This window comes from Labeo rohita, unplaced genomic scaffold, assembly GCF_022985175.1.
Source record: "Labeo rohita strain BAU-BD-2019 unplaced genomic scaffold, IGBB_LRoh.1.0 scaffold_69, whole genome shotgun sequence".
In the NCBI taxonomy this organism is placed as follows: Eukaryota; Metazoa; Chordata; class Actinopteri; order Cypriniformes; family Cyprinidae; genus Labeo; species Labeo rohita.
Window position 1 is genome coordinate 631369 of NW_026129623.1, and position 69636 is coordinate 701004.

At 35.6% G+C, this 69636-nt stretch overlaps 1 protein-coding gene across 1 annotated transcript; it reads right to left on the reverse strand.

Annotated features, from left to right (window-relative positions):
• Positions 1–536: 536 nt before the first annotated feature.
• LOC127161618 (uncharacterized) lies at positions 537–35037 on the reverse strand. The gene is made up of 6 exons (XM_051104349.1): positions 34714–35037; positions 19419–19736; positions 18911–19252; positions 12844–12966; positions 2950–3258; positions 537–1010 (listed from the first exon to the last, which is right to left on the reverse strand). Exons 1-6 carry the CDS (start codon positions 34757–34759, stop codon positions 694–696), a joined length of 1455 nt encoding a protein of 484 aa, XP_050960306.1. The 5' UTR covers positions 34760–35037; the 3' UTR covers positions 537–693.
• Between the last annotated feature and the right edge of the window lie 34599 nt (positions 35038–69636).

Consider the following 69636-nt stretch of genomic DNA (forward strand, 5'->3'; position numbering starts at 1 on the left):
ACAGTATTTTCCTTGCTGAATTGTGTTGTTAGCTGTGTCCAAAGCCTGGAGAAGTGGATTGCACTTTGTCAGGCCTCTACCTCAGACCTGTCCAATTTGGGTGTCCCACTTGAAGACTAAGCTCCTGCTGGTATAGCTCTTAAGGTCACTGAGGCACGCAAACCCCTGACCACAATAAGGTGGCAATCCCTCAGGGGGAAACTGAAAAATAAAAATTAAATAAATAAAACAAAATAAAATAAAATATCCTTAATCCAGATTTTATCAATCAACGACATAACATTTATTTTAGCTGGGTGGTCTAATTCTCAAAAACGTTTAACCTAAAGTAAGACTTAACACTATTACGAGAATATTTACAAAACTGAAAGGTTGTCTTATGAATAATAAAAAAAAAACTAAGTAAAAGCAGATGGGCTATAGAACAGATCATATTATGTTTTTATATATATATATATATATATATATATATATATATATATTTTTTTTTTTTTTTTTTTTTTATAAAAAACGCTGCAGCTTCTTCAAAGTTGAATCAACTGGATTAATTGAGGAAAATACACAATGAATGTCAAACTACAGTTACACACTATAATGTGCACTTTTACCTGTTAAAATTCAGTTCAGTGTAGAATTGTTCATTCAGAGCATCATCACTCTTATGTACATGTTAAAAAATAAACTGAAACACAGTTACTTACGATGTTTGGAAACCCTGAATTTCTTGCACGAGGTTCCTCTGCTGCTGCTGCTGATCAGTAGTTTATAGGGTCCATTGTGTTTAGTTGTGAAGTCTGTGATGGTCAGTGATCCAGTCTCCTTATTCAGCTCCAGTCTGCCTCTGAATCTCCCATCAGCACCATCATATGTCTCTCCAGTCCCTGCTTTGATCTGAGCGATGAGACTGAATTCATCTCCAAAGATCCACAGGATCTGATCATCTCTCTGTATTTCAGTATCAGGGTTCAGAGTGACAGAATCTTCATTCACTGATTTCACCTCCACTTTTTCTGTCACAGCATCACACAGAAACAGAGAAAACAAAGACAGATTTGTCATTAGATCAAGTGTGTTCATGTGAACATCAGAGTGTGAAATGATCATGATCAGATGCTGTTTAATCAGAAATGAAGACGGTTCACTGTTTTCATTAACAGAAACTTTATATTACTGTCTCAGCTTCAGATTTGATCATTCAAAGAAAACAATAAATCTAAATGAACTTTCTACAGATTGCTCATATAAATAAAAGATTAAGGATATATTTTGGATACAGCAACAGAACAGTGTTTATTTCACAGTGTAGTTCAATGGAGATTTTAACACTTTCATCATCGATTTATAAAGAATGAAATGATCCACAGAATAAACTCTGAATGGGGTCTGAACATGAATCAGTTTGATCTGAATTACCTGCAGAAGAACAGAATTATGGGTAATGACTGCCAATGAAGATCTGTGATCATTATTATACTTAGAGATGTGAAATTTCTGATCGTGATTATCGTGACCTAAATGATGACGGTTATCAGTATTATCACCGTATTGTTAAAATGTGCTGGAAATGTTCAAAAGGTCCTGACACATGAAAGATTTCACCAACTTTTGTATTTAAATTCAACAAAAATAAATAAAATTACTTTTTGTTTGCATAAACACTAAAACAATAACTTTACCTGTGATGTGTGGATTTTAAATGACAACAGTTTATCTCAAAGAAATGTTCAAATAAAACTTTGAAAAGGTTTCATAAAATGGTAAACTTCACATTTTAAAAGGGTTAAGTCAAAATGATATTTGAATAACAGATGTTTCTATGTATTTGATCTGATTCATCAATATTTCTAGACACCTGTCTGAATTGTTTAAATGTATATAACCCACATAAGCTTGTTTTTGATCAGTCAGTGAACATGTACAGCAGGGCACTGCACATTCGTTGTGTTTTTTGTCCAGACAAAGAGTGCACACAGACTGAATGTACATGTAAGTCTGTAAATCCACTGTCTGACACGAGATGGCGCTTATGGAGAAGCTGAATTACAGCTGTTTCCCGTGACCTCCGTGGATAAAGCAGCGTTACCATTAAACAATCAAGTATTAGCAAAGATGAAAACAAAATGTCATCGAATATTTTCTAAAAACAGTCAGAAACGTTCAGAGGTACATTCATATAAACCATTCATTCATATATTCATTTGTATTCATCTCTTAGCACTCTTTTAAAACCTTGTGTCTTTCCACCACGTTTTCACACCAAACTAAACTAGTCCTGTGCTGTGATCATGTGAAACTGTTTCCTAAAACTCTGCTTTATGCTGGACAGTATTTATTTATCCTCAGTTGTTCAAATCACGGTAATCGGATACGGTTTTAATGAAAATTAAATATGAAACGGTAATACTTGTCACAAATCTGGTCAATGTTCCGCGGTCCGCTCAGCACCAGATGTCACTCTCACCCTATCTTTACACGTTGACTGTTGTTCTACACCCCGGACTACTTTTCCCATCACCCATCACACTGATTGCGTCAACACCCGTGACCAATCAGCAGCTCTATAAAAGCCCCAGACTTTCCCCATGCAAGCCACGGAGAATTGAGTAGTTGTTGTTGTGTTCTATTGTTAGCGTTTCTTAGTTTCCTTGTTCCCGAGTTCATTCTCTCGCCTGGTTATCCCATTGTCGACTGTCTCGCCGCCTGCCTTTTTGGACTATCGCTTGTCTTAAGGATTATTCTCTACGTCTTGCCTGTGATTTACCTGTTTGCTCCTGTTTGACCCTGCCTGTCGGACCATGTATCTGTCTCGTCCCTTAAATAAAGGCCCGCATATGGATCCGCTCGCCTCTCACTCCCCGTCACAATACTAACCGTGGAGGGTTTTTATCACGATTGATCATTAAACCGGTAATCGTTACATCACTAATTATACTGACTTGATCTACTCACCATAGACAGTGACAATAAATGTCTTCTGTAAAGTCTTTCTGCTGGTTCTGATGTGTAGTTTATAGAGTCCAGAGTGATCAGTTCTGGTGTTCTTGATGGTCAGAGATCCAGTCGTCTTGTCCAGATCCAGTCTGTCTCTGAATCTCTCATTAGCTTTATAATCATCTATAAAGGGCCGTCTGGACTCTTCTCTGATTTCAGATATGCGAGTCCGATGCTTTTTATCTCCAAACAGCCACTGTATCTCATCACCTTTGTTTATTTTATAAGCAGGTTTTAGAGTGACATCTTCTCCCTCAGTCACTGACACTGACAGCAGCACATAGAAACAGAGAAATGAGGAGATTATTATTGATTTTGCAGATGAACATGTCAGTATCAATTGAGAAGAGGACAGTGTGTGATTCTTCATATGTGCTTCTAATAATCACTACCTCATCTTGATGATCTTTACCTAAACATGTATAACAATTTGCAATCAAGCGATCATATTCCATGCATTATCATGAATTAAATGGTTAATAAATATTTACCACAGAAAAATAAGGTCTTAGTCAAAGGAACAAACGTGTTTTTAAATATTTTTCATCATCATAAAACTAAATACAAACATTCTGTTATTTACTCGTCCTTGTTCGTCCAAATGATTGAGTAGATTTTGATGAATCTTCATGCAGCTCTTTCTCATGTAACAACAGTTTATAGACACAAAATCACATTAAAAACACCAGAAAACACTTCCAAAACAAAGATTCACAGATAATGTATTGTCACCCCCTTGTCATACAAGATGTTCATGTCTTTCTTTCTTCAGTCGTAAAGAAATTTCAGGATTTTTCTCCATATAATGGACTGATATTGTGCCCCGAGTTTGAACTTCCAAAATACAGTTTAAATGCGGCTTCAAATGATCACAAATGAGGTTGTAAACTCCAATCGTATTTTCTCCCTCAACTTCAAAAATCATCTCTAAATCATTCTACATCACTGCAGAAGAACAGACACAGTGTTTACAAAGAGAACATGCAAAGAAGATCAAACACCCTTATAGGATCATATAGGATGATTTTGAAGTTGAGGGAGAACATGAGATGGGAGTTTTTCAACATACACTAACTGACATGAACCAGAACTAAAACAGTCCAGGCAGAGAAAGACAAGACGAGCGTTTGACATTAAAAAGTATTTAAATCAGTGGCGTACGGGACACCATTGGCCCCGTCGCAGGACATTGTAAAAGTCAGTGTTCCTACACACTGCAAAAGACGCGAGCCGTGAGCTCAAAGGTGCAGTGGAGCGGGCTTAATGTTTTTAAAATCAATTTTTCTCACATTTCACTTGTTATAAACACTATAGGCCTACTTAAGACAAACACACCGTAACCAAAGTGGATATTTTTACACTTAAAGTGGCTTATGGATCCCCATACATGACAGGAAAAGTTTTTTTAAGCGTGCGCACAATAATTCGCTCCCTCCTTTTACTAAATCATGTGCTCGTTCGTTGATTTGATTCAACTAAATCCAGGTCACAATTTGGTAATGTCATGTGGACAACTTAGTTTAGTGAAATAAGGGAACGAATATAATAATAATAGTAAGAATAATAATGAAGACTACTCAAAAAAAAAAAAAAAAAAAAACACACAAAGAGAGTCTTGATGTGGTTAACCTATCTTGTGCTTAGTCATAGCCAATTGCAGTATAATCTTTTCTAGATTCTGGCTGAAAGTTTTAAACGAAAGAAGAATCTTTCAACACTTTAAAAACATTAAAGTGTTTTTTCAACATATTTAAATGTTTGCTGCTTAGTTAAAAACAGGCTACTTGAGAGGAAAAGCATACGTCGCATGACTCGCATCTAATAATTACATTCAGAAATAATGCTAAAATACCGGTAGCCCAAATCAAAATGTTTACAAACATTATAAACACAAATAGGCTTTTTTTTATTCCCTTCTCTCCACAACAAATTATCCTCATCCTTCACAAAGACTATAACAGCAAAGTGAGGCGCTGCTCACGCTGAATAAAACAACGCACTATTAAAATTGACCACTGTAACTTTTATGTGTCTTTAAATGTATTGTATTTTGATAATGAACAGGCTGCGATGTCAAGGTAGTAAAAATGTTGTGTGAGCGCTAAAGCGTCGGCGCGATCACTGCTTGGTTTTTCCTAGTCTCGCGTAGCCAGATCTTCAGACTAACGGCTGAAGGTCTGGAATTCATAGCAGCATTCTTTGGCCAAGGCCCGCCCATAAGGCCGTTTGACCAACATGTCAAACAACCAATCACAGTTCGTTTCGTTCAGCGTCACGTTTCGGGGCGTGGAAATGTCCCCACAACAACAGACCGGCGTGCAACAAGTCAGTCAGCATAGAAAATCAAAGAAGGAGAAGAAAACAAGCAGTTTTTCTTCTGCAATCACACGTCTGCGCTTTGTTTCCCGGCGGACCGAAAATAAACGCGACACTCGCGTCCCCCGGAAATCCGATAAAATTCAACCAATCAGATGACGACTTCGACATTCCTGAAGTGTTTCCAGTTAAGTGTACCATATGCATCAGACGTTTAGCCAACGTTCCGTGGGCGTGACGTCTGAGACTAGGTTTTTCCCAACTTTTACTCGTAATTTATTAATGCTGGGTGTGTTTCCCAAAACCAAATATGGTCGCAAGTTCTGTCATTACCAATAGAGTTCAATGGACCACCATAGTTAGCTAACGACGCTTTTGGGAAACGCTCCCCGGTTGGTCATACAAGCAAGATATCATTCATCACTCTAATGCTTTGGCTAAATAAATAAATAAATACAAATTATATTATTATTATTATTATTATTAATAAAAAAAAAAAGAAAACTGTAAAGATTTACAAAATAAAGAAAACGTCTTTCCACCTTGTTTTCCTTTAGGTGAACTTTGGATCATGTCACAATGAATTGACACTCGGCACTTTTTTTCCTTTCGTTTTGTCAATCAGTTAATGATTTCAGTGAAATATATTTAGGTAGCCTATGTTTTTCTCTGACGACTTGTTACCAGATTTTGCTATTAAATTTACCATTTGTTCTCACAATGTAAAGTGATCAAGACATTTCTCCGGAGCACAATGTTACAAGAAACACTGTCCAGTTCAGCTCTTCTAAGTGTGGAGAATGCACTCGATCACAACATCGACATTCAGCTGCAGTCAAAGTCTTTACACACCGAAACGCTCGGACAGCGCCGAGGATTTGAGTTTTGCCTGTATGTGATTCAGCTCATAAAAACAGTAAGTTAATTACAAAAGTTGGTATATGCATAGAAAGTTATTTTTTATCAAAATGTAGCATTTATAGTTATTACTTTAATTTGTTTTTTCTCCTCGTTTTTTACTGTTAATTTTCTCACTAAAAGACATGAATTTTGCTTGTATCTTATTAAAAAGAGTTAGCGAGTCGTATGTATAGGACAGTGTTTGAAATAAAACGTGCTGGCCTACATTGATTTTATTGAGCTTATTATTAAAACAAAAACGCAGACCGTGTCCTATCACAGATATTAGGGCTGCACGATTCTTGCTAAAATGTGGATTACGATTTTTCTCCATGGGAATTGAGATCACGATTCTCTTACACGATTCTCATTTTTCAACCAAAATTTACTGCACTCAAGTACAAAAATAAATAAATAAATAAAAAACAGGACATTTAGTATAATAAAGTGCTGGAGTGACAAAAAATAGTCTCTTTTCTTTTTTTAGATCCCTTTAAAGTGAATATTTTAAACGTTTCTGAACATACGAGAACATTAACAAATAATAAATAAACCAATAATAAAATAACCAATAATAATAAATAAACCAATAATAAAATAAAGCAGACCATAGGTTTGTATTGTTTCAAATCAAGAAACAGGTTTGGGTTGTCTGATAATGATAATAATAATGATGATGATGATGATGATAATAATAATAATAATAATAATAATATCACTTTTTTGTCTCTTAGAAATGCACATTTGATAGTAGCTTGAGGATGCAGAGGTAATTTTTGTTCATTATCAATCAGTAACATCTGTAAAAATTGTAGCAACCTCAGTTTTATATGGTTACATTTATTATTATTATTAAATTAAGCATTAGTCTCCCATAGTAGAAAGCATACATTTTAAATCATGGTAAAGATATAACTACATGGTTTTATAGGTCGCCTATTTGTACTATTTGTAAAAACGGTAGTCTGAAAACATTCAGTATAAATGCACACATGCTACAGCTTCATCACAAATACATACTATAATTATATACCATTATATACCACAAGTGTTTCACAGCGCTGTTTAGTGCTCGCGTGACGGAGCCGTTCACACAAGTTCGTTACTTCAAATGTAGGCGCGCGGCAGCTGCGCTCATAATACATAGATATATATACTGACTAGATGTCGCCTCTGACGCTGCTGTCCATAGGAACGATGCGTCAGCGTGGCCGCCATCTTGGGTCGGGGAAAGCCGCGTCTACTCTGCATTAGTTAACATTGGCAGAGAACTATCAACGATTAAAATCACCTTAATTTGCTTAATTTTCAACCGATTTTCAAGCCGTTTGGTTTATTATAAATGTCAGACATATATTTATGATAGAACATAGATTAATTAATTATTTTACTTACATGATATAAGTAAAATAATTAATTAATCTATGTTCTTTTATAAATATGTGATATATCATATACAATACAATACTTAGACACACGTACATAACTAATTAATTTGTTCTACAATGCACAAAACAATTACAAGGATGCTGATAGTGATATGAAAAAAACATGAATAACATAAAATAAAGTATATATAAAATATAAATAAATAGATAAATAATAGAGCAAAATTTAAATTAATAAAGGCATGAGTTAAACAAAGCGGAAAAAAAAAAATTATGGACTTCCTGACCAACAGACCTCAGAATGTTAGGATGGGGAACCTAACATCTGCATCTAGGCAGAAATTAAATCATCATAAATCGTCCAAATCTCAAATGATTTTTTTTTTTATTTTTGGTTTGTTCCAGCTGACAGACATGTATTTATGATCGAGTCCAGAGAAAATTGAAGCTTTTGATATTAATCTACTTCAAAACTAGGTGTAAGTTTATTATTCTTCCACTTCAGTAAACTTAAAATTGACTATTGTTACTTACCTTAGCCTAGTCTACTGCACACAAAATGGCTACACTAATTTGTACAGCAATTGTTTTACGGTTTACTTCACTTTGTTAAGTGGGTCACACGTCAGACATGAAGCGCAGCAGCTAATGAACTGAAGTCTAGAATATATTGAAATAAATTAGGCTAAATATTTCAGGGGTAAGTTTAGGGTTAGGAGTTGGTTAGGACAATAATTAAGTGTATACAATTAAACAACTAAATTCAGTATTTCCTTAAAAATAATAATATACAGAATTGAATAGCTACTGCTATAGTATGAGCTGTTAATGCATACATAATACAAATAAATAAATAATTACAATAAAATAAAATAAAATAAATAATTTAAAAAAAATTACAGGGTCCTAAAAATGCGGTTCTGAAACTACAGCCTCCTGTACTGTAAGAATACCCTACTCAAAACAACAGGCTTATTGAAAATGCACATTCAATCTCTGCCAGCAGATGGCGCATTCGGAACTGCAGACATGGTTTCCCCGGTAACCGCAGTACACAAAGCAGCTCAGCACCGGACTTTGAACAGGCAGCGCTCATGTTTATTTAACGAAATCACAGCCTTTTGAAGTTTAATCGTCACACTAAGCTGTATCGCAATTCTGGTCTTCCCGTGCCTAAAATTTAAGACCTCTTAATCATAAGTAAGACTTTCTTGTACAATTTAAGACTTTTTATGACCTTAAATTTGATAAACTAAATTTAAGACTTTTTAAGACTTTTTAAGGACCCGCGGGAACCCTGCTACAATGGTGTGATATCCATACTTAAAAATACATGTTAATTAAAACATCTGAATTGTACTGGTTTATTTTGTACATCAGCAAGCCTGCAATACAATGACCCAGTGTAAAATGGTTATATAACACAAAAACAAACATAACGTGCGTACGTAGTGTGATAACATCTTCCAGTATTTACAACAGCTTATTAAATGATTAGGCTACAGTATATAACACAGGTTAACCATTCTTTGAAAACATCCAGTTCATGAAAAACTTTGGCGCTTCCTTCAGATCCCCGACCCAAGATGGCGGCGATGTTGACGTATGCTTAGAGGCCCAAGGCGACATCTAGTCAGTATATATATCTATGCTCATAATAAACGTAAGTGATGCGGTCGCGACGCGCTCGGGTGTTCCAGGCGCGTTCACGCCACATCGAGATACTGCGTCCGAAAGCTCTAAAACGCTTCCTTCGGAGGCAGCATTCCAAGGCAGGAAGGCATCAAGGCGCGTCCGAATTCTAATTCTGCTTCACTTCCTGTCTCCGGAGGAACCTCCTTCTGATGGAATTTTGAAGGCAGCATAGATGTATCCTTCGCTGCCTTCGATTTCCCACAATCCTGTGCGTGTGCGTCATATAGGCTATATAAATAAAGATATTCTGGTGAAATTAGACTTGTTACTTTATATAATAGATGAGATCTTGATTATGATACACTTTATGAATCGTAATAGTGTAAAAAGCATAATAAATAATATTGTTTGTAATAGTATTTAATAAAATGTTAAAAGGGTTCAAATGAGTAGTGAATAAGAATAATATTTACAATATACCACCAATAATAACGAAACAGCCACTAATAACAATGACCTGTTCTGCAATATTACTTGCGTCAGTGCTTTTATTTATTTAAGCAAAAAGTATCTGCCATTCCCAGTCTCTTCTCCGACACACAGACCTTCAGTGGGTAATGACACTGAAATCTTTATGTATTATTAAAGCATTTATATGTAACTGTATAAGATCGTTTTTCTACAAAATCTACATCTTAACCGTTAGGTAACCTAGCAACGGCGTCATGTTCTGCTGCCTCTGAAGTCTGTCCCAAACTGTTTCTAGAGTTTCCTTTGCAGCCTTCAAAGTCACTGGCTGATAAGACAGGGAGGCAGCAAGTCAGCTGACTAGGTTTTCGGACGCAGCCAGTAAACGTATGTTCTCTAGTGAGCTCGCGCAGCGCAGCAGACTGAACTTTGGTCCGAGCGGATAAACCTGTACCAATATTGTTACAGCACATGCTCACTCTCACCGTCACCACCAGGATTGTCCACACTGGGGTTCATTTGTTTTCCCTCTTACCGCTACAAATCCACGAATCAAACTGACCCGTTTAGTTCTGACGCCTTGTTTACACGTCACGTGAGTGACAGCGGAACGTGGCCAATGAGGGAGAAGGAGACACGTGATGGAGATTTATGATTGATTGGTGAATTAATAGTGTTTTGTTATTGTGTGAGTGTGACCAATAACGCCTGAATGCATGGAAATACACATTTAGAAATGAGATCGCATTTATGTATGAATCAAGATAGCGATTTTTTTTTATTAATCGTGCAGCCCTAACAGATATGGTGTATTATTATTGTTGAGAAATCCTCTGGTTATTGCTAAAATAACAATCAAATCAAAGCAGCGGCACTTTTGCCTCCATGTTCATAATATATATATATATATATATATATATATATATATATATAAAACTGTGTGCAGAATTTTTAGACATGTTGATATTCTGGTCATATTTTTTTTTTTACCAAGCACATTTTACCAATTCCAAACTACATCAGGTGGAGAAGAAAAGATGCATGTTAACTGCAAAAGAATTAGGTTTTAAGGTGAAGAATTAGGTGTGACACCATCAGGAACCATTTCCAGTTCTCCAGCGCCACCATTTTCCAGAACTGCAACCTACCTGGAGTCTTCAGAAGTACAATGTGTCAGTTTCTCAGAGACTTTGCTTGGGAAAAAATCCTTAGAAATGCCCTTGACTTGATAAGAATAACAAGCTGACGTGTTGTGAAATACATGAAGACAGTTTTTTATAGGCTTTATAGACAGATAAGTTGAGAGTGACTCTTGAAGGACAAGCATCACATCCTCTTGTACCTCTGATTCAAGAATTTATCTTCCAAAATCTGGCAGTAAGTTTTGGGAGTTCATGTTTAGTCTCCTATCCTGAAAAGTCTGACTTGCAGAGATGGACTAAAATGAACTCCCAAAACTTACTGCAAGATTTCTGTCTTCATGTATTTCACAACACGTCAGCTTGTTATTCTCTTCAAATGAGGATTATTTTTTAGGATTTTTACCAAGCAAATTCTCTGAGAACCTGACACATTGTACTTCTGAAGACTCCAGGTCGGTTGCAGTTCTGGAAAATGGTGGCGCTGGAGACTAAACGGTTCCTGATGGTGTCACACCCAATTCTTCACCTTAATTCCTAATTCTTTTGCCGTTAACATGCATCTTTTCTTCTCCACCTGTGTTTTCTGACCATGCAGACTCAAGCATTTCTCTGTCCAATGGTCAAGCCTTAACTTTGCAAATTCTTGTAATGCAGTAGTATTGAATTCTTCTCATGGGCATTTAATAATTTGGACTTTTCAGTCTGGGTTAAATTTCTTTTTTCGCTCATTTTATCTGTAAAAGAAAACATGCCCAATAATTATGCACACCTGAATATAAGGAGTTTTTCACTTCCAGCCTTCACAGACAATTATATATCACATATAAATGATTAAATACAAAATTAACAGTAGTTATTAAGACTGATGTGGTTTGGAATTGGTCAAATGTGCTTGAAAAAAAATATGACCAGATTATCAATGTGCCTAATAATTCTGCACACAGTGTATTCCCGTAGTCTGACTGAAAAGCAATATCAAATACACACACAAGACTATATTCTATTCAATAATAACGTCAAATGCATCAATGCAGTGATAATTCACCACATTTATTACTGATAAATCAGTTATGTAAATGGAGGGACAGACTCAGGTACACAATATATTTTCATGCATGACATCACTGCTGGTGGGAGGGGCCCCATCTCGTTCTTTGCAGGGGCCTCCAAGATGTGCGGTACGCCACTGATTTAAATAGTATTATTTTAATGAAAATAACCAAACGTTTTGCTAGATAAGACCCTTCTTCCTCAGCTGGGATCATTTACAACTGCATTTGTGATCGTTTGAAGCTGCATTTAAACTGTATTTTGGAAGTTCAGACTCGGGGCACCATATCAGTCCATTATATGGAGAAAAATCCTGAAATGTTTTCCTCAAAAAACATAATTTCTTTACGACTGAAGAAAGAAAGACATGAACATCTTGGATGACAAGGGGGTGAGTACATTCTCTGTAAATTGTTGTTCTGGCAGTGGACTTCTCCTTTAAGTGTTCATTTGCTGAAAATCTTACAGCCACACAACATCTCATCTGATCACAGTTCACTGATGTTCTGCTGAAGCTACTCGTCACCAGTATCATTTTTGTGCTCGTTTGACTCGCGCCTGAAGTGAAGTTGGAGCGCGTCTGAAACGTCTCCCATTTGATGTACTTGTTATTATGTTCCACGTCTAAATAAACGCAGTTCTTTAGTGTTTGTGGGTGGTGTGGCCAAACCTAGCCCTGCCCCTGCATTAATTGTGTTAAATATTTTTTACATGGAAATGAAAAAAAAAAATCGCCTGTGTTAACACGCTAATTTTGACACCACTAGTATTAATGTAATTCAGCTCAATACTAGACAGTCACACACTTCATTAATGTCTGCATCAATTACAAGCAGAACTTGTGGTTAAAGTAGAAATGTTGACTGAAAAATCATAATATACATTTAAACTCTACTGAACCACAATAAAGCTCAATGATTTTTTTCTCCTGCTGTATCAACTGTAATACTTACATGTTTGTTTTTGTAGTTCAGAGATCTTGTGGCGATAGTAAATCACAGCAGCAGCAGCAGCAGCAAACACCAGCAGAACAACAATAACAATCCCTGCTTTAGCACCTGGAGACAAACCTGCTTCTGTAATGACAAATAGAGACAGTCATTAGTGTGAACGTGTGTCTGATCTATAACAAACACTACACACATCAGCACTATATAACCTGACTGAAGATCTGATACTGTAATGATAAATAGAGACAGTCATTAGTGTGAACGTGTGTCTGATCTATAACAAACACTACACACATCAGCACTATATAACCTGACTGAAGATCTGATACTGTAATGATAAATAGAGACAGTCATTAGTGTGAACGTGTGTCTGATCTATAACAAACACTACACACACATCAGCACTATATAACCTGACTATATAACCTGACTGAAGATCTGATACTGTAATGATAAATAGAGACAGTCATTAGTGTGAACGTGTGTCTGATCTATAACAAACACTACACACATCAGCACTATATAACCTGACTGAAGATCTGATACTGTAATGATAAATAGAGACAGTCATTAGTGTGAACGTGTGTCTGATCTATAACAAACACTACACACATCAGCACTATATAACCTGACTGAAGATCTGATACTGTAATGATAAATAGAGACAGTCATTAGTGTGAACGTGTGTCTGATCTATAACAAACACTACACACATCAGCACTATATAACCTGACTGAAGATCTGATACTGTAATGATAAATAGAGACAGTCATTAGTGTGAACGTGTGTCTGATCTATAACAAACACTACACACATCAGCACTATATAACCTGACTGAAGATCTGATACTGTAATGATAAATAGAGACAGTCATTAGTGTGAACGTGTGTCTGATCTATAACAAACACTACACACATCAGCACTATATAACCTGACTGAAGATCTGATACTGTAATGATAAATAGAGACAGTCATTAGTGTGAACGTGTCTGATCTATAACAAACACTACACACATCAGCACTATATAACCTGTAATGATAGACAGTCATTAGTGTGAACGTGTGTCTGATCTATAACAAACACTACACACATCAGCACTATATAACCTGACTGAAGATCTGATACTGTAATGATAAATAGAGACAGTCATTAGTGTGAACTGTGTCTGATCTATAACAAACACTACACACATCAGCACTATATAACCTGACTGAAGATCTGATACTGTAATGATAAATAGAGACAGTCATTAGTGTGAACGTGTGTCTGATCTATAACAAACACTACACACATCAGCACTATATAACCTGACTGAAGATCTGATACTGTAATGATAAATAGAGACAGTCATTAGTGTGAACGTGTGTCTGATCTAACAAACACTACACACATCAGCACTATATAACCTGACTGAAGATCTGATACTGTAATGATAAATAGAGACAGTCATTAGTGTGAACGTGTGTCTGATCTATAACAAACACTACACACATCAGCACTATATAACCTGACTGAAGATCTGATACTGTAATGATAAATAGAGACAGTCATTAGTGTGAACGTGTGTCTGATCTATAACAAACACTACACACATCAGCACTATATAACCTGACTGAAGATCTGATACTGTAATGATAAATAGAGACAGTCATTAGTGTGAACGTGTGTCTGATCTATAACAAACACTACACACATCAGCACTATATAACCTGACTGAAGATCTGATACTGTAATGATAAATAGAGACAGTCATTAGTGTGAATGATAAATAGAGACAGTCATTAGTGAACGTGTGTCTGATCTATAACACTACACACATCAGCACTATATAACCTGACTGAAGATCTGATACTGTAATGATAAATAGAGACAGTCATTAGTGTGAACGTGTGTCTGATCTATAACAAACACTACACACATCAGCACTATATAACCTGACTGAAGATCTGATACTGTAATGATAAATAGAGACCATTAGAAAGATCTGATACTGTAATGATGTGTGAACGATCTGATCTATAACAAACACTACACACATCAGCACTATATAACCTGACTGAAGATCTGATACTGTAATGATAAATAGAGACAGTCATTAGTGTGAACGTGTGTCTGATCTATAACAAACACTACACACATCAGCACTATATAACCTGACTGAAGATCTGATACTGTAATGATAAATAGAGACAGTCATTAGTGTGAACGTGTGTCTGATCTATAACAAACACTACACACATCAGCACTATATAACCTGACTGAAGATCTGATACTGTAATACTGTAATGAGGACAGTCATTAGTGTGAACGTGTGTCTGATCTATAACAAACACTACACACATCAGCACTATATAACCTGACTGAAGATCTGATACTGTAATGATAAATAGAGACAGTCATTAGTGTGACTGAAGATCTGATACTGTAATGATAACAAACACTACACACATCAGCACTATATAACCTGACTGAAGATCTGATACTGTAATGATAAATAGAGACAGTCATTAGTGTGAACGTGTGTCTGATCTATAACAAACACTACACACATCAGCACTATATAACCTGACTGAAGATCTGATACTGTAATGATAAATAGAGACAGTCATTAGTGTGAACGTGTGTCTGATCTATAACAAACACTACACACATCAGCACTATATAACCTGACTGAAGATCTGATACTGTAATGATAAATAGAGACAGTCATTAGTGTGAACGTGTGTCTGATCTATAACAAACACTACACACATCAGCACTATATAACCTGACTGAAGATCTGATACTGTAATGATAAATAGAGACAGTCATTAGTGTGAACGTGTGTCTGATCTATAACAAACACTACACACATCAGCACTATATAACCTGACTGAAGATCTGATACTGTAATGATAAATAGAGACAGTCATTAGTGTGAACGTGTGTCTGATCTATAACAAACACTACACACATCAGCACTATATAACCTGACTGAAGATCTGATACTGTAATGATAAAGAGAGACAGTCATTAGTGTGAACGTGTGTCTGATCTATAACAAACACTACACACATCAGCACTATATAACCTGACTGAAGATCTGATACTGTAATGATAAATAGAGACAGTCATTAGTGTGAACGTGTGTCTGATCTATAACAAACACTACACACATCAGCACTGAAGATCTGATACTGTAATGATAAAGTCATTAGTGTGAACTGTGTCTGATCTATAACAAACACTACACACATCAGCACTATATAACCTGACTGAAGATCTGATACTGTAATGATAAATAGAGACAGTCATTAGTGTGAACGTGTGTCTGATCTATAACAAACACTACACACATCAGCACTATATAACCATACACACATGACTGAAAGATCTGATACTGTAATGATAAAGAGAGACAGTCATTAGTGTGAACGTGTGTCTGATCTATAACAAACACTACACACATCAGCACTATATAACCTGACTGAAGATCTGATACTGTAATGATAAATAGAGACAGTCATTAGTGTGAACGTGTGTCTGATCTATAACAAACACTAAACCTGACTGAAGATCTGATACTGTAATGATAAATAGAGACAGTCATTAGTGTGAACGTGTGTCTGATCTATAACAAACACTACACACATCAGCACTATATAACCTGACTGAAGATCTGATACTGTAATGATAAATAGAGACAGTCATTAGTGTGAACGTGTGTCTGATCTATAACAAACACTACACACATCAGCACTATATAACCTGACTGAAGATCTGATACTGTAATGATAAATAGAGACAGTCATTAGTGTGAACGTGTGTCTGATCTATAACAAACACTACACACATCAGCACTATATAACCTGACTGAAGATCTGATACTGTAATGATAAATAGAGACAGTCATTAGTGTGAACGTGTGTCTGATCTATAACAAACACTACACACATCAGCACTATATAACCTGACTGAAGATCTGATACTGTAATGATAAATAGAGACAGTCATTAGTGTGAACGTGTGTCTGATCTATAACACTACACACATCAGCACTATATAACCTGACTGAAGATCTGATACTGTAATGATAAAGAGATCTCAATCAGTGATGTAAGAGTCAGTGTGACACTACAGTATAATTTCAAATTATATTATTACCAATGCTAAAAGATTGTGTGTTGATGTATGTATTTGTTAAAGCTGCAGAAGTTCACAACCCAGATAGCAACATATTGTCAGCCCAGATCCGGCCCACATCTAGCACATGTGGCATGATGATCTGGCCCACATGCAGCGTGGAATGATGGCACTTGGGCGGACCACAAAATCTGTGTATATTTAATATGGAGTCATCTCAGCGTTAATAAGCACATTAACAAGCAGAATCACTGAAGGAAAGAAGAGAACTGAAGAAACACAACAACTGACTGCAACCATAGCCTTGAAGTTGAAGATAAAAGACATTAAATCTCTGAAGATCTCAGAGGAGGAGGTTTAAACAACTCCACAAACAGCATTACCAGCTGATAAGATCTGCTTTATTTCTGTTAGAGGCCTACAGAAGTTCTTTATTGAAAAACAACAGGTTTAAATCAATTTTTTTGAAGCCACTATAATAGTGATTAGTGTTTCCAATAATTGGACTTGTAACAATTTCTAATAAAAGTTTATCTTTGTCAATTGCTGTGATGGTGTGTTTGTGAAAACTCTAAGCAATAACAAATAAAGACAAAATGAAATCAATGAAAAGCTATTGATGGTTGTAATATTGAACGAATGAGCCTGATTCAATGTCATATAGCTTTTACAATTATGTTGTGGAAAAATACATTCATAGTATGAAACTGTCTGTAGTCTTGCAGAACCAGTTTAAAAAAAAAAATTACAAAAGGTTAAATTTTATGAACACATAAAGCCATCATAAATCAACATATGAACCTCAACAATGGTGACAATAAAAAGTGTGCAAAACTTGCATCACAGCATGAACGAATAATGCAGCCTTTTGTGATGTCCAGAACTGATCTGATTATCTGTCACCATTGTTGAGATTCATATGCTGATTGCTGATATCTGTGTGTGATAGCCTTGTTCAAACTTTTGTCCTTTTTTAAATAAATTTTTCAAACTGATGTTGCAATAATGCAGTTTTACAATGTGAAAACATTAAACTACACAACTACTACAATCAAATGTGTTCAGTGAATCAGTCGGTTATATGATAATTGTGAAGCCACCAATGACAAAATTATCATGCACTACAAATGTGTTTGTTAACCACATTTTCACAACAGTCAAATAAGACAAACGCTTAAGAAAAAAGAGTTAAGAGCCCAATTAATTAATGGAAACGCTAATCACTATCATGGTGACTTCAAGTGGAATATTTAAGCCCCTACTAATTCTCAATAAGAACTTCTGTAGACCTCTAACAGAAAAAAGGTAAATCTGGTCAGTAATAAGTGAAGCTGGTGAAGCTATTTGTGGAGTTGTTTAATCCTCCTCTGCTGAGATCTTCAGAGATTTAATGTCTTTTATCTTCAGCTGATTTCATCTAAGGCTGTGGCTGTAGTCAGTAGTTGTGTTTCTGTTTGTCTCTTGTTTTCTGTTCTCTTCTTTCCTTCAGTGATTCTGCTTGTTAATGTGCTTATTAACGCTGAGATGACTCCATATTAAATATACACAGATTTTGTGGCTCAGATAAGGTCCAGTGTGGTTTATTTCTCTGCTCTTGGCTGACATGTGGCATTGCTATGGCCTGCTTTTGGCCCAGATCTGGCAAACAGGATCGGTCCACCCAAGTGCCATCATTCCACGCTGCATGTGGGCCAGATCATCATGCCACATGTGCCAGATGTGGGCCGGATCTGGGCTGACAATATGTTGCTATCTGGGAAGCTGTTTTAGCTAATAATAGTTCTGCTTCAGGAAGAAGTTATGAGATCTTTAACATACTGTAAGCATCAGTTTACACTCAAGTATTTTATAAGGAAAGTTTGATTAGTCATAATGAGTGTATGAATGTAATGTAATCGGTTCACAGCTGATGAACAATCATTCTCTCAGAAAGCTTGTGTTCCTCACCACTGACAGTAACAGTGAATCTCTTGTACAGAGTCTGTTTGCTGCTGCTGATCTTCACTCTATAGAGTCCAGAGTCTGTGATTCTGCTGTTTGTGATGATCAGAGATCCAGTCTGATGATCCAGCTCCAGTCTGTCTCTCAATCTCTCATCAGTATATAACGGTGAGCTCTTAGCCTCTATATCAGTTTTAACGATGAGTTTCCCTTCATCTCCAAACCTCCACACTATCAGCTCATCTCCATGTAGTTCAGTAACATCAGTCTGAAGAGTGACATGATCTCCCTCTGTCACTGACTCCATCTTCATTTCACCTTTAACAGCATCAATAACAGACGGAGACTCTACAAGAATCAGATTCACAAAGATTAAATATATTTTACACAGCATATGGCACATGTGGATTATTTAAAACATATATATTGTGACATGTACAACAATATGCAGTCAATCACTCTGACTGATAATTCTTATATAATTCTTATAGCAGCACATGAATGATCTCCTCACCACTGACAGTAACAGTGTAATCCACATTTAAGCGTCCACTGTTGCGTTCCATCCGTAGATGATAAAGTCCAGAGTGTTTGGTTTTGATGTTTGTGATGGTCAGAGATCCTGTCTGGTTCAGATTCAGTCTGTCTCTGAATATCTCATCTTCAGAATATGTGGGTTTAACTCCATTAGTATAAGCAATGGGACTCGTGTTATCTTTAAACCGCCACTCTATATCAATAAATCCCTGTATTTGAGCAGGATCAGGGTTTAGAGTGACAGAATCTCCCTCCATCACTGCCTTCAGTTGATCTTCATCAGCACCAAACACACCTGCAGAACAAACACAAACAGAAGAAACAGCTGTTAATGACACTGAACAGATGTAATTGTCATCATCATGTCACAGCAACAGTCTGACAGTGTCTGTCCACTTCTCTGTTAGACCACCCCAAACATGTTTACAGGAATACATTAAACCACACTGCAGCTTTACAACAAAAAACTATTAAAAAATAACATGAATCTACTAACCAATGAGAAAACATAACACTAAAAAAAATTACAACTGTCTTTTAACAACATATACATAAATCTTCAACCTATTGTATGAGTAGGACACACAGAGACATCAACAATCCACATATGAATCTCAACAATGGTGACAATCAACTGAAACACTTCATGCTGCAAGGCATGCTGGGTACATAGTACCAAACTCATCCATGATTGTTTGTCACCACTGATGAGGTTTGTCTGTCAAGTGTATAAGTGTGTCTTAATAGCCAAAATGAAACTTATGCAGAGATTTTTCAATCACAAACACTGCATTGATTTTTTTTTTTTTTTTTTAACTTAAATTAAAACACATCTTTTTTTAATATTGTTATTATCAGGAAAACTATTTTTGATATATTTCTTTCTCAATAGAGCAGCATAAGTAAGTACTTCCACAATTCTTTTGTGTTAATTGTCAATAAGATCTTAGACAGATGGTAGAAAACAAGTGAAAGTGGTATCTATGGACTTAATTTATCACAATAATTTCAGGTATTTATTGCAATAATGATAATTTAGAGAATCCTGTTTCTTTAGAGTAAATTACTATCTTTTCTATTTTTACTGAAAAAAAAAAAACACGTAATGTAATGAGTGTTTGATTCACTGGAATGTAAATTAAATTGTTTATATTTCTGGAAGCTCCGAACACCAAGATGAATTCCTTGTGTGTGAAACACACTCGGCAATAAAAGGTATGGAGATAATGGTATAAAGATTTGCATGTGAAGAGTAGGCGTTGTGTAAGTGTACATAAGACTGTAAGTTAAATTAAATTTGCATGCGCAAGAGAAGCTTTGTAAAAGTGTAAATCACATTTCAAGCGTAAGAAAAAAGAAAAAGATTTGCAGTATTTTACTATTACTGGTAAGTGTAATTCATGTATTGTGAAACTGCAGCTTTCTGTTTTCACAAAATAAATACGATCTGCATTCTTCTGACTTTCATTTCTCCGCGCTCACACTTTTGACACGTTGTTTTCGCTAAAATACGGTCAAAAGCACTGCAAGCCTGTGGACAGTGATTTACACACGAAAACAACAGTTTAAAGATCCGCAAAACAGATTGACTGCGTAGAACCAATCTGTATGTGTGAAAAACAAACTGTTGTAAATGTCTAAATGACTTGTTGTGTATGTAGGACACAAAGTTGCCGAAATAATCTGATATGTTCAGCTCCGTCTTTCTTTTATCTGCGCTTACACTTTTGTCACGATTCTCTCACTCACTGAGTTTTGCAAGCGTGAGGGGGAGGGCGGGGCCACCACCTTTCTCTAGCCAATCAAATGAGACTCTCGTGAACTCCATTTAGTCTTATCTGATTGGTTCTATAAACACATCACACGACAAAACATTTATCAGTGAGAGAATCGTGTCAAAAGTGTAAGCGCAGGTAAAAGAAAGACGGAGCTGAACATATCAGATTATTTCAGCAACTTTGTCCCCTACATACACAACAAATATAAAAATGTTCTTATAAAAACAGAAACAAGACACACACCATGAAGGTGATACAGAAGTGTATTTATTTTAAATTAATTTATTTATTGGTTTATTTTAATAACAACTTTTTGGTGTCATAGTTCTGTGAATACAGTGAACATTAAAATGTTCTTACAAGGACCTGGAATAATCCTACTGCATAACCACTGGATTATGGAATGATAATGATATTTAATATTGTTTTGCTTTTATTCATTTTATTTATTTATTAATATTAATAATATATAACCGCAATCACATATCTTGTTTACTTCGTAATGACATGAAAACATGCACTACAGTATACTGTACACAACATTTCGTTGTCAATGTTTTAAATCCGCCTTTGAAGTGTCCCGCTCTGTGCTGTGCACAGTGACGGCACGTGCTGTCAGTGATTTCCGCCACTAGAGGCCGCTCTCCTGCTGTATAACAAAGACTATAGGGACTTTGGTGTACAGGTCCTTCTCAAAAAATTAGCATATTGTGATAAAGTTCATTATTTTCTGTAATGTACTGATAAACATTAGACTTTCATATATTTTAGATTCATTACACACAACTGAAGTAGTTCAAGCCTTTTATTGTTTTAATATTGATGATTTTGGCATACAGCTCATGAAAACCCAAAATTCCTATCTCAAAAAATTAGCATATCATGAAAAGGTTCTCTAAACGAGCTATTAACCTAATCATCTGAATCAACTAATTAACTCTAATTAACTCCTGCAAAAGATTCCTGAGGCTTTTAAAAACTCCCAGCCTGGTTCATTACTCAAAACCGCAATCATGGGTAAGACTGCCGACCTGACTGCTGTCCAGAAGGCCATCATTGACACCCTCAAGCAAGAGGGTAAGACACAGAAAGAAATTTCTGAACGAATAGGCCGTTCCCAGAGTGCTGTATCAAGGCACCTCAGTGGGAAGTCTGTGGGAAGGAAAAAGTGTGGCAGAAAACGCTGCACAACGAGAAGAGGTGACCGGACCCTGAGGAAGACTGTGGAGAAGGACCGATTCCAGACCTTGGGGGACCTGCGGAAGCAGTGGACTGAGTCTGGAGTAGAAACATCCAGAGCCACCGCGTACAGGCGTGTGCGTGTGTACAGCGGCAGAAGCGCCTGACCTGGGCTACAGAGAAGCAGCACTGGACTGTTGCTCAGTGGTCCAAAGTACTTTTTTCGGATGAAAGCAAATTTTGCATGTCATTCGGAAATCAAGGTGCCAGAGTCTGGAGGAAGACTGGGGAGAGGGAAATGCCAAAATGCCTGAAGTCCAGTGTCAAGTACCCACAGTCAGTGATGGTCTGGGGTGCCATGTCAGCTGCTGGTGTTGGTCCACTGTGTTTTATCAAGGACAGGGTCAATGCAGCTAGCTATCAGGAGATTTTGGAGCACTTCATGCTTCCATCTGCTGAAAAGCTTTATGGAGATGAAGATTTCATTTTTCAGCACGACCTGGCACCTGCTCACAGTGCCAAAACCACTGGTAAATGGTTTACTGACCATGGTATTACTGTGCTCAATTGGCCTGCCAACTCTCCTGACCTGAACCCCATAGAGAATCTGTGGGATATTGTGAAGAGAAAGTTGAGAGACGCAAGACCCAACACTCTGGATGAGCTTAAGGCCGCTATCGAAGCATCCTGGGCCTCCATAACACCTCAGCAGTGCCACAGGCTGATTGCCTCCATGCCACGCCACATTGAAGCAGTCATTTCTGCAAAAGGATTCCCGACCTAATATTTAATTATTTGAAGGTTGACTTTTTTTGTATTAAAAACACTTTTCTTTTATTGGTCGGATGAAATATGCTATTTTTTTGAGATAGGAATTTTGGGTTTTCATGAGCTGTATGCCAAAATCATCAATATTAAAACAATAAAAGGCTTGAACTACTTCAGTTGTGTGTAATGAATCTAAAATATATGAAAGTCTAATGTTTATCAGTACATTACAGAAAATAATGAACTTTATCACAATATGCTAATTTTTTGAGAAGGACCTGTATAATGACGAGCTTCTCAGCTGCTCCAGCAACAGACACAACCCGGAAAAAACTATCGGCATGGATTTTTGCCAATAACCGATAGTTCCGCCAATCAACTATCGGTGCCGATTAATCGGCAAAACCAATACATCGGTCGACCTCTACCTGACACACATTATGCCTTTACAATAATAAACAATAATAAATTGGATAAAGTACTGTATCAATGAGCTGTCATCTATATGGAATCTGATCCCTAATGTTATTATTATTTTTTTATTTTTCTCCAAACTATAGGTGGTTTAAGTTTTTTATTAATGTGTAATTAAAGCATGATGAAAATCCATATCATATTTGATATTTTTCGCAGATAAGCATGGAATTCCTGTTAGTCCAAAAGAGTTTGTGATTGTTGCTGATGCAGTGCCACATGCAGTTCTCATGCTTTTAAGGTTTTTTTTCCCCCTCCAATCTCTGTCACTCATTGGATCTATGTAAGATATTTATAAAAGTAAACAGTGACTTTCATCATCTAAATCAAAAAGCAATGAGAAAATGAGTTTTGTTTCAGGAGGAGACTGTTTCTGTGCCTTATTCAATCTTCAACTAGAATCATTTTGAAGAAAGTTTGGTCCTTATCTCGCAAATATCTGATAACTAACAACATGAGAAAAGTGACATTGATAAGTTAAAGCTACATAAGTTGATTAATAGATTTTCTGCAGATAAGTGCTCTCCTATAAGCCTTAAGAATGATATTCCAGCTGTTCTGAAACATCTTTATTTATTTTAGAATTGCTCATACAATGATATTTTGATGATATTCTTTGTTTTATCAAATGTTATGTGAATCCTGATTTCAAATTTACATATATAATTCTTTTTTTTGTTTTCATAATTGTGAAAAGGAAAGTGATATTTATTTCATAAACCTTATTTTCCTGCGAGCTACATATCATATTCATTATGTAAATGTTCTAAATGCTGAAGTCTTATTTTTAAGATTCAAACTCAAAATGAAAATGCACTTGCACTCCAAAAATGTTTAGCTCTAAATTTAAACTATGTAATGCAATTGCACACACATTTTCTATCTAATTAGATTACATAGATTTAACATAGATGCATTAATAAACTTAATGTGATTCATATGCATCAGTCAAAATGTATGTAATAGTTTCCAGTGTTAAACAAACCCTGCTCAGTGTTCATGTGTTTCCACACTACAGAGTGTTCAAGTAGCATTGACACAGTGTTGGAGTTAAGGAGATCATTATGTCATGATTGACCAATAATGATCAACACCTGCTGTTTACAAGCAGAATCACAGAAGGAAAGAGAAACACAAGAACTGACTTCAGCCACAGTTGAAGAAAAAATCAGCTGAACAAAAAACCAGACATTAAATCTCTCGAGATCTGATTAAACAAACAGCTTTACCAGCTTCACTCATTATTAACCAGACTGACTTTATTTCTGTCAGACTTGTAGAAAAACTCTTATTGAGAATTAACAGAGGTTGTTTTGTTTCATTTGAAATCACCATCAAGGAGACCAGTGTTTCCTTTTGCTGGGCTCTTTACCCTTGACATGTTCCCTTCAGTTTTATTCTTCTTTTTTGGTTGTTTAGACTGTGTGTTTGTAAAACACAGAAAAAAAATAGTGGTAGTAGTGTGATGTTGATATAACTGTGTGCATAGCCATTTAACCTAAATTGTGGTCGTATGTTTTCTTTTTAAACTTGTATTGTTGTTGTAGTTAACATAAGAGATTTAAAAAATATTTTGTGCATAAAGCATTTATTTTGAGTCTGAACTCATAACATACACACAGACATCAAGAATCAGTGTATGATTCTCAACAACGGTGACAATCAACAAAATATTCAGTTAAATCTCTGAACATCAAAAAACAACCTGATAAAAAGTCACACACAAAAAAACAAACAAAAAAAAACATAAGAACAAATAGTAAGAATAAAATAAAATCAGACAATTCAGCTGCATTGAATAGTCATGCTGCAATGCATGCTGGGATACATGGGAGAGTCTTGCACTAAACTGGTACCCAGCATGCATTGCACCATTCAACATTTTGTTGACTATCACCACTGTTGAGATTCAGATGCTGATTCTTGTTGTCTGTGGTCTTTCCATTACTGCAGATGAAAACATTTTGGGCACAAAGTGACTTTTCAGTTTACTCAGATTATCTGACTTGCACAATACTGTTGAAGAAATATAACATCCATATACTAGTGATGGGTCGTTCTTGAATGATTTGTTATAGTTTTGTCTTGTTTGTAGTGTGATCGCTGTTTGTGTAAGCAGTAGATGTGTTAGGGAGGTAAAACGTAACATTTTCATTATATTTTGCTAAAATGAGCAAAATGACTCAAAAAAAGATTTGTTCATTTTGCTGAACGAGACTCAAAGGACTGAGTCAGTAAAATGATCCGAACTTCCCATCACTACCATATACTCAGAAATTGAACTTCGCCTTATTTATACACATACACATTATTATCATTATTATTTATTTATTATTTTTTATTAATTAGCTTTACCAGCTTATCTAAATGTGTTTTCTACAAACACACAATTAAGGTAACCAGCATATTATAAACAACAACATGTCAAGGGTCAAGAGCCCAACAAAAGGAAACACTGGTCTCCTTGATGGTGATTTCAAATGAAACAAAACAACCTGTTAATTCTCAATAAGATCTTCTCTAGACGTCTGACAGAAATAAAGTCAATCTGGTTAATAATGAGTGAAGCTGGTAAAACTGTTTGTTTAATCAGATCTCGAGAGATTTAATGTCTTGTTTTATTTCAGTTGATTTCTTCTGGCTGAAGTCAGTTCTCGTGTTTCTCTTTCCTTCTGTGATTCTGCTTGTAAACAGCAGGTGTTGATCATTATTGGTCAATCATGACATAATGATCTCCTTAACTCCAACACTGTGTCAATGCTACTTGAACACTCTGTAGTGTGGAAACACATGAACACTGAGCAGGGTTTGTTTAACACTGGGAAATATTACGTCAACTTTACCTGTTTCATTCACGTATGACTGATGCATTTGAATCACATGCAGCTCATCAAGGCTGCATTTATTTGATTAATAATACAGAAACAAACAGCAATATTGCAAAATATTATTACAATTATAAAATAATGTTTTTTTTTTTTTTTTTTTTTTTTATATAATTTAAAATATAATGTATTCCTGTGATGCAAAGCTAAATTTTCAGTATCATTACTCCAGTCTTCAGTGTCACATGATCCTTCAGAAATCATTGTAATATGCTGATTTATTATCAATGTTGAAAACAGTTGTGCTGCTTAATATTTTTTTGTTGTTTTTAGATTCTTATGTGAATTATTGAACACTTTTTTACTGTTTGGCCATGTGACCTGATATTGTTACACAAGTCTGGGTCATATTTACAAACATTTTTTCATACAAAACTATTTACATTGCTATATTATGTGCCTATATTTATAATGTAATATTTATTTTTTAACTAGTGGAAATACGAGTGTTCTAATCATTTTGGCCACCACTGTATATATAGAACATACATATGTGTGTGCGTGTGTGTGTGTGTATATATATATACAGGGGTTGGACAATGAAACTGAAACACCTGGTTTTAGGCCACAATTCATATGGTGTTGGGCCTTTTTTTGTGGTCAATACAGCATCATATCAGCTTGGGAATGGCAAATACAAGTCCTGCATAGTAGCCAGAGGGATTTTAAACCATTCCTCTTGTAGAACAGTGGCCAGGTCACTACATGATGGTCTTGTAGAAAAACATTTCCTGACTCGGTCCTCCAAAACATATCAAAGTGGCTTGATAATATTCAGATCTGGGGACTGTGCAGGCAATGGGAGATATTCAACTTTACTTTCATGTTCATCAAACCACTCAGTCACAAGTCTTGCTGTGTGTCTTGGTGCATTATCATCCTGATACACGACACCATCTTCAGGGTACAATGTTTGAACCACTGGGTGCACATAGTTAACCTTCACACTCTGCTCTTATTGGTGTAATGTGCAATTAGTGGATTGGCCACAAGACTGCACAAATATGAAAGCCATGAGACCTCCAACACTATATTGGGCAGTGTTTCAGTTTCATTGTCCAACCCCTGTATATATATATATATATATATATATATATACACACACACACACACAAGCAAATGATTGAAAAAAAAAAACAAAAAACTAATTTAAAATAGCCAAAGACATAGTTCCACAAACAAGACATCATCATCGAGTCACATGACCAGGAAGTTATATAGATTTGAATATTTTAAAAAAATCATTAAAAATACACAAAATCATATTTCCAAAATCCAAGTCATGTATGATGCGTGTCAGGATTGTGTGAAGATATTACAACTGGTGTGACATCATCGGGTCACATGACCAGGAAGTTATATAGGACTTAAGATTTTAAAAATGAATAATAGATGCACAAAATATTTTTTCATCTAATGCTGCATGTATGTAGAAATACACTGTAGGTGATTTGAGCCATTTAGATAAAACAACCCAGCGTTAAATAAACTTAGTTCATTAGGTATGCAGTTTTCTTAAGCTACATATTCATAACAGATACATTAATCATTTAAAATGTAAAAAATAATCCTTATCTGCACTCAATCAACTTGCTAACATGAACTACACATGTAAAAGGATCATGGTATTACTGTTTTATTATGGAAAATGCACATATTTAACCAAGGTTATAAGTGGATTTTGCACTTTTGAGACGCTCCCTAACTTGACGTGCGCAAGTGGGGATCGTTGTAAGGACTTTTTCACTTCAGATGCATAAAACAGTTACATCGTCGAATAATATTATTATTAATTTTGATATTATGCTTTTAAACGTGATCTGAACAAGATAAAGCATGATCCATGACTATTATTCGATTACATAAAAATTAATGCTGAAGTAAAGATCAAATGTCTAATGAATGTCCAACATAAAACCACAGATATAAAGTTGGTTCGATGTTTGACATTTGACATTTGTCAGAGATTCAGCCTTGGAAATCTTCAATAGTTCTTTAACGATTGAGCACAATGACAAGAAACATACTGTGTTCTAACTGTTTACAAATGTAGAAGAAAACACACAATATGTTTGATTTGTTTTAATCTACTGTAACTGATAGAGCTTATAATGTAATAGTGCAGGATAGGGACCGTCTGCAAAGTGCAAAACGAAGAGCAAAAAGTACAATTATTTCATCTAAATGCTTCACTTGTGAAATGTATAAAAGATAAATCTCAAATTTAAGGGGTGTGTCTTATTACTGGTTCATAAAAGAACATTTATATATATGTTTTATTCACAGATCTATAGCACAACAAAAGTTATTGAAATGAAACCATTAGAAAAAGCTTTTAAAGCCTGACAAAGCTTGTGCAGTTTACCGCCCCCTACAGGAAGATACTGAACTTGTTTTGACCAAATTTGACATTCAGAAGTGTAAATAAATTAATTTTAGGATGCACACAGTTTGATATGTAAACTCCAGGTGCTGTGTCTTGTTACTTGTTCAAAGAACAATATTTACAGCCATCTTTTACTATCAAATGTAAATCAGGATGATTTACTATTGAATTAAAATATGAATCTGTTAACACATTCATTTTTGAAACATACAGTATTTCATCTCAATTTCAAAGGCTGTGTCTTGTTACTGGTTCATAGATGAACATTTAAATGTTGGTTTTATTCACAAAACTATAACACAGCACATGATATTGAAATATCAATGAGTAGGTCAATTAATGTAAAGTACATACACTCTTCTATCTTAACTTCAAAGAATGTGTCTTGTTACTGATTCCTAGAAGAACATTTTGGTGGTGGTTTTAGCCACATAACTATAATAAAACACATACTATTGAAAATGAAACCAGTAACAAGACACAGCTTTTGAAGTTGAGATGGAAAAATGCATGCAATTAAATTAATGTATTGACAGATTTAAATTTTAATTCAATATCATGTGTCCTGAAGTATACAATTGTACTCATTTACTAAGAATGTTTTTCACGGCTGAATATCCGTCTAACATCCAACGTCAAACGTTGAACCAACTTTATATCGGTCATAAAACCAACTTTACTGCACCGCCTTTATGTGTTGCAACTAGGGATGTAACGGGATGAAAATTTCATATCACAATTATAGTGACCAAAATGATGACGGTTATCAATATTATCACGTTATTGTTAAAATGTACTGGAAATGTTCAAAAAGTACTGACACATAAATCACGTCAGCAAGTTTTGTATTTAAAATTAACAAACAACAAATAATTTAATTTTTGTTTGCATAATTATTCATTTAAATAACAACATGACTGACAACAGTTTAACTAATGGCATGCTCAGATATCTAATGTTAATTTTTAAATAAAGCTGTGGAAAAAGTTTCATAAAAAAAGAAAAAAAAAAAAATCACATTTCAGACTTTAAATAAAGAAAAGGGTTAAGTCAAAATGATAATTGATTTAATAAATTATCATATGTATCTTATCTGTTCCATAAATAATCTAGATAACTGGTTTGAATTAAGTTTGTTTTTCCATCAACCGGTCAAAATTTAGGTTACAGCAGGGCATGCAAATTCATTGTTTTTTGGCCAGACAAAAACTGCACACAAGCTGAATGTAAATGTAAGTCTCTGTAAATCCACTGTATGGCACTAGATGGCGCTTATGGAAAAGCTGAATTACAGCTGTTGCCGTGAACTCCGTGGATAAAGCAGCATTGCGACTGCTGTAGATATTACATGGAGCGAAGGTGAAAACAAAATGACATTGAATCTTTTCTGAAGAAAGTCCGAACCTTAGAGGAAGATTCATATAATTAATTAATTCAAGCATTCATTATAATTCCCGATTTATGTTTCTGCCGGTGGGGCCCAACCCCCAATTGCAAAGTGAAACGTACGGCCTGCAAATACGTTAGTTACCAAATAATACACACATTCTGTCTATGAGGGTTGTGCTTCACTAAATAAAATTATTGAATAAATACCTGTTTACAATAAGCACTTACTCACGCGTATACAGGACAGTGTTTGAGCGCACATACGTAATATCTAATCATATGGGAGAAGAAGCCTGCTACAAGCTGAGAGGATTCGTGCTGCACCCTGTCATACAATAATGACATTTGCCATTAAAATAATGCCAAAAATGGCTTTAAATCAACTATGAAAACGAGAATAAAGCTGCAATGTATTTCTTATTGCTTAAAATGAACAGAGACTATCTCATGTTTTTCCGTGGTGCTCGATTATTTCCGTGGGGACTGGCCTATGCCTTTACCACTCTATTAATACAACCACCGCCTTTTTTACACAAGACGAAACTACTCCGCGTGCCATGCACAAATGAGACTGTTACTTAAAACTGTGCTTTATGCTGTACTGTATTTATGTATCATCAGTTGTTCAAATTGCGGTAATCAAATACGGTTTTAATGATAATTAAAATATGAAATGGTAATACTAACCATGGAGAATTTTATCATGATTTATTGCCAAACCGGTAATGGTTACATCCCTAGTTGCAACATATCGATGAGACCGATATAAAGTTGGTTGAATGTCTGACGTTTGACATTTGTCAGAGATTCAGTCTTGTAAATCTTCAATAGTTCTTTAACGATTGAGCACAATGACAAGAAACATACTGTGTTCTAACTGTTTCCAAATGTAGAAGAAAACACACAATATGTTTTATTTGTTTTAATCTGCTGTAACTGAAAGAGCTTATAATGTAATAGTGCAGGATAGGGACCGTCTGCAAAGTGCAAAACGAAGAGCAAAAAGTACAATTATTTCATCTAAATGCTTCACTTGTGAAATGTATAAAACATAAATCTCAAATTTAAGGGGTGTGTCTTATTACTGGTTCATAAAAGAACATTTAGATATATGTTTTATTCACAGATCTATAGCACAACAAAAGTTATTGAAATGAAACCACTGAGAAAAAGCTTTTAAAGCCTGACAAAGATTGTGCAGTTTACCGCCCCCTACAGGAAGATACTGAACTTGTTTTGACCAAATTTGACATTCAGAAGTGTAAATAAATTAATTTTAGGATGCACACAGTGTGATATGTAAACTCCAGGTGCTGTGTCTTGTTACTTGTTCACAGATCAATATTTACAGACATCTTTCACTATCAAATGTAAATCAGGATGTACACTATTGAATTAAATTTGAATCTGTTAACACATTCATTTACAAAACATACAGTATTTCATCTCAATTTCAAAGAATGTGTCTTGTTACTGATTCCTAGAAGAACATTTTGATGGTGGTTTTAGTCATAGAACTATAATAAAACACATACTATTGAACATGAAAGCAATACATAATTTAGTTAAAAATAAATACAATCTTCTATCTCAGCTTCAAAGGCTGTGTCTTGTTACAGATTTAATAAACAATATTTTGCAGTAGTTTTCATTGTCAAAAGTGATGCAGAAGTCACAATATTGACATTAAAAAATCACTTGTGAAACCTTCCAAAGAGTGTCCTGTATTACTGCCCCCTAGAGGAACATACTGCTGTTTTGACTGAGTTTGACATTCAACTATTAAAAAGAAAATCATTTAAAATCCATACAGTTTTAAATCTTCAACACACAAAAGGTGTGTCTTGTTCCTTGGGCCTAAAAGAGCATTTCCATGCAAGTTTTACTGTCATGTGTAAATCAGGATACATGCTATTGAATTAAATTCAAATCTGTTAATAAATTCATTTAAAATGATTGCAGTTTTCTTTCTCAAATCTGAAGAATGTGACTTATTACAGATTCCTATAAGAACATTTTGATGGTGATTTTAGCCACGTAACTGTAATAGAACACATACTATTGAACATGAAAGTAATACATAATTTAGTTAAAAATAAATAAAAGCTTCTGTCTCAGGTTTAAAGGCTGTTTTACAGATTTAATAAACAATATTTTGCAGTAATTTTCATTGTCAGAAGTGATGTAGAAGTCACAATACATAATGAAATATTGATGTATGTATGTTTATTTATTTATATCTAGAGCTACATTGTATTTTGCTACATTGTAATTTGTATTGTTCCATACTCATATAATTTATGTATTATATATCAATAAAATAAAATATATTATATATTAATTTAATATTATATATTAAATTAATAAAATATATTAAAAATATATTTTTTTGTCTAATTGATGTATTGAATTGTAAATTCAGTTTCAATTGCATGTGTTCTCTTATAATTCTGTGACTGAAACCAACATTAAAATGTTCTTCTAGAAACCAGTAACAACACACAGCTTTTGGAGTTGTGATGGAAAACTGCATGCAATTAAATTAATTTATTGACAGATTTAATTTTTAATTTAATATCATGTGTCCTGAATGACATATGACAGTAAAACCTGAACTGAAATGTGCATTTGAGAATCAGAAACAAGACACACCTTTTAAAGTTGAAATAGAAAACTGTACTGATTTTAAATTAATTTATAAGTTTGAATGTCAAACTCAGTCAAAACAGCAGTATGTTCCTCTAGGGGGCAGTAATACAGGACACTCTGGAAGATTTCACAAGTTATTTTTTTTATATCAATAGCGTGACTTCTGCATCACTTTTGACAATGAAAACTACTGCAAAATGTTCTTTATTAAATCTGTAACAAGACATAGACTTTGAAGCTGAGATAGAAGATTGTATTTATTTTAAACTAAATTATGTATTGCTTTCATTTTTAATAGTATGTCCCAGCTAGAAATATTTCATATTCGTTTTCAGCGGCAGGTTTTATTTTAGTTCCCATTATATTCTCTACTAAAAGGATTACATTCTCTAAAAACAAAAAGAAACTTTGTTGGCTTTAAAACTTAAAAATTTTCTAATTAAAATTCTGTTTAATATCAGTTTTACCGAATTATTGAGACACCACAATGTACAATCAAATTACTCTAGATAAAATAAGATTACTATGATCATAGATGACCATCAGCTGAACACATTCTCTCATGCTGTTTTTGCCATAACAAACACAATTACAGCAGCTAAAGAATAATGTTGAAAAGTCAGGAGTCAGTTTTGCTCAACTAAAGCAAACACTTCTCATCATAATGGTGACATCAAACCAAACTATTACTTTCAAAAGGACATCGACATTTAAACCTCTGTTAAACTCAATAAGACCTTGTGTAAATAAAGGTTGGGTTTTTACTTTCAACCTAAATTTGACTTCTGAGCAACATATGAGTCCACATCCAATATCCAATGTGAAGATTCCCACTTAAATCTATTAAAATGTTAGTGGATAATGTTGTTATTAATAAACATTTGTAGAATGTTTTAGAGAATGTTATTCTACCTTTTATATTCTGGGAACTAAAACTTGCCACTGAAAACATTACCAGAACATACAATAATGTTATCTGAGTATTATTACAACAATAACATTTCTAGCTGGGGTGTTTTATTATAGTTCTGTGACTAAAACAAATATAAAAATGTTCTTATAAAAACAGAAACAAGACACACACCATGAAGGTGATACAGAAGTGTATTTATTTTAAATGAATTTATTTATTGGTTTATTTCAATAACAACTTTTTGGTGTCATAGTTCTGTGAATACAGTGAACATTAAAATGTTCTCACAAGGAGCTGGAATAATCCCACTGCATAACCACTGGATTATGGAATCATTAATGATATTTAATATTGTTTTGCTTTTATTCATTTTATTTATTAAATAATAGTAATAATATATAACCACAATCACATGTTTATAGTATTTCTTATTTAAATGCAAGTGAGTGTTATAAATGTTTGTCTTTATATCTTTATCACATTGGTGCACACATTGCTCTTGTTTTGTTAACTAAAAAAAAATAACACATTCCGATGGGAAACATTATTCGTTTTATCCTCTCACATGTACTTTGTAGACGGTCCCTTGCTGACCTAAACACAAGCTCGACGCTGCTAAAACATTTATGTGTTTCAACATATCGATGAGGATTAAAACAAATAAACTGTGATGTGTGTTCAGTTCTACATTCTGAAAAGACATTGTGTATATAATTGTACTCATTTACTAAGAATGTATTTTAGTTTTTCACGACTGAATATCTGTCATCAACGTCGAACCAACTTTATAACGGTTTTTGTAGAAAGTGAAAGTGAAAGTGTTGTTGAATAATCAGAAATCACACACTTACCACACATTAGTAACACAAACAGAGCAGGTCTGAAAATCTTCTTCATGTTGTGGATTCCAGACAAAACCGATTTGGATGTGTATTATTAATAACAGTTATAATAACAGTTATAATAACAGTTATTTCCGAACCACACCCTCATGAGTGACCGCGAAAATTATGACCTGAACCAAACACAGATCAACTGATTGATTATACTGATCGTGACTAAACGACATATTTAATTTACCAATTTATGCTACGGAAGAAGAATTCTTACAATAACATTTTCTAAATATGACAGAAAACAGACGAACACAGAAGACGATAATGGCGACTGCAGCGTTTTCCTCCTCCTTCTTCTTGTGGGGTTTAATGGCGGTTGGCAAACCAACTTAAAGAAGCATTCCCGCCACCTACTGGACTGGAGTGTGGAGCACTTGATGGTTGGATTGGAAATGTTAATTACTTACTTTAGTAAGGATGAGGGGAGAGAAAGGAGGGGGTAAAGAAAGACAGAGAAATATTTTTTTTTTTTTACTTGTGTGTACATACACACTTATATCAACATAAATTAAATTCTATTGATCAAAACAATCTCTTTCAGAAAAATAAATAAATCGTGGAATATTTCTATTTGTTTTGATCCATCTCCTAACAACACCTGCACTGATGTTTTGTCTATCCCCAACTTATTTAATGCCTTAGTTAACTGAATCTTTGCCTTCCGTAAGCTCACACTCCATTATTACATGTTCAATATTTTCATCCTGTCCACACTTGTCTCATTTTCCATTTTCATATTTTCCTATTTTATATTATTAAAAAAAAATGTCCTATACACATTCTTGTGATCATTGCATCTTCCTTCCCGTTTCCAACACTTTTTCTCTTTTTCCAGCTGTTTGTTGTATCTTGTATAAATGTCTCCCAGTTGATTCACATTCCCATTCCTTTTGCCATCTTTTTCTTACTTCACATGCTGTCATACTTTTAACTTCTGATTTGCTTAATGTAACCTTTACTTCGATTTCTGACTTTTTTAAAGCCATTTTAGCCAGTTGATCTGCCTTCTCATTTCCTTTAACTCATGTGTGTGATGGAATCCACAGAAATTTGACTATTAGTCCACTTTGTCTTAACCTGAACAAGCTTTGTAACACTTCATAAACAAAATATCTTGTCTAGCTAGTGATGTTCCACTAATCAAACTATCTAAGGTTGCTGATGAGTCTGTGCATATAACATTTCTCTTTGTCTGTACTTCCTCTATCCATTGTAATGCCAGAGATATTGCTATTGCTAACTCTGATGAAAAAAACAGATAAACTGTTTGATAATCTCTTTAATATTTCAACTTTGAAGACAGGAATATAAATTGCTGCTGCCGTTATCCCTGATTCCGGATCCTTTGATCCATCTGTGTATATTTGAATTTCACTTTGATATGTTTTTTTCAATATAATCCTGAACTTCTGAGCTTTCTAACTTGTTCATGTCTTTATTATTTTTCTTACTGTGTAATTGTAAATTGATTAGAGGCCTGTGAAAAAACCAAGGCGGAAAGGCTGACACTACTACTGTCGGTGCTATACTAATGTTATTGATTCCTATACTCTGGGCTTCCTTGTTTACAATCCAGCCAAAACTTATCAATTTTTCCTGCTCATATTGCCAACATTCCCTCAATACACTTTTTACTGGATGTTCACCTAAATGTCCTTTAACACTAACCCAATATCTTATCCTTAATTTTAATCTTCATAACTCTAGTGGCAGCTCACTCATTTCTACTTGCACAGCTTTATTTGATGATGTTTTCATTGCTCCACAGCATATTCTCAAAGCTTGCGATTGAATACTGTCTAGTTTTTTAAGTTGGGATTTAGATGCCGAGCTGTAAACCATACAACCATAATCCATGGTTGCTCTGATCAGTGCACGCAGCTTCTTCCTGTATTTCTTTTTTTTTTACCTTCCGCAAAACCAGCAAACCAGCTTTAGGTGCATTTCCGCCACCTACTGGGGTGGAGTGTGAAGCATTGATGTAGAAGGAAAACAAAAAACCTCTTAGTTTCATTAGATAGATCTCCTTTCTTTCTTTTCAGTGCCTGCTTTGATAAACGATTAACTTCTTGTTCCTTCACATGACAAGGACTTCAGTGACATCAGTACTGATAAAATATCTGTGCACATTATAACCTTCTTAGTATGTTCTACTCAATGAATTGACATTAAGATAACATTAACTAACATCTCAACTGTATATACTGATCAATGATTTGGTGTTCTTTCCTTGATTTTTTTTTTTTGCAGTATGGTTGCTTCCATCTTTCATGTTCGACTGTTTCTGTAATTTCACATATACTGCACAATCCTGTGTCGTGTTTACCAGTTTTAAAAAGCGATTGATTTAATGCAGTGTGCCCATACGGAGTTGTGATATTATTGTGTCATCCCTTCTTTTGCCACAAACCTGTCTCATATTCCCTACCTCGTTATTTATTTCATACAGATGTCTTCCCTTTTCCTCCTGTGTGCACATCTCTTGCCATCTTTTCTTTACCATCTTTTTAATTAACCCCTTCATTCCCCAAAGGGACATTTACATTTACTCTAGAATACTTTCAATCTTTTTTAGCCAACCCGTCCGCTGTTTTATTTCCCACAATCCCCACATGAGCAGGAATCCATAAAAAGAAGACTTTCACTCCCAGATGTTGGATTCTGTACAGAGTCTGGAAGATTTCTATTAGAATGTCCTGTCTTGAGTAAGATTTTACTTTTTTAAACTAACAATGCTCGATAAAGAATCAGTGCAAATAACAACTTGATTTAAACAAACCTCTTCTACCCATTGAAGAGCCAAATGAACTGCAATCAATTCTGAGGAATAAACAGATAAACAGTTAGATGTTCTTTTACTTATTTTACAGTCCAGTTCTGGAATAACTACTGCTGCAGCTGTATTCCCAGATTCTGGATCTTTTGAACATCAGTATATATTCAGTACAGTACAGATACTCCTCATCTAAATACTGACTCACCAACAAATCTTCTGAAATCCTTATTTGATGATTATTCATTTCTTCTAGTAATTGCAAACCAACCAGTGGCATCTGGAAAAACCAGGCAGCTATAGCCATTGGACTAATTTCGTAATCATTAATTCCAGTCTTTTTTGCTTCATCATTTGTCTTCATCATTTATCTTCTGCCCTTTCACTAAAACACAATAAACCATTTTCAATTGTTGCCACCTAATTACCAAAGGCATCTCTCTCATCTCCACCTGTAAAGCTGCTTCTGGAGAACTTCTAAAAGCTCCACAGCAAATTCTTAAAGCCTGAGATTGTTCTCTTTCAATCCTTTTGATCTGCGATGCTGCTGCGTAGATCTTATTAAAGCACTGTATATTCTTCTTAATGTAATCCGGTTGGCTCCCCAGTGAAGGAGTGGACGCCTGAATCCATCTGGACCTTCATAATTATATTAATATTTGTCTAATCATTAATGAAGATTAATAATATTCTTGATTCTAATACGGTTGATTTGATGTTAATAAGGGTAATCTGTCTCATTCACCCTTCTTTGATCAAATAGAGTGTGTGTGTGTGTGTGTGTCTTTTTCCTGCTGAGTTCTATTTTCTCCTAGGGTCAAGGTGTCACGATGTAAGTGGAGGGGGGTCAAGGAGGACCCCTGACCTAGGAGATCCATGAGTGACCGGAACAACTGTTACAAAGATCTAAGAGTTTTAACCAGATATTAAAGTAAACTGTAGTTAATTTTGTATGTCTTTTCCTTGATGCTGTTCACATAGTGGGATGTGTAACCAACCATACTGATAAGAGCCCTGCCAGGACCAGCCAACCTTGGAAGATGGATAAGAGTTCGAGTGTATGTGTGTGTGTCTCTGTGTCTTTGTCTAGGAGCACAGCAGAGCTGACTACATTGGCATGTATAGATATGCGTTGAGTTTGACGTCCATATGTGGAGATTTACTAAGTTTATCTGGATTTGAAGCAATCAGAATCTTCCTGACCTATGTATTTGCGTAGTTAGCAACTTGTGTTAGAGTATAACTACTGGTGATTTTAACATGTACGCAGAGTGGCCTATGAACTCCGTCGAGAGTGCTGAAGCTGGCTTCTGCTGATGAAACTGCAAACTATCTTCTTCAGTAAAATTTTCTTCAATTGACTACATCGCTGACTCCTGGCCTTCATTACCACACACCTACACTTTGGGTTTTAACTGTATTTCCCCTAATACCAGTCTGTCCCAGCCAAGCAGCGGAGTATAATAATTCCCTTCTTACACTTATTTACAATATTTTGAGTATGCAAAACCAAATGTTACCTTAGAATCCATTATTATTCAGAAGAACTTGATTTCTGAAACTTGTTCTAACACCTGTTTATACATTGTAAGATTTAATTTGGGTCTCTTTTTCTTTCTTGAGAAACATACTACATCAGTTTTACTAAAATCTAAATCCACAACAATTCACCCATTTCTCAACATCATTAATAACCTTCTGTATTTTTTCTTCAACTTTCATAACATTTCTTCCTCTTTTCCATAACGCCCCATCATCTGTGTACAAAGATTGACCTATTATAATTTTAACACTGAAGAAAATATCATTAATCATAATATTAAACAGAATAGGGCTACAAACATTGCCTTGAGGAGTTCATTTATCAGTTGTATATACTGTTGTGAATTTTTTTCTTAGAGACCAGGAGACATTTTTGGATATCTTGAAGCAGAAGTTTCTCTTTATTCAGATACTCGCTGCTCTGCACTGCAGTCTTCAAAAAGTCTGACAAAATCTCAGCACAGCAGAGTATATAGGTTTGAAGGAGGAGGAGTACATAGAGGTGGAATCAATCTAAACAAAGCATGCAAATGTGGTACAGGAAAACAGCTCAGTTAAAGATTTTTTTCCAGCCTTGATCTATTTAGCATACAAGTGTCATTCAAATGCACAGGTGCTTAAACAATAGGCACAGTTGTACCTTGAGCTTAGACTTCACACTTAACTTGGGAAAACCTGCCAGATGTTCAGGAACTACATAAAGACAAAAGGTTACTGTCTCAGGGCTTGGGCTGCCTGCTAAATCACAATATACATAACCTTTTAGAAATTTGTAATCCAACAATACTCTTGAATATTTTGTTCCCACCCTAACTTGAATAGTCTGGTCCTTCAAAAAATCCATAATCCAGTTAAACATCCTTCCTTTAATTCCCATTTTCTCCATTGTTATTAAAAGACCCTCCTTTCACAACATGTCATACGCCTTCTCTATATCAAAGAATACACCAGTTAAAACCTCCTTATTTACTATTGCTTTTCTGATATCAGAGTCCATTGTATTTCTCCCTTTCTGGAAGTCACTCTGATGAGGGCACATCAAGTTTTTGCTTTCAATCTCATGCATTAGTCGTAAAACAACCATTCTTTCCATTATCGTGCAGAGGTTAGATGTTAAGGCCTATAGTTATTAGGGTTAGTCTGATCCTTACCAGGCTTTGCTACTGGTACAATAACTCTATGTTTCCAAGTGGATGGTAGCTTTCCTTCTATCCATATCCTATTAAAAAGTCTTAAAATAATATTCAGTGATATATCTGATCAATTTCTAATCATTTCATAGCGTACGTCATCCTTACCTGGGGAAGTATGATTTAATCCCACGAACACTTGCCTCAATTCAAATAAAGTAAATACTGCATCCATATTAGATTCAAAAACCTCTTTCCTCTTTAAAATGTCTGAATTCTCTACCAAACATTGCTCCCTACACCTCCTCATTTCATTTGATATATTTCCATTACTATGTACTTTAGCAAATGTTTCTGCTAATTCTTCTGCTTTCTCACTATTGGATAAAAAATTGCTTACTATTATTAATTAAAACAGGTAATCATCACATCTATGAATTCCGCCCATTTTCTTAATCATTCCCCATAAACCACTTATATCTACCTTTTCTCCTATATTACCACAAAAGTTTTTTAAGTGTCTTTAATGACTTTCCTTACCTTTGCCTGTGCTCTCTTATATTTAATAAAATCATCGAATACAAATATTTTCCTTACTTTTTTAAATGCACAGTTTCTGTCCCTTGCTTTACCACATTCTTCTGTCCACCATGGGACTGCTTTCTTCTTGTACTTTCCCATATTTTTTCCAATAATCTCTTCTGCAGTATTAATAATGGCTCTACATATTTTTTCATTTAGTACCTCAATACTTTCATTTACTCCCCTTGACTCAAGTAATTTTCCTTCACTTCTTTCCTTAAAAACATTCCAATCTGATGATTTGAACTTCCATCTAGGTAAAAATTCCCTATTTGTTATGGCTACTTCAACTCCTAATTTGCAAATAATAGGGAAGTGATCACTTTCCATTGGGTTACTCAGTACTCTCCACTCACTTATTCTAGCCAGATTTCGAGACATGATAGTTCAGTCTAAAACTGAATTATTCCCTGTTGCCAAGTCTATTCTTATAACATTACCATCAGTAATACATATTAAGTTCTCTAAATCTAGAAATTCTTCCACAACTTTACCATTTGGATCTGTACTTCTACTTCCCCATAAAGTCTCCACTCCATATAACTCTACTTCCTGAACCTCCAATATTGCTTAGTATTTCATTACTTAACTTTTTACACGGATTATAAAAGTTAATTACTCTTATTTTCTGTTCCCCAATCCACACCTCTACCACTATTGCTTCATGATCAGAATTCATTTCCACTTTCCTGAAACCTAATCCTAATTTTATAAAAGTAATTACCCCTCCACCATTTCCAGTTATCCTATCGCTATGAATAGCTGTATAACCCTGAAATAAAAAAACTCAACTTCCCAGCAGCTCTTACTATGAATCTTATCTTTTCAGATCTACTGTCTGTTTTCGTGGAACAGTTAATCACTTCTGCTAAGAAAAGAATAAAGGACATTTTGTCAACTAGCATTGTGTTGTCATTAATTCTACACTGATTATCACGCAAATTAGGTGTTGTTTTCTCAGAATCCATTTGTTGTCTCTGCTGCTCATCTCTTCGTACACTTTTAATTGCATCAGCATATGTCAAGTTCTTTGATATTTTCACATTTTGAACTTTTTCTGCCTCTTTCCTGGCCTTGCAACCACCATACAATTACAACATTTTGGATTTACTCACTGATCTATAATAGAGAACTGGATAGTTTATGACGTCATAGAAGTGAAGCCACTGCGCCGCCATATTGCTATTCCCTAGTACTCGCAAACATTCTATTGAATGAATAGGAAAGTATACGATTTTAATGAGAAAACATCACCTAACAAGTCAGCGTTTTCATATCTGACGTCTCACTGTACATTCTCACAACGCAAATGTCCTACACATGTAAACGTTCATTTGCTTAATGTCCGGAATTCACTCTGCTTATTAAAAAGTTATGTTCATATACATTACAGGTGCAAACATCAGATGAACATGATAAACATCGGACGATCACCATATTTACAAATGACAAAATACTCATTCTAAAATCTGAATAAACATTTATGCTTTGTATACATGTAATTTGCCTTGTACAGTTTATCACTCTTTATGCTGTTTTGTTATAGTGTTTTTATTTGTACAGGCTAAATGCATGTTTCAACAATTATTTTGTTGACATCACTTTAAAGCAGGTAATGATTTAAACGTTTCTTAATTCAGCCTACAATATTCATGTTGAGATAAATGTTAATAATAAACGTTAATAATACAAACATGTCAAATATAACATTCTGAATATAGACATATCAAATGATTTAAATAAAATAATAAAAGATAAAATGAAAATGAAACTAAAACCGTCAGCACATGGCGGTATTTTATCACTGAATCATTCATTCAGAAATGAAGCAAGCAACTCTCTTTGCAAATGTGTAATTGAATCAATGACTGGTTTAAAAACGCACGTTCATTTATAAACGGAACACAGCTGTGTTTGAATAGAGATGCTGACTTTGTTTCACACTGTTTTCATTGAAATTGGGTAAAACCAGGTAGAGTTATAGTCAGATAATGTAAGGCACTTAATATATGCTTAATAGATGCTGACTAATTACGTATTGTACGGATTTAAATACATAGAGCTTTCCAAGATTTGAATTTCATTACAGCATAGGGCAATATAGTAAGATGCTTGTGTATTGTTTATTGTCTATTCAAATCAATTTCAGATACACGTTCATGTTTAATATGTCCTGCATAATTCCTTACATAAAGAAATATATTTTGTGTTGGATCAGTTAACTGTGTTGTTAAGTGCGCAGCTGACACACCCACCTGAACGATTTCAAAACATTGCTTATCCTGCCCGAAAAGATGATAAACATCGCAAATAACATTTTAAGTAAAAATATATTTACATACACATATTATAAAAACTAGTCCTGTGTTATTGATACACTTAAAATCGGGTGATTTCAGGTCAGCGGTTTGGCTGGGAGTCAATGGTGCTCTCTGCCGGTAGGGAATAGTAAGATGGCGGATCGAACACTTCCGGTGGCTTCACTGCCTAACGGCAGATTAGAACACAATGAGCGATCCAGTCATTACATATAGATCAGTGGATTTACTCCATTTCCACATGTTCACCTCCGCATCTAGCACAGAGTTGTTTACCTTTACAAACCGCAGCTACACGTCCAAATCTCTGGCATTTATTACATCTTATAGGGGGAGGAATGTACGGGTGGACTACATAACTAACAAATCCTAGATACACTCTGTTAGGGAGTTTTTCCTGTTCAAATTACATCATCACTGAAAGGCTGTCAATTTTCTCTTTGTTTCTACAACATTTAATCTCTTAACATCTGATACTGCTGCCCCAGACAAATTTCTCTTCAAATCCTCATCTGTATCTCCTGTAATAACTCCTCTCACCCACTTCTGTTCTTTCATTATTGTACATGCTACTTTTTTGCCCATCAAAGATTTCAAACCAGCCACTCTTTTTTGCTGTTTAGAGTCTATACAGAAAATCAGTTGTCATCTCTTTTTCATCTTGTACTGCCTTAGCGCTTTCTATTTTACCTACTGATTCCTTCAGTGCTTTTGTAACCTTGATTGGGTTAAGAGTATTCATTGATTCATTCAAGAATCTCATCATCACCTTAAACTCAATCTTTCTGTCTTTTATTTGTTGTTGATTTTCACTATCCGATTCAGATGTTCGGCTTCCATTTTTCTTCCTTTTCCTATTTACCACTGTTGTCCAGTTATTAGTTCTACCTCCTTCAAAACTCCCACCAAAAGACCCTTCTTCCAATCTGAATCGCTACCGGAAGCAGCGTCATTGCCTTCCATCTCTGCCTCAGTTACACCCCAGTGTTGCCAACCACCCCCTGTTTTTTTTTTACTGCGACTGGCATCAACGTAATAGGTGAATTACTGCCACCTTCTGCTCCGGAGTGTGAAACAGCCTTTAGTCTATTCATCAGTTCTGTTTCCCCAATACAATCTAAGAAAGCTCTCACTTGACCATTTTATTAAAGCCTTAATATGTAATTCCTGAACTCTGCTTTTCCTCATTCTTTCATCTTCTTACCAGTTTGTATTTAGCACATTCACCAATTAGGACTGCATGATCCAGTGTCAAAACAGATTAAAACCCTGGTGAAAAAACAGCATATGCTGGTAGGTGTGTTTTGATGCTGGTTTAAGCTGGTCCTTTGCTGTTTCATGCTGGTCCTTAGCTGGTCATGTTGCTGGTCAAGGACCAACATAAACCAGCATCAAAACATACCTACCAGCTTATGCTGTTTTTTCACCAGGGAATAGTTTATGTTTCTGTATTGACTGCAAGGCCAGGAGTATCACTAGTGCATCATTTCCCAATTGATTTGATATTCACTCAAATGATTTTCTGGTCTTAAACTAAAAAAGCAGCCACAGTTGTCTGATGCTCCGAATCATCTGAACTGTCTGTAAATATGTGTGCATTCTGGGCTCTAACATAGACTGTAAATTCTGATGACAAGCCTACTAGCTAATTCTCTGTCTGACAACCAACAAATGCAGGTCTACTTGAGGTGTTATGTATGCACTGCCATTATATGAGCATGTGTGGGACATTTTATTAAAAATCTGTTTTGTGGTCTGAAAAATTAGAACAACACTGTGGAGAGTAAATGATGACATAATTTTCATTATTGGGTTAACTCCCATTAGGCAGCTAATAAATAACTACTAGTAGTTAATGGAATAGATAATACACTGTAAAAAATGAAAATGAGTTTTAGTCGGGTGGACAAGTGAAATCATGTCCTGTCAACCTGCAGTGCCTCACTACACAATAGGATGAGTTGGAACAACTTCAACTTAAAGAGGAATTGAAAACTTTAAACAACATGTTCATAGAACAACAAAACATAGGTTCTATCAACTTTCTGTGTAATGCGCATGTGCCAGAAACTCTACGTCATGATTACGTACCGTTTTAACGCAGTTGAGAGAGATGCGCTATCCGCCATTTTCTGCACTAAAAGTTGCTGATCATACAAGAAAAGACGAAGGAGCCTGCATTTGAACAAAAACAGATGGACTTTATGGACTGCATATAATTAATTGAGTAAGTATACCTTGATTTGTGCTTTCTTTAATGTTAATTTAGGCTTGTTTCGCTCACCGGCCCTGTTTTGATTTCAGGCAATCACATTTTGCGAACTTGTAACGGTGGCTAATCCAAAGTTCAATTTTAGGGCAATTAAATAGTTAAATTCTTAATCATTGGGCGCCAGACAAGGCAAAAAATTAAATCACCAAGTCAAAAAGTGTCATTACTATTATTATATATTTTTTTCAATTCCTGGAACCACTCAAAATTAAGCCACTGATACACAAATCTGCATATGCACATTAACACACACAGAAAACACAAAATAAAATAAAATAAAAAAAATTCACAACAATTTTCCGTTTTAAGGTGCAAACTGCTGTTATAAAGTTTACTTTTTTCCTTCACAGCATTTACATAACCACATATGAGAACATAAACGTTAATTAAATGTCCACGTGGTTTCCCTTGTTCAATTCAACCTGAAACACCATCAAGAGTCCAAAAGAGAAGAGAGAGAAAAACGAAACAACAAAAAAAGTCCTTGTTGTCACAGAAACGAACAACAGCAAAAAAACAAAAAACAAATCAATGTCCCTTTAAATTCATCTCGTCTTCAGTCAACGTTCAAACTTTTCATACATAAAAAACAAAACAAAAAAAAAACACACAAAGTATTTTCACCAGAAACAAACAAAGAAAGAGTGTGTGCGTTACGTGAGTGAGTGCGTGTGAGTTTTTCGTGCAATGTGTATGTGTGGGGTTCGGCTGCGTGGGGCAGGCAGCGTCTGGCCAGCCAACCAACAACCAGGCTGGGAAAGGAATATTCGGAGTTTCGGCGGCGATTAAAAAAGGAACGGCAGTACCTGCGGTAGGCGAACCAGACTGGATTTTACCGTGCAACCGGCAAACATGCGTCACCCATTCTTCCGAGTTTTTCGGCGTCGTACACACCCGGTCTGTGCAACAGAGATCCACACACCTGGTTCCACTTGCTTTCAGGTATCGTTCACGTACTTCCTTCTGCTCACCTCGACTTTCGTTTTTTCCTACTCACACACCCGCCGTTTTCCTTGCTTCTCTCACACACCTACACTTCCGTTTGTCCTTCTTTCTCTCACACCTCACACTTCCGTTTCTTCCTTGCTTCTTATACAATTTCCGCCATTTTATTTCCGCCTAATTTGTCGGCCAAGTGGAAAAGCTGGCATGGATTTCATCCATATCGCCACAAACTAGTACAACTTCATTACTGATTACTTTACTGCCATTAACTTCGAAAGTTCACTGACATGCTGTGCTGAGAACTGATGAACACGAACAGCTGATACTGAGCATGCGTTACAGATTTTGGCAAAATGTAAGTTAATAAATAAAACGTATGCCTACTGGAAAATGCAAATGCTATTAGTTATATCAAACAGCACTTTTAACACGAAGAACATGCAACAACTTTTCAGTGAAAACGTAAGTGGAATTTGCTATTTACTTTTGTATGCCTCCAGGGCGGATCAGGAAGCTCAGGAGGCCACAGCCGAGCACAGAGTCCATAAGGCCATGGCTGATCAGGAAGTTCGGGAAGCCATGGCCGACTACACAGTCCAGCCGGCCATGGCTGATCAGGCCGGCCAAAATTTTCTTGGGGGAACTTAGGGCATAGTCAGCCCAGGAGAGCACAGGATGGCCGAGCTTAGTAGGCATTGGCACAGGAGGGCGCTTAGGAGGCGCCGGCTCTGGTGGGCACTCTGGTGAAAACTCAGGCTCTGGAGGGCACGCTGGAAGCAGCTCGGGCTCTGGAGGGCGCTCTGGAGGATTGGATGGGATTAGTGGAGGCTTGGGAAAGCTGGATGGGACCAGCGGAGACATAAGAGACAACAATTAATTTAAATCCACATAATCCTTAATATAAGTAGAGCTTGCCATACTGCCAGTAGCTACTCCAGAGCATGGGGGTGTGGCTGGAGTCAGAGAGTGAGCTGCGGGCGGAGTCCGAGAGCTGGCCGCTGGGCTGAGGATGAGGGAGGAGCTTTGGAGAACTGGAGTGAGCGAGGGAGGACTGGAGGGAGTGAACTCGTTGGAGCAGCACGTGGAGGATGCTGGCTGGTGGTGAGCTGGAGCGGCCACGTGTTTACAAATGGGGGGAAGATGAGAATCTTCCACATCGACAAAGAACTTGGAATGACAAAGGGCAAGGACATGGTTGATAAATTCCGCAACCGGTTTTTGCCTCAATCGTTGATAGTGGCGTCGCTCCAACTCACCAGATGACAAACACTCAGAAATTCCTCCACGTATTGCTCCAACGGCCTCTCTGCCTGTTGAATATTAAACAGGAACTCCTCAGCCCAGAGCATTTTGTTTGGAGGTCGGTTCTTCTGTCACGGAATGACGAGGAGGAGCGAGGAGAACCAGAACATAACACTTTATTAGATAATCCACAGAGAACAGGAACGGACAGGAAACAACAGGGAACCAGCAAACACAACATAAACAGACAGAGTAATAATACAAGAACCAACAATCCAACGGTGGACACAACCAGACTTAAATGCATGGACTAATCAGGGGGAGACAGGTGTAGACGATTAGACAGTGATGTAATGAATGAGAAACGGAACAGGAAGACCAAATAAGGGCAACACAGGGGAAAACACACAAAACAGTCCAAAGGGTGTGACACTATTAGACTTGTAAAACATCTGTTTGCACATCATTATGTGCTTTTGTAAAACGCTAATGTAAGAAACTTTTCCAAGATGACGATGATGATGATGATTTAACTGAAGTTATGATTACAAATTGCTCTATTTGAATGAGTTTGAGCGTATTGTCATCCGCTAGGATGACATCATTATGTGAGTAAGTAAAAGAACTGGTGAACCCCTTTTTTTTTAACCGGTTCATTAAAACGAACAGCTGAAAGAACCGGGGGGTCACGGAAAAGAACCGGACTTCCCATCATTATTACAATTGCGGATCAAGTTAATGTTGATAAATAGATAAAACAGTGTAAAGTTTTATATAAGTGACTTTTGAGCATGTTCATTGGATCTCCTTATCGTTATTTTTTTTTCTTAGAAACACAAATGACCAGTAATATCTAAATATCCTTTTAAGTCCTTTAAAGTGTTACAAATTGTGCGGTACATCCGCTATTAAATCTTATTTTGGTGCTGAACAAGAAGGTAACAAACAACTGTTGTTGCTTCACATCACTGGTGATTTATTTACAACAAATGTATATGCACAAAAAGCATCAAAAACAGAGGGAGAGGGAGAAAAGATAAATGAATTAAGAAAAACAAAGGATTGAACAAATAAAGCTGGTACTTTAACCATCCTATATTTTACAGACAACAACCAAAGGATGAGGACAGCAGACCGATATAAAGTTGGTTGGATGTTTGACGTTGGATGTTTGACATTTGTCAGAGATTCAGTCTTGGAAATCTTCAATAGTTCTTTAACGATTGAGCACAATGACAAGAAACATACTGTGTTCTAACTGTTTTCATATGTAGAAGAAAACACACAATATGTTTGATTTGTTTTAATCTGCTGTAACTGATAGAGCTTATAATGTAATAGTGCAGGATAGGGACCGTCTGCAAAGTGCAAAACGAAGAGCAAAAAGTACAATTATTTCATCTAAATGATTCACTTGTGAAATGTATAAAACATAAATCTCAAATTTAAGGGGTGTGTCTTATTACTGGTTCATAAAAGAACATTTAGATATATGTTTTATTCACAGATCTATAGCACAACAAAAGTTATTGAAATGAAACCACTGAGAAAAAGCTTTTAAAGCCTGACAAAGATTGTGCAGTTTACCGCCCCCTACAGGAAGATACTGAACTTGTTTTGACCAAATTTGACATTCAGAAGTTTAAATAAATTAATTTTAGGATGCACACAGTGTGATATGTAAACTCCAGGTGCTGTGTCTTGTTACTTGTTCAAAGAACAATATTTACAGCCATATTTCACTATCAAATGTAAATCAGGATGTACACTATTGAATTAAATTTGAATCTGTTAACACATTCATTTATAAAACATACAGTTTTCCATCTCAATTTCAAAGAATGTGTCTTGTTACTGATTCCTGTAAGAACATTTTGGTGGTGATTTTAGTCATGTAACTATAATAAAACACATACTATTGAACATGAAAGCGATACATAATTAAGGTAAAATAAATACAATCTTCTATCTCAGGTTTAAAGGCTGTGTCTTGTCACAGATTTCATAAAGAACATTTTGCAGTAGTTTTCATTGTCAGAAGTGATGTAGAAGTCACAATGCATAATGAAATATTTATGTATGTATGTATGTTTATTTATATCTAGAGCTACATTGTATTTTGCTACATTGTAATTTGTATTGTTCCATACTCATATGATAATTTATGTATTATATATCAATAAAATAATACACTATATATGGACTGTTTTTTTTTCTCAAAAAACAAAAACAAAACAAACAGAAAAAAAAATAGTGTTATTAAAGAAACAAAACAGACCCTTGAATTTTGTTTGTTTGTTTGTTTGTTTTTGTCTAATAGAACTGGAAATTCAGTTTCATTTGCATGTGTTCTCTTATAATTCTGTGACTGAAACCAACATTAAAATGTTCTTCTAGAAACCAGTAACAAGACACAGCTTTTGGAGTTGTGATGGAAAACTGCATGCAATTAAATTAATTTATTGACAGATTTACATTTTAATTTAAGAGCATGTGTCCTGAATGACATATGACAGTAAAACCTGAACTGAAATGTGCATTTGAGAATCAGAAACAAGACACACCTTTTAAAGTTGAAATAGAAGACTGTATTGATTTTAAATGAATTTATAAGTTTGAATGTCAAACTCAGTCAAAACAGCAGTATGATCCTCTAGGGGGCAGTAACACAGGACACTCTTTGGAAGGTTTCACAAGTTATTTTTAAATGTCAATATTGTGACTTCTGCATCACTTTTGACAATGAAAACTACTGCAAAATGTTCTTTATGAAATCTGTAACAAGACAGACTTTGAAGCTGAGATAGAAGATTGTATTTATTTCAAACTAAATTATGTATTGCTTTTATTTTTAATAGTATGTCCCAGCTAGAAATATTTCATATTCTGGGAATGTTTTCAGCGGCAAGTTTTATTTTAGTTCCCATAATATTCTCCTAAAAGGATCACATTCTCTAAAAACATTGTTCAAATGTTTATTGATAACATTGTTAGAACATTATCCTCTAACATTCTAATAAAGATTCTCATCACACTAAATGTGGACTTACATTGATCAAATGTCACATTTTGGTTGAAAGTGAAAACACAACCTTTGTTTGAAGTCAAGCTCCAGTGTCTTTAAATAACTCCAAAAACAGCATTACCAGCTTCACTTATTACAAACCAGATTGGCTTTATTTCTGTCATACAACCCTAGTGAAAAAAAAATATGCTAAGTATACTTGTAGCCAGACTAATTGTCAGCATACTTGAAGTGTGCTATTTTGGAACAACTAATTTTGTGCTAGGTATATTTTAGTTGTAATTAAATTGTAGTAAAGCATAACTGTAAGTGTATTTAGTGTACTTTTATGTGCTAAATTGGAACAACTTTAAGTATACTTAGTATACTTTAAGTATATGCTGTGTAAGCTAATTGCATGCTTGATTAGTGATATTAAAGGGTACTTTGTTTGTATTACAAGTATATTACAAATTAATTAAGGGTGTCTTCAAAATATACAAGCAACACACCATAAATATATTATTTTTGAGTAAAAATATGCAAATTTTTTCCCCAATGCTGAATGCACTCGTTGTCAGGGTCATTAAAACAGTGTGAGTGAAATTAAATTTTTGGCCATGCAATAGTGTTTACTTGGCTGTACTTGTGACATCACAAACTAGTAGCTGAACTTCCTGTCCCGTACACTGTAAATCCTAATAAGTTCAGCTTACTTAAAAAAAAGTTTGGAAACCGATTGCCTTATTTTGTTAAAGCAAACTTAAAGGTAAAACTAAAGTTAATTTAATAATCAGTTTAAAGTAAAGAAAGCAAACTCTTACAGAGTAAATTATCTAATAAATATCAAGTTAGTATAATGTCATTTCTAGTTAACATACTCCAGGACATTTACTAATCTTACTTAAGATTTAATAGTAAGATTACTTTATTAATTCTATTAACTAATAGTGTTATTTTGTGTTATGCAAACATCTTAAATGCTGTTATTCTCAACATGGATTTAATCTGCCATTTTAAGCTATGGGAACTTAAAACATTTTGTGCAATCAGTTTCCACATTTTCTTTAAGTAAACTGAACATATTTTTATTAGTTCTACCAGCATGAAATGAACTTAACACAAGTTTGAAATTCTCAACAGTTTATTTTTGTAAAAAACTTTAAGAATATCACAATAATAAAAATTAGCTTTTAAAACATCTGTGTTCTTAGAATACTCTTTACAGACTTCTTGACTAAACAACACTTTGTTGTCATAACATTATCTGGACCCACTGGAACACTGTTAAACAATAGAGCATTTTCAGAATGGCATGCAAACAGAACAGCAAAAATAAAATACAGGCCTGTAAAACCCATCCATGACAATTCTTCCCTCCATGATTGCCTTTACTGCATCCACAATGAGGGCATGTCCTCTGGTAGAACTGTGAGCAGGTCTACAACTGCTTGACTGAAGTCTGCATCCACATCCTAAGTAGAGAAATAAAATAGGTACAGTGTAAATTTCTCCATTTCAATACTGGAAATGTTCTAAAAGCATACATTGACAAGATACTTTTAATGCTTTTAATTTATAAGCAAATTGATTCATATTGATGACCAGAGTGAGTGTACAATGATCTGTGCAAACATCAAGCACAAGGAAATTTAATTAAGCTTTAAATTATGATCACCAAAGAAAGATGACGAGATTTATAGCGTGATAGTGACATTTCACAATACATGATTTAAGTCAGAGCAAAAGTGTAAATTATCATTTGTGTCAACTATTACTGCATGCCTTGTCTTGGAAGTCTTGGAATATTACACACAAGTTCCATGGACTACATTTTTTTGTTTTCAACATCATAGATGTGAATTTACTGAACTTTTTTTTTTTTTTACATCATGTTAAGAATGCTAAGAGCATTTTCTCTCTTGTTATGGAGTGATGGATCACACCCATCATTTACATGATTTTATCTTAAAGGGTTTGTTCACCCAAAAATTAAAATTAGCCCACACTGTAAAAAACAACCTATAGAATCTACTCAATATAATGGGGTAAACTGATGTAACAATTTGCACTTCGTTTTTTGGGTAGATTCTATCCTATATATTTGAGTAAAGAAAACCTGAGTTTACGAATCTACTCAAGAAAATGAGGTAAATTGAAGTAACATGAACTCTCACGGGAGTTTGAGTGTGAAAATGAACACTGAAGCAGTGTCAAAGTTAATGAGGTAATTAAGTGATTCATTGAGTGATGATTGAAAATTATTGAAGACACCAAAATGTTTACGTCACCATTATAGTGGTCAGTGTTAGCATTAGTTGGGCTCTTGACCTGTAGCTTTTTAACATTAGCTTTTGTTCAACTGTTTAGTTAAACAAGCCAGATAAGCCAAAGAGCAAAAGTCATGCAGTGGTGATAATTCTGTTTTAAAATAAACTTAATTTGAGCCACTGAAACCATTTAGAGTTTTATGTCCTTTATTTATTACAACTGCCTTGTGGTTTCACAGCAGCAAAAAAATTATAAAGCCTGAATTTTTTTTTTTTTTAATTTTGAATGGACTTCTTACAAGCTCCCCCGATCAAAAAAAACTTTCAAAAGTTGTTCTTTTAGGCACACACAGACATCATGAATCAGCATATGAATCTCAAAAATGGTGACAAACAGCATATTCAAAAACAGATCAACTCTAAACATCACGGAAATCATCAGCTCATAATTTATTCATGCCACAATGCACGATGGGAGATATGGATGAGTTTTGATTGGCTACAACATAAGTTTTTGTTGGTCACCATTGTTGTGATTCTCATACTGATTGTTGATGTCTGTGTGTCTAAATCTAAAAAACGTTTATATTTTTTTCCAGTCAAATAAATTTCAGGAACATCTGTCTGATTAAACCAACACAAACAAAACTCACTTATTCTGATCGCTACTTCATGACTTTGTCAAAACATATTCAAAACCACAAAACCTCATTTCTTCTGGTTTGTCTAACTGTTATAACTCAATTACAACACCCAAACAAAATCTAATATTAAGTAGTTACTGGTAAAGAGCTAAGCTAATGCTAACACTGACCACTATAATGGCAACTTACAAAATTAGATTTTCTCCTTTTGGCAATTCTGTTTATTAACATCGGGCGTCTTTAATAATTTTCAATCATCACTCAATGAATCACTTAATTACCTCATTAACTTTGACACTGCTTCAGTGTTCATTTTCACACTCAAACTCCCGGGAGAGTTCATTTAACACTGGGCTTTTTGCTGTGTAGACTTTATCTACTTTTTTTTAGTTTGTCATAGCTGTTAAATTTAGGTATTTTTTACTCAAATATATAGGATAGAATCTACCCAAAAAACGAAGTGCAAATTGTTACATCAGTTTACCCCATTATATTGAGTAGATTCTATAGGTTGTTTTTTACAGTGCATGGTTTACTCGCCCTCAAGGCATCCTAGGTGTGTATGACTTCATTCTTTCAGACCAATCCAATCAGAGTAACATTAAAAAAATGTCTTGGCTCTTCCACACTTTCCATGGTAATGGGCAGGTGTTTCTGTTCAACAGTTCAAAAGGAGTACAAGAAAGTGCATCCATCCTTAATAAAAAGTGCCTCACACATGAATAAAGGCCTTCTGTAGTGGATCGATGCATTTTTGTAAGAAAAAAACTTTCTCTCACTTCCACTAACTGTCATCAGGCATGAAAATGGGTCAGGGGTGAAAAAGATGAGAAGGGAGCACCCTTCTCATCTTTTTCACCTCTGACCCATTTTCATGCCTGATGACAGTGGGAGGTGGCGGGACTCCCACAGAATAAATATTACGGCCTCATTAGGGGACATGCTGTAACTTATTTATTCTTCCATCATGATTGACAGCCAAGTTTTTTTTTTTTTTTTTTGGGCAAAGAAATCAACCTAATAAGTGTTTTCTACCATTACTGAAAAATTTACCATCAACCACAAATGCTATTTGTTATTGCAGACAGATCATGCCAGAAAAAAACATGTTTGATAAAAGTTTCCCTTTGCCAATTTTACAGTAGCCAAATAAGTTGAATGGAATAATAAGCCAAGCACAGGTTCTGAAAAAATACTGTATTGACATTTGTCTAAAGACATATGAAATAGAGCTGCATCGTTCTGCCCTAACACACTCATACTGCAAAAATAATGTTTGTATTAGTGTTAACGATACTTTAGCATTAAATGTAACTTACTCTCTTAAGGGTACGTTCACATGGAGCGTCTAAAAACGCACCTCCACCAATTTCAGAGCGCTTGGGCGCTCGCGCTTCTGTAGCGTCTGCTGTTACTAGGCAACCATGAAGGCGCTGTCAGTTACAAAAACATTTCTGCTTTGGATTTTAAACTGCGCGGCTCCATTGAAAATAAATAGCTTGCGCGCGCAAAACGCGCTGCGTGTGAACGACGACTAAGCCTTTGGTGACACATACACACCACGAAATTAAATTGTGGATCTCTCCCCTGTCGTCTTCTCCCACGCGGATTGTCCCGCAGGAAGAAATGGCGCCCTGGATGTCAGTGGATGGCGCGCACGGTCTACGAACGCGGGACGCTCAGCTTTCACGATTTGAAATGGCTCAAATCCACTTTATATTAAGTTTTAATTAATCACTAAATACCATCCAAGACCCCTCCCCCCACCCCCTCAAAAATAATTTCTCATCGGATCTACACGATTCACGTGGGTCACCTGTTTTGGCTTCAAAACGGCGAATTTCGCCAAAAGGTGAGGGATTTTCATGCCTGCAAATGGATGACTTTACCACTCGCTTCGTTATCTAAGTTAAACAGCAACTACTCAGTGAAAATGTCTACTGATTCTCGCGTGCCTCCCGCACGAGCTTCGTCTCCTAATGAGAGTGATGATGATGTATCTGCACTGGCGGCAGAACACAGAGAGGACGCGACTTCTGCAAATCGCACTACAAGATTGCTGCACTTTAAATTCGACCTTCCACCGTGTTTTCATAGAGACGGTAGGGTTCAAGTGTTTCTTTATGGAAAGCCCATTTGGAGCTTGCAGTTAAGGCCTGTACTGATGCACAAACGCAAGATTTGGCCGCCATTTTGCCTACGAGATTGAGTGGAGATGCTTTAGCTTACTGGCTCTCCCTGTCTCCTGACATACAACAGAACTATGAACTGTGTGTTGCTGCATTAAATTATGTTTTTGGGAGGAAACAATTTTTGCTGCATTTTCAAACTTTTGTGAATGCTCGACCACGTATGTCCAAAGAGCCTTTGGAAGTATTTGCAGCTGAGATCACAAAACTAGTTTTGGAAGCATTTCCAAATTATGCTGAGTGTGCCATTGCCATGGAAAGATTTAGACGGTTCGTAGCTGGTCTTGATCCTGTTTTCCAAGCAAAATGTCCCAAGCATGGCACTACTAGCCTAGAGGAAGCTTTAGCCATTGCTTGTAAGTGGGAACGAGCACAAGAAGTTCTCAGACTTGCACCTCTTCCTCCTCTCAGTCAAAAGACCAGCCTGTCACCAAATTTGTCCACAACCTTACCCAGTAAATCGCTTTCAGCCATGATGTCCACAAAGACCACAACATCTGGGGACATTTCTTCTGAAATCATGACTGCAGTAAAGCAATTGACGGCTGATGTTAAGGCTCTCAGGATGGAAGTGAGTCAGCTGAAGAGGCAACACGCTTCCTCTGGACAGAGAGACTACTCACCTGAACGTGGAAGAGACAAGCATCGACAAGCAACTCATCGAGATCGTCATGTCAGCCTACCAGTATCTTTTCAAAATCGTCATGTCAGCCCACCTCCATCTCGTCAAGATTGTCACCCCAGCCAGTCTCCACATTGTGCTGCTCAACATGCCAGCCATACTGCTCTTCGTCGTGACCAACGTGTCAGCTCGACCTCACCTCACCGTGATCGTTATGGTCATCCAACCGCTGATTATCGAGATCATCGCTTGCATCAGGCTTCCCATCTTCAGGATCGTCATACATCAGAATGGCTCTCCAAAAGGTTCTCTGGCGAGAGATCTTCTACTGACCATCTGCCCTCATCTGATGATCATCATGTCAGTTTCGTTGATGAGGATGCTGATCTTCAGGGAAACGGCTGGTAGCAGGTACTATGGGCCAGGTATCTGCTGAGCATATGAGTGGGCCCAAACAAACCGAACTGGTAATTCTTGTTATTCCCACACCTTATGTTTTTGCTATCATTGAGAACATTGCCATACAAGCATTTGTTGACACAGGTTCAGAAATATCTTTGATAACGAAACACTGAGAATGTCAATTCCTTCTCTCACAAAAAAGCCTATTCAGAAATCCTTTCTCTTGGCAAAATCAGTGACTGGTGACTATCTTGATACTTTGGGTATGTTGCCTATTACTATTAGGCTAGGTGAGGAAGTGTTCTCGCATGATGTTCAGGTGGTCAGGAATGCTACACAACCAGTTATCCTTGGGTGGGATTTTCTTAGCAAACATCATGCTGCAATTGACCTCAGAGAGAATCATTTGAAATTGTGGAACTGGACTGTTCCTCTCTTGTGTTCGCAGGAAAGAGTCCCTCTGAGGAGTAGTGCTGTGACTTTAGAGCCCATTCTGATTCCTGCCAAGTCACAGATTAACATTTTGGCAAAAATTCAGGCCAATATTGGGGAAAAAGAGTTCACGTGTAATTATGTTGGACTCTTAGACCCTGAAATTCAGTCAGTACCTGGTCTTTTTGTAGCACGCACAGTGACCTCCGTAAAAGCAGGTGTGACTTGTGTTCGAGCTATGAATCTGAAAAATGAGGATTGCCATGTTCCCTGTGGCACAATGCTAGGTGAGTTTCATTCCTTAGTCACTCAACCAGGTGAAGAATTCACAATTCAGGAACCCACAGTAGCTCAGATACAGACTCAAATGGACCCCTGTCCAAAATCCAAAGTAGACCTCAGTCAGTCTGCACTGAACAGTGAAGAGCAGGCTCAGCTAGAGACTCTGATTTCCAAGTACTCAGATGTTTTTAGTGTAGATGATTATGACTATGGTCGTACCGATTTGGTCAAGCATACCATCCGTACGGGGGATGCACAGCCCATTAGGCAGAGGGTTTACAGAACATCACCACATATCCGAGCTGAGATAGACAGGCAAGTCCAGCAGTAATTGAGGAAAGTTGTAGTCCCTGGGCTTCTCCTATCGTCTTAGTGAAAAAGAGAGATGGCAGTTATAGATTTTGCATTGATTTTAGGAAGCTTAATGCAGTCACTGTCAAAGACTCATACCCCTTACCTCGGGCCTCAGACGCTTTAGACAGCTTGGCAGGTGCACGTTGGTTTAGCACAATGGATTTGTCCAGTGGATTCTGGCAAGTGGAGCTAGACCCCAATGATAGGGAGAAAACCGCATTCAATACAGGCAGTGCTTTATATCAGTTCAAGGTTATGCCAATGGGTCTCACGAACGCCCCTCCGACTTTCCAACAACTGATGGAGCTGGTGCTTCGTGGGCTTCATTGGAAGGTTTGTCTTGTTTACCTTGATGATGTACTAGTGTTCAGTCGGACTTTCAGTGAACATCTTAACAGTCTTGAGGAGGTTTCCGGTTATTTTCGTTCAGCAGGTCTAAAACTGAAGGTTAACAAATGTAATTTTGCTCGCAGTGAAGTCTCCTACCTGGGTCATGTTGTATCCAGCCAGGGTCTGCTCCCAGATGAAAAGAACCTGGACAAGGTCCAGTCTTGTCCCACCCCTAGGACTGTCACAGAGGTGAGAGCATTTGTTGGTCTGTGCTCCTATTATTGGAGGTTTGTCAGGAATTTTGCTGTCGTTGCTGCACCCCTTCATGCTTTGACCCAGAAAGGTGCTGTCTTCAATTGGTCGAGTGAATGTGAGGAGGCTTTTAGGTCACCCGATATTCACATTGCCATTTTTACTATACACTGATGCAGAAAATGTATTTTTTTAGGAAAATCCCAGGTATTTTGAGCAGTAGGATTATAAAAAATATGTGCTAAAATAAAATTTAATTAAGTAGCCAATATAAAATTGCGGCACTTTTTTACTTAAGTACATAAAAAATCGGGTACTTTTGTACTTTTACCCAAGTAAAATTGAAAGAGGAGCACTTTTACTTTTACTGGAGTAATATTTTATTATACGTATCTGTACTTTTACTCAAGTACTCAACTTGTGTACTTCATCCACCACTGATATAACGTTACATACGTTTTCAACCAAAATAAAACCTATAACAGCTAATCATGAGCTTGTTTAAAAATCGTGACGATAATTATAAATAAGTCTTTTTCATTAAACCTTATTTAAATGAACAAATATCCAAATATTCATTTTTTATGAGGCGTTTAAATGAGCCATTTTAGAAAGGCATGGCTGAGTCTTAACTTTTATAGCGAATGTTAATTTGAGTTTGCAACTTGACAGATTTTATATATGCGCTTACAGCTTGTAACACTCCAAAGACTACCTCGGCACTGCAAACACAAATTTTGATACCGATTTCATTTGATTGGTGTCAGCACCCATGGGCCTCATCTGTCCATTTTACCAGCACAATAACAAGCTCAGCAAAATATCATCTAATTATCATTATCAACAAAAATTACAGAAAATATAGAGTTAATCTGTTTGAAAAACTCATGTCTTAGTCTAATGTCAATTTTTTTTTCTTTTTTTTTTTTAATTAAAAATGTAAGGGAAGGCATTTTGACAGACCTTTTAAAAATGTTTGTGGTTCTGTGGCACCCTTGAAGTATTTTAAGTATCTTGTAACTGTGCCCTTTTATAATAGGCACATGATTGTTTTATGAATGCATTGAATGTGTTATAATCTCAACTGCATTTGACATAATAACGTCATGTTACTTTGTTTTATTTTTCACACTTTTAAACAGCACCCTTTGTTATAGACACTAGATTAAGAAATTAGTTTCAAATTACTTAATTTACTAAATCATTAGTGCAATTAGTGTATACCTCTAATCCATCCATTCAAGTAAAATTAACCTAACAAGATATGGGTGGAGCTACTCACTTGAAAATACTGGAATGTAGAGGGAGTTGAGATAAGTTTGAGATAAATTTATCTATTTTGTTAAGTAAGAGAAATTAATTTGCTGTTACCACTTGCCTTAAAAAAATTGAGTTAAATCAAAAAGTCCTTTTTTAAATGTGAATTGTTGTGGCAAAATCAAACCGACTTTCACCAAAGTCTAGACAAACTCAGTATGTCTTTTATAAATTTATTCTTTGCAAAGAAGGTCAGACAGACAGAAACACAGGTTGCTGCAGAGTGTGACCAAGAAGGGAGGGCTCACTCCAATTTATATCTCTTCCCTAGCCTTTCCACACATAGATAAATACATTCTGCTATGTGATACTCCCAAGAATCAAATCTTTATATTTAGGGCCCTAACACCGTTTTCTTGTCATTCTTATAGCAGGTTTAAATAAAGCAGACTCTTACACAATATTGCATAAGCACATAGATGATGCCCTTTTAGATTTGGGGTCTTAAACTTTTCTTGTGGCTTCTTCATTTTTAAGGCTCCAAAATGGTTCGGTTCCAGAGATAATGGAATCTCAAAATGGCTCCAGGAGTTAGTTGTTAAATTGTACACATTTTCAGTAGTCCAAAACCAAATGTGGGTCACTTTGCATACAGATGGTACGTATTTTCTTTTCAAGAAGAATATCTGAATAACAAATAGAAATGTTTGGTTTACCATACACTTTTTTCTTCCCGTAAATTTTATTCCATTTGTATATTTTATGGGTCCAGCTATTTTAAGCTGTACGAAACAGCATGTTTTGCTGCTTGATATTGCCCATTAGTGTGTCATACTTAATTATTTTTATGTCTTATCTTAATTATGAGCATGCTGGTTTGTAGTGCAAACATTGTTATTCTTTTCGTTTTTTCCTTATAGTGGCTAAGGCATCAGACGTCTTACCTATAGGCTTATTTTCGTGTTAAAGAAAAAGGTGGATATGGTTTAATCCCAGACATTTAAAAACAACCAAGGCTGACAAGTGTTGTACAGAAATTAATGAAACTGAGAAAACAGAAATAGAAGTACCAAAATTAAAGAACACACAACAATAGTAAAACAATAATCAAACCAATGGCCAAGGAGTATTGAAAGCTGGGAGAATAAATGTCTTTAGAGCAGACTTAAAGGCAGAAATAAAGGGAACTAATATGATATGGAGATGTAGACTGTTCCAAAGTTTCAGCCCTGTGATTGCAAAAGCATGAACACCTTGTTTTTTTTTTTTGAAACACTGTAAAAATTGATACACTATATTTACTCAATAAAATTGTGTCAACAGATTACAAGCAATATTATTAATTAAATTTAACACATAAGAATTAATTGGAATGAATAAAATGATATGCTTACAAATTAGCCATTCAAAATGAGTAAAATTAGAGTAAAATCTAAACAAAAATATTGGTTACATTGGAAAAAACAAAACAAAAAAAACAACAACAACAAAAACACTATGCTAATAAATACTGTTATCCATGCCAGGCCAGTAGCTGGCGATCAAAAAACACTCTTCAAAAACATAATACATATGAACGTGACATCATCTTTTTCGCAAATTCACATTTATTGTTGTTTACATGGAGATTATACATGCATCATGCTCAAAAGCTTGTGTTTTCAGGCCCCCGAAACAGCTGTTGAAGACACCTGATGTTAACAAACAATCACTGAAGGAGAAAATCATTTTTATGTTACCATTAAAGGTGGTCAGTGTTAGAAGGTGGTTAGTTGTGCTCTGGACACTTGACTTTTTAACATTAGATATTGTTTGGCTGCTGTAACTAAGTTAAAACAGCTAGACAAGCCAAAGATGGTTGTGTGGTGTTGGTTATGTTTTCTTCACCTTTGTCATTTAACCAGAATCTGTGTGTTACCTTATTGATTACAGCATAAACCAGCAAAAGACCAGAATAAACCAGCATCAAAACATACCTAATAGCATATGCTGTTTTTTCACCAGGGAATACAGTAATACAAGCACTGTATACAAAGTGTACAATATACATGATTCTAAATAAGGCTGTGATTGAATGAAAAATACATGATTGAATGGAAAAAAACAAAAAACAAAAAAACTTTCACAAGGTACTGTATTTTAACTTCTGCCAATTTCCATACAGGTACACAGTAAAATTCACAGAGTAAAATTAACTCTATTCAGAGAACATTTGGTCCCTCTCTAAATAGAGTTAAATTAACATTGAAGCAGAGTTAAAGTTAATGAGATAATGAAGTGATCAATTAAAAGATGCATTAGTGATGAACACCTGCTCTTAACAAACAGAATCACTGAAGAAAAGAGAAACACAAGAACTACAACTGATTTCAGCCACAGATTAAATCAACTGAAATAAAAGACATTAAATCTCTGAAAATCTGATTAAACAACTCCACAAACAGCATCACCAGCTTCAGTCATTACTAAGCAGACTGGCTTAATTGTAATAATAATAATTAAAAAAAAAAAAAACATAATGCCACCATAATTGTGGTCAAGGTTTGCTTTAGTTTGTCTCTTGACCCTTTTAATAACTTACAATAATTTTGCTTTTAAGCAATTGTAATTTTGTTTCACAACAAACATTTGTGTATTGCTGAATCAAATGTTTGAAGCAACAGATTATTTTACACTTTCTGCTTATAGCTCATTTGTGTGAACATTATGACGCAATCTTTTTCTTTGGTTTATTGCTGAAAAAAGGTCCTGTTAAACAATCACCACCATAAAGCTTCAATTTTGAAAAAAAAGAGGTGCATTTGCTCAGGATTTTAGACATGAACACTTATCATATGATCCTCAACAGTGGTGACAACAATTATTCATACTGCAGTGCATGATGGGAGTTTTTACTGTGTTGTTACCCAGCATGCATTGCAGCATGAAGCATTTTGTTGATTGTCACCATTGTTGAGATTCATATGCTGGTTCTTGATGTCTGTGTGTCTCTGAGTAATAGTGGTGTTCACTAATGCTTTACGTGAACCTAAAATATTTTCTTACTATTACATCGTAGTTTTTTTTTTTTTTTTTTTTTGACTGCTGAAGTTTCACTGGGTAGGTTATGGTTATCTAAATGCATAAGTTGAGAAAAAGTTATCTTGAATGTAATCAAATCATCTCACAACAAACATCTGAACAAAGCAAGCTAATTAAAATGTGTTTAATGTAAAGCACTGACGTCTCTGTTTTACAACATCACATGTACAGTTAAACAGAGATCTAACCCAAAAACTGAAGGGTCAAGAGCTCAACTAAAACAAATGCTGATCTCCATGATGGTGGCGTCATTTTAACCACTAAAACATCAACATCTGATCCTCTGTAATTCTCAATAAGATCTTCTGTAGACGTGTGACAGAAATAAAGTCAGTCTGGTTAATAATGAGTGAAGCTGGTGATGCTGTTTGTGGAGTTGTTTAATCATCATCTGCTGAGATCTTGAGAGATTTAATTACTTATTTTATTTCAGTTGATTTAATCTGTGGCTGAAATCAGTTGTAGTTTTTGTGTTTCTCTTTTCTTCATTGATTCTGCTTGTTAAGAGCAGGTGTTTATCACTAATGCTCAATCAGCTTTTAATTGATCAGTTAATTATCTGATCAACTTTAACTCTGCTTCAGTGTTAATTTAACTCTATTTAGAGAAGGACCAAATGTTCTCTGAATAGAGTTGATTTTACTCTGTGGATTTTACTGTGTATCTTTACTTTTGTTTTTTATCTAAGTATGATGGGAACTTTTAAAACACTGCTGGGAAATGCCTGTAGACAATAAAAACAGGCTTATTAACGTACCATGCAATTAAAAAAATGTGTACTGAAACCACCCAGATAAGAATCATGTTTCTGTCAGTACATCATTTCAGCAACTTTGAGAACCTGTCTGACTTGATGAGCTAAAAAAAAAATAAAATACACACATACACATAAGCAAAGCACTGTGTACAGTTCTTTACATTTCATGCCAGTTAGCATACTTTTGAAGACTCTCATAGCCTGTTTGTCATTCTGTTCATAAAGAATGTAAAACTGTTTTACAACACACCTTATAAACAGACTCAGTTTCATTGCCACAAACGTTCATTTGCGGCTCAAGACAAGAATTGATGATGCAGAAAAGAAAGACTTCCATACTCAATAGTTCCAATTCAGAAAAATACATAACATCAATGGCTCAAATCAATCTAAGAGTAGGAGATGCATTCCTGACCACAGAGGGACACACAGCAGCATGTGAGTTCTAGTGCAGAGCTCCAGATTTGCATGCGCTGCAGGGTTCTTCTGGCTTCAGAATCCCAAAGGACAATAATGCCACTTTGCTTATATACCCAGACCAGAAACAAACAAGTCTTCCAATAAGTTGTAAAAACATAAAAGACTTTTTGGTTTGTCAGGATCTTGTGACCCAGGATCACACCTGGCCAGAGACAGAAAAACAGTCCCACCAGATCCTTCAGGGGGACACACCCCTTCCACAGCAGAACAGAATTCTTCAAAAGTTTTCAATCTTTTTCATGGTGTAAGTGACTGCTGTGAAATTGAGACCATTTTACCAATCGCACAGAGACCTCTAGAATGATACTTAACATGAAGGGGGAAAACAACATATTCACAAGATAAAACTAACCCATATACCACGTATGTTATATCTTGTGAATATATTGTTGAACGACAATAAAGAATGACAAACAGGCTATGAAAGTCTGCAAAGTCTGAAAAGTATGCATAACAGGGATGAAATGTAACTGTAACCTTACACTCTAAAAAGTGCTGGGTTATTTCTGTAAACACATTGCTGGGTTAATTGTGCTGGGTCAAAATTCTGGGTTGTTTGAGGTACTGTAAACACACAGTTGGGTTGATCATGCTGGGTCAAATGGACTTTCACCACTGAACACGGGGGTTGGGTTATTTTAACCCAACCGGTTTGTTTATTTTTCCACTTCATCGAACTTTCTGGATTCTTCACTCGTCTCCTCGTCAGGCGGTCACGTAATTCGCAGCAAGCAGGATTATATGGTAAGTTAATATGATTATATGATTATTTACCTTTATTTTTTAATAAGTTGTGGTTTAAAGCACAGTGATTTCACTGTTTAATGCAATATTTGATATGTCGCTGTGTGGGGTTAGCGTTTTATTCTGTGAACGATTAACAAATGTTAAGTAGCAGCCTATAGTGAGGTAATTTTTTGCCTCAACAATAATCGCTTTATCGTTAAATACAAGTTGTGTGTGTGTGCAAAGTTTTATTTCTACAGTAACGTTACACATGACCCTTTTTTAACGCTTCATGAAAACAGGCATACGTTAGAACTACGGAGTAAGTTCAGTTACTGGCATACTGTACACTCTAAAAACAAATGGTGCTATATAGCACTAAAAGTGGTTCTTTGGCTCGTAATCATAGGGGAACCACTTTTAGTGCTATATAGCACCTATTTTAAAAGGTGCTATATGGCACCTTTGTCAAATGGTTCTATGTAGAACCATCAGATGTACCACACACAGTTAATGAGATAATTAGGTGATTAACAAAGTGATGATTGATCATTATTGAAGACACCTGATGTTAATAAGCAGAATCTCTAATCAGTCTAATCTGTAATTTTTTTTTTTTTTTTCTTTTTGCTTAATGTAATAGCCTTGACAATCCACAGAAGATGAAAAGATTTTTATTACAACTTGTTTAAAAAAATATTTCACCTAGGCACACATAGACATCAAGAACCAGCCCATGAATCTCAACAATGGTGACAAACGGCATATTCAGATAAACAGATCAACTCTGAACTCTCATCATTTATTCATACCGCAATGCATGATGGGAGTCATGGATGAGTTCTGATTGGCTACAACATGCTTTTTGATGGTCACCGTTGTTGTGATTCTCACACTGATTCTTCATGTCTGTGTGTCTAAATTAATATACACTTTTTTTCCATCATCTGTCTGATTATGGCAAAACTGATTGATCTTCTGTTCACAGCATTTTTTTTTTTGAAATCTGTAAGAAAATTTGATGTCAAATACTCAAATCACTATATGATGATTAAGTCAAGCACAGTCAATGCCATCTTATTGACTTTTGCTCTTTGCTTGTCTGGCTGTTTTAACTCAGTAATTGCAGCCAAACAAGACCTAATATTGATGGTTTAAGGGTCAAGAGCCCAACTAATGCAAACATTGACCACTATAATGGTTGCTTAAAAATTTTGGTTTTCTCCTTTGGTGATTCTGCTTGTTAACATCAGGTGTCTTCAATAATGATCAATCATCACTTTGTTAATCACATAATTATCTCGTTAACTGTAACACTGCTTCAGTGTTTATATGTGTCCACACTCAGAGTGTTAAATTAACACTGGGGATTTTGCTGTGTATAGTATTTTATTACTTCAACAAAAATGGTGCTCAATAGAAACAATCATAGGGGCTTGTATTACTACAATAGTAGTAAATATATTTACTACAATGGCAAAATGTCTTGAATCACTTTTATGCTTTTCTAAGGTCAAAAGGTCTTATGTGGGAAATATTTCCTTATGGGGGCCTTAGGGGCAAAAAGATCTTCAGGAAATACACTGTATGTTAATGTTGTTTTTAATCCTTTCCCCAACTGAAGAGTTTAAGAGAGAGTTAGAGATCCTTATTCAGAGGCTCAACAGGTTCTTTGTATGGCAGTGGTGCACCTTAACGACCCCAAAGAACCACTGAAGAACCGCTGAAGAACCAGACAGGGGCTTGACCGGTTCTTTATACACTAACGGTGCTATATAGCACCACAATCACACCAAAGAACCAATGAAGAACCGCTGAAGCACCATTTTTTTTCCTGTGTGTATGGCTTCGTAATGTTTTGTCAGAATTATGTCATTTCGTACTAAAATTGATCTTTTAAGGGCATATTTTTTTCAAGTCAATGTCTGTGACGTGCCGAATCCAACAATAGATCCGTCATTTTTATGTTGTGCATTTTCGCGCTCTTTTTTTTCCTCAGGTAGCTGCATTAGCTACGCTATGCACCTTACTTCAACTCTCATGGTGTATAAGCAGTGGTGTAGTGCAGGGTATACGCAGGTATACGGCTTATACCCACGTATTTATCAGTTCGCTTTACGTGTACCCACTTCTGAATCCCCTCTGCTGCGCATCGAGTAGTGTCCTGCATTAGCCAAAAAGTCATGACAGTCCACCACATGAATAGCTAATTTAATAGCATGTAAGTAAATGCAAATATTCCCTAAAAACACCCGGTAACGACAGTGATGTGGTCAGAACAGTGGCGCGGGCTTCCTTTTAAATATATTTGATGATTGCGCCTAAATGCGCCCGCGCCCGCGCCCGCTCCGTCCACTCCTCCACCCAGATGCTGCCTGTTCACACGCGAGGGCATGTCAGGGGAGGCTCTGATACAGAGAAAACCCGACCGATTTAATCAGAAACTGCGGAGAATCACGTCCAGACGTCAGTAAGTTATTCTTTTCAGCATGTGTAGTTGCATTTGGGGCATATACCCACTTCTCCAGGCACCACGACACCACTGTTTATGAGGTCCTTTTACTCTTCCTCTATTTTAGTGAATGCTTGTGTTGCTTTACAAACTAGGTGACCAATATAAAAATTAAATGGGTATGCCGTCTGATTTTTTTTAACAGTGTCGATTCTGCCCTTCAAAGACGTTTACAAGATCTCGCGATATTAAAATCTTGCGATATCAGCATAATAGAACTGATCTGTGTTTAAATGATTGTGTAGTATGTAAACGCATTAACCTGCTTTCTATATAAAATAAGTCATTGTAAAACAGTTTTGTGAAATTCTAATTTTCTAATTTTCTAAATTTCTAAATTTCATTCTAGATATGTGAGATTCCTGCTGGTGCAGATGGACAGCTTTGTAATAGAGAAGTTGAAGGAAAGGCAGCTTGATACCCTCACTGTAAAAAATTGCACTGTAAAATAACAGTAATTTACTGGCAGCTGTGGTTGCCAGCATTATACTGTTATTTTAAAGCTCTCTACCGTTAATTTACAGCTCTTCATTTTTACAGTATGTTACCGTTATTATACCATGTGGTAACTCATTTTATTTTGGAAACCGATTGCTTCAAACCATTTGAGTTTTAAAAAAAAACTATTGTTTATATGTTGTTAGTACAGTGAACTTATTTAATTTGAGTCCACTAAGAAGAAATATTTCTTAATATAAACCCACAAACACTTAAAGTGTAATAAAGAAGCAATCGACTTTTACTCAAATCTTTATAGATTGTCATTAATCAGAGATGGGACCAAGTCATTCTTTTCAAGTCACAAAAGAGTTAAAGTTAATGAGGTAATTAATTGACTAATTAAGTGATGATTGTGCATTAGTGATGAACACCTGCTGTTAACAAGCAGCATCACTGAAGAAAAGACAAACACAAGAACTACAACTGACACCAGACACAGCCTTGGATAAAATCAACTGAAAAAACAAAACAAAACAAAAAAAAACAACATTAAATCTCTCAAAATCTGATTAAACAGCTCCACACACAGCATCACCAGCTTCACTCATTACTAACCAGACTGACTTTATTTTATGTCTGCAGAATCTCTTATTGAGAATTAAAAGAAACAAAGAAAGAACACGATGCCACCATGATTGTGGTCAAGGTGTGCTTTAGTTTGTCTCTTGACCCTTTGAGTAATTTAATGTAATTTGCTTCTAAGCAATTGCAATATTGTTTTATGGCAAACATTTGTGCATTACTGAATCAAAAGCTTGTAATAGCAGATTATCTTACACTCTCTACTTATAACTAATTTGGATGAACATCATGAATTGGTATCACTATTTGATTTATTTGGCTGACATTCAGCTGTTGCACAACTGCAAAAACAAACAAACAAACAAAAAAAACACTATAATGTTTCAATATAAAAAGAAAGAACGGTATTGGCTCAGGTTTTTAGACATGAACATTTAGCATACGATCCTCAACAGTGGTGACAAGAATTATTCATAATGCAGTACATGAGGGGAGTTTATCCTATGTTGTATACCCAGCATGCATTGCAGCATGAAGCGTTTGGTTGATTGTCACCATTGTTGAGATTCATATGCTGGTTCTTGATGTCTGTGTGTGTCTAAATACTGCAGATGTTCACATTTGTATATGCTTTATATGTTTTGAAATCTTTCACTGTAGCTGTTAGAGAAACATTCGACGTGCATGTAACAGAGAGAAAAAATAAATAAATATTTTGGATGTGATCAAGCAAATTCATGATGACTATACCATCATACTAAAACAGCTAGTGACTGCTCACTTTGCTGCTTTGATTTCACTGCTTCACAACACAACATGCATTGTTATAAAGAGAGATCTAATATAGCAGGTCAAGGGTCAAGAGCACAACTAAAGCACACACTGATCTCCATGATGGTGGCATCATTTTAACCACTAAAACATCAACATCTGATCCTCTGTCATTCTCAATAACAGCAGGTGTTCATCACTAATGCACAATCATCACTTAATTAGTCACTTAATTACCTCATTAACTTTAACTCTTTGAGGACTTGGGATTTGACTCAAGACTTGCTTGTGACTTGAAAGTAATGACTTGGTCCCATCTCTGTACAATAATACAACAGAATAAAAATAAATAAAATAAAAATAATAATAATAAGAAGAAGAACGTTATTGATTGTCAGATTAATCACAGTGAGTTTTTAGCATAAATCACTCATTTTGGTAAAGCTTCTTTAGAATTATTATTATTGTGAAAAGTGATATACAAGCACAATTAAAGTGAAACATGTCTCTCTACAGGAAAGTTCACAGTTTAAATTAATTAAAAAAGTATTTTTTAAATTTTTAATGATAAAATGTTTCCAGTCAATCATGATCATCTCCACTATAAGTATGTGATTAATCAGTGTGTGATTGTGATGTCTGCAGACTCTTCTTCTGTTGAAGACGTCTGGATCTGATGTCATAAA

What these genes read in the sequence shown, in the direction of transcription:
- LOC127161618 (XM_051104349.1), bottom strand. Translation starts at nt 34,759, where the DNA reads ATGAAGAAGATTTTCAGACCTGCTCTGTTTGTGTTACTAATGTGTG. An exon ending in ATTCACTGTTACTGTCAGTG is followed by an intron (nt 12,967 to 18,910) that starts GTGAGGAACACA and finishes TTGTCATTACAG; the next exon opens with AAGCAGGTTTGTCTCCAGGT. An exon ending in TGAACTACAAAAACAAACAT is followed by an intron (nt 3,259 to 12,843) that starts GTAAGTATTACA and finishes TGCTGCTGTCAG; the next exon opens with TGTCAGTGACTGAGGGAGAA.